We start from the raw sequence: 71,877 nt of genomic DNA, 5'->3' as shown, positions 1-71,877 counted from the left end.
AACAAACAAAAGAAAAGAAGCAATAATGTACCAGTTTAATAGACTTTTTAAAAAAATAATGGTCCACATCAAAAAAAAAAAAAAAAAACAGGAAGGGAGTTTGGGGGAGGATGGATACATGTATATGTAATACAGCTGAGTCCCTTCGCTGTCCACTGAAACTCTCACAATATTGTTAGCTGGCTATACTCTAATATACTCTAATATAAAATAAAAAGTTAAAAAAAAAGGCTGTGGTTATCAATCTAGAGGGTTGGGGTGGGCAGGGAGGTGGGAGGGAGGTTCAAAAGGGAGGGGACATACGTATACCTATGGCTGATTCATGTTGAGGTTTGACAGGAAAAAAAAAAGTCTGAAAAGCAATTATCCTTCAATAAAAAATGAATAAATTGTTTTTAAAGGCTGTGGTTGACACACATACAGGATGTATAAAATAGTTAACGCGCAAGAAGCTGCTGAGTTCCCGCACAGCGAACGCTGCTCATTGTCCCGTGGCAGCCTGCATGGGAGGTGAGTTTGGGCAGAATGGATATGCGTATGTGTATGGCTGAGTCCCTCTGCTGTCCACCTAGGACTATCACAGCATTGTTGATTGGCCATATTCCAATATAAAATAAATAGTTAAAGAAAAAAAAAAAAAGCACAAAAATGGCCCGAACCATCAGTAAGTGGCAATCACAGTGGTGATGGCGGGCTGGGTGGGAACCATCAACGGACCTGCTGGTCAGCTTTGCTCTCTGTCTAGAACCTGCTACATTCGTGGGTCGTTTCTGTCTGTGGAAAATACAGGCAGTAGAGAAAATGCTAGTCTATTTTGGTGGATCTGGCGGCATTTAAATAAATTTCCTCTTATATTTACAAGAATAATTGACACAGAAGTAGAAAAAAAATGGTGCTAAGTCACTTCAGTCATGTCCAGCTGCTTTGCAACCCCGTGAACTGCGTCCGCCAGGCTCCTCTGTCCATGGGATTCTCCAGGCAACAATACTGGAGTGGGTTGCCATTCCCTTCTCCAGGGGATCTTCCTGCCCGGCCTCCTGCATTGGCGGGTGGGTTCTTTACCACTGAGCCAGCTGGGAAGCGCACCCTCTGCCCTCACCGCAAAAAACGGTATATCAGTCTCAATCATCTCAGATGCAAACGCTGGAGCAGAATATCACCCCTCGAATTTCCAGCTAATTTGCACCAATAACTCTGTCTTGCTCAAGAACCTGAGAACGTTTTCTGACTCCCGCTGGGCTCTGATAATAAGTCATCCAAGCCTTCCGCCGAGGGGTGGTCACCGGTTTGCAAAATACAGGAAGGCCGGCTCCTGTATCCGATAAGATGACCTCATGGGCCATTAAAGCAGAGGTGGATGTGATCTTGCGCCGCCCGCCCTCTGCAATGATAGCTTGTCTAACGCGCTGGTGGGACGTAAAGCCCACCCAGGCCCCATCTCCCCAGCGCCCGCGGTGGACGGAGCGTGCTCCGCGCTGGGTCCCCGCGGGGAGAAAGCAGAGACGCCGCGCCTGCAGGACGCAGAGCAGAGGCGGGTGCAGGAGGGGGGCCGTTCGTGCAGTCACCGCCCCCACCCCCCCCAACAAGGGCCGGCCCCCCAGACCCCTCCCGGCCCCCGACGTCTCCTGTTTACCAGAAGGGTCCGCGTGGGGCTGAGGCCCCTGCACACCGCGGGACGGGTCTCAGCCCCACAGCAGCCCGGAGGGTGCCGACAGGGCTCAGGTCACCAGGGCAGACACACACGCACACACACACACACCACACACACAACACAAATACACACAGCCCACACACGCACACGTGCACACACAGGCCATGCACACACATACACAGCACACGCCACAAAGACACACACACACCACACAGACACACCAAACACAGACACACACACAGAAACACACCACACACACACCACACACACGCCACACACACGCCACACACACGCCACACACACGCCACACACACGCCACACACACGCCACACACACGCCACACACACGCCATGCTCACACACTATACACACAACATTCGTGCCACAAATACACACACGTGACACACACATGGTACACACATAGACATGCCACACACGCACCACACACATACATGCCACACACACACACTGCACACACAGCACAGATGCCTCAAACACACACATGCCACACACGCACACGTGCACACACAGGCCATGCACACACATACACAGCACACACACACACAGCACACGCCACAAGTACACACACACCACACAGACACATACACACGACACACACACAGAAACACACCACACACACGCCACACACACGCCATGCTCACACACTATACACACAACATTCGTGCCACAAATACACACACGTGACACACACATGGTACACACATAGACACGCCACACACGCACCACACACACACACACACCACACACATACACACATGCCACACACACGCACCGTATACACACATACATGCCGCACACAGACGACACATACATGCACCATGTCTACACACCACACACAACACACCTGCCAGAAATACACACGCGTCACACAAACACACATCAGACACGCATAACGTGTGTGCCATGCACGCACACGCACTCTGCACACACACAACACACAAGCCACGCACATGCGTGTCACACACACACTCTGCACACACAGCACAGATGCCTCAAACACACACATGCAACATGCACCCATCACACACACACACCCCGTACACATGCATCCATGCCACATACACACACACGCTGCACGCACACCACACACACAAAGACACGCGACACATAAACACACCACAGACACACATACCACACGTGCACATGTGTTGCGGAAGGTGGTCGAGTCTGTACATTTCGGGGGATATTCTGACTCAGGGTTGGAGATTGTCCCCCCACAGAATGCTGCCGGAAAACTCCCTGTTTGGTGCAGAGACATCGCCTAAATTGATACCTGCCATGTACTCCCGCTGGTTCCTTTGGCCCAGAGTCATCATTAAGACGTGACTTAGAACTGAATCAGACGCTCCCATCTGCTGGGACCTCAAGGTTTGGCAATGCCCAGATTCTTCCCTGGCAGTGTGGAACTCACGCAGTTCTGAGAGCCGGGTGCCCCCACCCCTGCTCCGCTGTAGGAGGGCGTCATGTCCAATGGAACCACAGGGTGACCCCTGGACAGGGACTGGCTTGCCAGGACCTTTGCAGCAGAGCAGAGAAGCCCGTTTGCACGGCAGGAGGAGGTGCCTTCCGACAGACACGCAGCGGCCCCTGACAAACGCACTGAACCTCCAAATCTGACATTTCCAGGAGGTACAGAGAACCAGCCAAGCTGGCTGCGATCTCTGGAGCCTCTGCAGCCCGCCTGGCAGACGGCGACTCAAGGGCTTCTGACAGCGCAATGTACTTCCAGGGCTTACACACAGGTAAGAATCTGAGCCCGACCGTCAGTATGAAGGCTGCCGCTCAGCCAAACACGTGCTTAATTACTTCTGAAGATGCAGAATCAATATAACCTTTCAGGGACATCTCTGGCGGTCCAGTGGTTGAGAACCCACCTGCCAATGCAGGGTACACGGGTTCCATCCCTGGTCCAGGAATATTCAACAACTATGGAGTCCATGAGCCACAAAGAAAGATCCCGCAACTAAAGGCCCAACACAGCCAAATAAATAAATTTTTTGTAAAGATAATTAGTTAAAAAAAAATCTTTTCTGATGCTGAAGCTGAAGCTCCACTACTTTGGCCACCTGATGAGAAGAGCCAACTCCTTGGAAAAGACCCTGATGCTGGGAAAGATTTGAAGGCTGGAGGAGAAGGGGACGGCCGAGGATGAGGTGGTTGCCTGGCACCACTGACTCCATGAACATGAGTTTGAGGAAACTCCAGGAGTTGGTGATGGGCAGGGAGGCCTGGCATGCTGCAATCACTGAGGTTTGCAAAGAGCTGGATGCGATTGAGCAACAAACAACCACAAAATTAAAATAAAAAGATAACCCTTCACAATTCCTCCATTTATTTTTTACGTTCTTCCTCAGGGCTTTCTCAAACACAGAAATGCTTTTGTATACATATATATATATATGTATAAATGCTCTTGTATACATATATAAATAATATATATAATATGTATTTTAGAAAAGCTATGAATTTTTGACAAAACATTTAATGATATTTTGACTCCACTTTTTTGGCTTAGAATGAATAGAATGCTACACTTCTAATTTAAAAAAATAGCTATTAGGGTCTTTCGTTTGCCGAACGTGATTGACTGGACTGTCTCAGTTTTCACTTTCATAACAAATCGCTAGCCACAGACGTTAGTTTCTGCAAAAATGCCCAGGTCGGTGAAGTTTTAAAAATGGTCACCCCTGAGGCACCCTCAGGGAACACTCCGAGGATCCCTCGCGGCGGGGGAGGCGCTGTTTCCTTCCTTGCGCTCTGCTTCTCATCTGGTCTGAGCTCAGTGGGTGGGAAACCATTGTACTGGGTTGACCAACAAGTTAGTTCAGATTTTCCTCGAAGCCGTTAAGGCAAAACCAGAATAAACTTCTTGGGCAGCCCAATAAAACTGAGCTGTTGCCTCTTTGTATAAATTTCCTTGCTGCTGCTGCTGCTAAGTCGCTTCAGTCGTGTCCGACTGTGCAACCCCATAGACGGCAGCCCACCAGGCTCCCCCGTCCCTGGGATTCTCCATGCAAGGACACTGGAGTGGGTTGCCATTTCCTTCTCCAATGCATGAAAGTGAAACGTGAACGTGAAGTCGCTCAGTCGCGTCTGATTCTTATCGAACCCCATGGACTACAGCCTACCAGGCTCCTCCGTCCATGGGATTTTCCAGGTGAGAGTACCGGAGTGGGGTGCCATTGCCAAACCATAATCAATGAGGCTGACCATCACACCCAGAAAAGCACTGTGGAAAGAACGGTGGACCCCAAGATCCATCTTCTTTGCATTTCTGCACAAAGGAGCCATATCCCCCTGTACATGCAGAACTGAGAGACACAGCCCAGGGGACAGAGGACCGCCGATGGAGGTAGGGGCCAGCATAGGCTGCCAGAGGCTGCTATAACACACAGCCCCAGAGCCTCAGGGCTTCACGTACACGCAGGCTACCTGCCCATCAACGGGGTTCCAGCTCTTCTCAGGACCAGGACCCAGCGTGATGGAACAGCCCAGACCTGCAACATTGCCAGTCTCACAAGGGAGAGAGAACCAGAGCCGTATGGAACCCGGAGCCAGCTTGTCAACCTTCAGATAGGAAGACAACACAGCTCACATCTACCGATAGCCATGCTCCGTGGTGACTGAGCTCAGTTCAGTAGGAACTAGGAGCTTCCTCCACCGGGGCAGCCGTATTTGTAAGTGATCACAGGATCCACAATAAGGAGAAGCCCAAAAAAGCAAAAACGAAAAGTAACACCATACTACTCACTGGATCCGCCAACGGATCACTGGACCCGCCAAGGGAAAGCAACAGACGGGCGAGCCTGGCTCCAGTGAAGGAACACAAAGAAGAAGTCATCCGAAATTAAACAGCTCTGCACCTCAGCTAAGTCCTCTGCATCTCACTGAAGTGCTGTTCACAGCAGCCAAGACGTGGAAGCAACCTAAGTGTCCATCGACACAGGAACGGATAAAGATGTGGTACGTATACACGATGGAATACTACGCAGCCGTGAAAAATGATTCACTGATGCCATTTGCAGCCACAGAGATGGACCCAGAGATGAGCGTAGTGAGTAAAGTAAGTCACACAGAAAAAGATGGGTACCCTATGACATCACTAATATATGGAATCTAAAAAAAAAAAAAAAAAAGCTACAAGGCTTCCCGGGTGGCTCAGGTGTTACCTGGCAATGCAGGAAGACACAGGTTCCACCCCTGGTCCAGGAAGACCCCACATGCCACGGGAAAACCGTGCGTGTGTCTCCACTCTGGACTCTGCCCAGCCTAGACCCTGTGTGCTCTGCGGGAGAAGCCACTGCGAAGAGAAGCTGACTCGCCACACCTAGGGAGTAGCCCCCACTGACAGCAACCAGAGAAACCCTTGCAGCTATGAAGACCCCGTACAGTCGACATCAGTTATTTTAAAAAGTTTAGAATGGTACCAGTGAGCTTATTTACAAAACAGAAAGAGACTCACAGACATAGAGAAAAAACTTACAGTCACCGAAGGGTGAGCGTGGTTGCAGGGATGACTTAGGAGAATCAGGAGTGACCCATAAAGGCTACTCTATATAAAACAGAGAGCTATCATCGTTATTATCAGTTAATAATTAGGTGCCACTCCCTATACACACACAGGGACGACCGTGTGTGTCATTCGGGGAACTCTGCTCAGCGCTCTGTAACGATCAATACGGGAAAAGAATTGGGGAAAGAGTGGATATCTGCATATGGGGAGCTGGGCTACTTTGCTGAAACTCACACACCATTGTCAATCAACTCCAATAACAATTTTTCGAAAATAAAATCCACCAAAATAAAATATGGCGCAAATGAACTTGTCTACGAAGCAGAAACAGACTCACAGACATGCGTGATTGCCGGGGGAAATAATGGGCTCAGAGTTTGGGCTTAGCAGATGGAAACTATTATATACTGGATGGATAAAGTACAAGGTCCTCCTATATAGCACAAGGAATTATAGTCACTATCCTGTGATAAACATCACAGAAAAGAAGACGAAAAGGAAGGCACGGATGTGTACAACTGAGGCGGTGTGCTGCCCAGAATAAACGAGCACAGCATTGAAAATCAACTGTACTTCAGTAATAAACAGCCAAGGGAAAGAAGAGAATGGGCTTCCCGATCCTCAACTTCGCAAGGCTGGCTTTGGGCCAGGGCTATGAACATTCCATCACTGGCTTTTATGGGCTTTTGTGGGGGGCGAGAGAAACATTCCACTCTGCCCAGGACATAAAATTCAAGGTCATCCACACGTTCTCAAAGAATCCCCCGTGACGCTTCCCTGATTAAAAAAGCGATAGTCGCCAAACAGACACCAACGGTATGTATGAAAAAAATTCACTCTTTAAAAACCCCACGTGGTTAGAAATTTTAACGACCTATATTTTAATGGTTTTCTACTAAAAAACATCAGGGGAAAACGTGAATATTTAATTCAACCAGCCTCACAAAAATGCCTCAAACTCTATATATCTTTAGTCGAGAAATTGGTAGCTTAACAACACCTGCTTGAAACTGATGACGTTTGCTTGAGGGAGAGTGGCTTCCGTGCCAGTGACCACTTGTAGACAGAAATAGAAAATAATTGGGGTTGCAATTGCCAACCGTGCCCCCTAAAATCTCCAGCTGAACTTTGATAGAGCTTTAAAGGAACGCATGACTCCCCTGGGGGCCATCATGACAAAATGCCACACACTCAGTGTCTCAAATCATAGACACTCATGGCCCCAAGTCACGGAGGCTATAACGTGAGACCCATGTGTGGGCAGGGCTGGCTTCTCCCGAGGCCTCTCTCCTGGGCGTGTAGACGGCCGTCTCCTCCCCGTGTGCTCACGAGCTCGTCCCTCTGTGTGTGTCCGGGTCCTCATTTCCTCTTGATATGAGGATCCCAGTCCTTTGGGTCAGGACCCACCCTAGTGACCTCACTTCAGCTTCATCCCCATCTTCAAAAATCCTCATTTCCAAATGCAGTCACATCCTTAGGTCCCTGGTTGGGGTAGGGGGGCAGGGGTCAAAGAATTCCCCATGACGCTTCCCTGATTAAAAAAGTGATAGTTGCCAAGCCCAACAGAGACCAACAGTGCCAAGATATGAATTTGGTGGGGGGTGGGGGGTTACTATTTAGTCCCAGAAGCCGCACAATGAGAGCCCGTCACTTCACAAAACTACAAAATATTGAGAGCTGTTTCTGCCCCTTACGTGGTCCCCTAACAGGGCCTCCCTGGTGGATCAGATGGTAAAGAACCAGCCTACAATACAGGAGACATGGGTTCGATCCCTGGGTCAGGAAGATCCCCTGGAGGAGGGCATGGCAACCCCCTCCAGTATCCTGGCCTGGAGAATCCCATGGACAGAGGAGCCTGGCGGGGCTGCAGTGCACGGGGTCACAGAGAGTCAGACACAACTGAGCCTGTGGTCCTTGGTGACGTTCTCTGCCCGTCTCTTTTCTGATAGGCAGCATCTTCAGAAGGAATTGAGCGAGACCCTGAGCGTCAGCTTTCAATGACAGCACTGCCTGGGATATTTGCGTCGTCAGAGATGGCTCCTGCGCCCTTTTAAAAGGGAGACGCCCGCCTCCCCGGGCTTGTCTGAAACGACCACAGCCAGCATCTGTGCAGATGACCCATCAGAGCTGCAGACACCCAGGAGAGCTCGGCTGAAACTGGCAGTGACCCCCGGGGACTCTGATAGGTTCACACTGTTGTGACAAATATTGAGTTTCTCCGCAAGTCGGCCCCATGCATCAGCTCCGCACATGTAGTTCTCCCAAAAAGATAACCAGACAGCACAAACCTGTGCAAAGTGTGAGTCGCTCAGTCGTGTCCGACTCTCTGTGACGCCATGGACTGTAGCCCACCAGGCTCCTCTGTCCGTGGAATTCTCCAGGCAGCCCACTCCAGTACTCTTGCCTGGGAAATCCCGTGCAGTCCACATAGTCACTGAGGGTCGGACACGACTCGGTGACTTCACTTTCCCTTTTCACTTTCATGAATTGGAGAAGGAAATGGCAACCCACTCCAGTACTCTTGCCTGGGAAATCCCTCCCATGGACGGAGGAGCCTGGTGGGCTACAGTCCACGGGGTCTCAAAGAGTCGGACACGACTGAGCACAGCAGACATTATATTAACGAGGATTATAACGACATCGAGCTAGCGGAGCGCTTAGCCTACCCAGGATGGTTTCCTTAAAGCACCACCGTTCCTTCAACGGGATGGATATAGACAAATAAATGTGCAACACGTCAGCAGATCAAAAGCAAATCTAGAGGAAGGGAGCATGCAAACTGTCAGCAGATATTTACGAGGGAGAAGACGCAATAACTGGAAATGATTTGTGTTTAGACTTGCTACAGTCCATGGGGTCGCAAAGACTCGGACACGACCGAGCCACGTCCCTTTCTTTCACGTCCCGTCTTTCTCTGCATTCAATCTTGTGGCTTTTTCACACTTTCTTCATTTGTCCGCAGGTCCTTTTAATATCACGGCATTTTATACATTGTCTTTGTGAATATTTGCATTTAAAACGGTGACACGTTATCTGTTTTTCCTTTTATATTTGCTTTTAATCTGGTGACAGTTCACATATTTCACTTGTCTGTATTTCTTTTAAGACTGTGGCGTTATGTAGTCTTTATTTGTCTAAATTTTCATTTAACATGGTGACATTTTAAACATCTTCTTTGCCTACATTTGCATTCAATACGGTGACAGTCCATATATCGTCTTTGTCTAACTCTGCGTTTAATATTACGACATTTTATCTCCTGTCTCTTCGTCTCTATTTGCATTTCATATGGTGACATTTCATGGACTTTTTTCTATATTTGCTTTTAATGGGGTAATACTTTGCATATTTTCTTTTTACGTCTGGATTTGCTTTCAATACGATGGCCTACATTCTCTTCATTTGTCCATATGTGCACGTCATACGGTGACAGTCTACAGAGCTCCTTTGTCTACATTTGCATTTAATGTGCACACATTTTGTATATTTTCATCCTCTTTATTTGCTTTTAATCTCCTGACACGTTACATATTTCTTTGTCTATATTTGCTTTTCATAGTGTGACACGTACTTGCCTCGTCCGTGACAATTACATTTACTTTTATATCAAAACACTGCAAAGGTATGTTTTAAAAATCTCTAAATAGTTTAAAACAATACATCTCTCTCTTTTTTAATTCTGAGACAAATGAGATTATAGTCTTCCTTTCTGACCCCCTGCTCCCCTCCCACCCCAAAAAACACTAAAGTTCCTTCTCTGAAAGAAACTTACTTAAGCCTCTCTGGCTAGAAATCAGAAGAAAGGACCATTGTGTGAAGAATTTCCATCTGAAGCTCAATGCAGAGGAAGGCATCCCTCCCTTGCAGAAGGCGGCTTCCTCCCTTTCTCTGGGAAGAAGACTTGGAATGTCCAGGGGCCTTCAAGTGCGGGTTGGGGGTGGGTGTGTTGTGTTAAGTCGCTCATTCCTGACTCTCTGTGACCCCGTGGACTGTAGCCCGCTAGGCTCCTCTGTGCCTGGGATTCTCCAGGCCAGAATACTGGAGTGAGTTGCCATTTCCTCCTCCAAGGGATCTTCCCCACCCAGGGATGGAACCCGAGTCTCCTGCATTGCAGGCAGATTCTTTACCATCTGAGCCACCCGGGATGCCCAGCTGGGGGTGGGTGTTCCCCGTAAATCCAGGAAAGGCGATGCTGCCGTCTGCCCAGTGCCAGGTTGTCCCCATGGGTCCCGGCCCCTGCTCCAGTGCGCCAGCAAACAGCATCCATCAGGCAAACTGCAGGAATCTTCCCCCAGAGGGAGGGAGGTGGACTCTTGAGCTGGCCGAAAGGACAGAGGAGCCTGGAGCCAGACAGGCATCAGCTTGAGGTAGGAAGACAGATGGGTTCCAGGCTGGAAATTTACAATCAGCCACCCTTCCACCCGCCTGCAATGTGGGAGACCTAGCTAAGATCCCTGGGAGGGGGAAGATCCCCTGGAGGAGGGCATGGCAACCCACTCCAGTATTCCTGCCTGGAGAATCCCATGGACAGAGGAGCCTGGTGGGGCTACAGTCCATGGGGTCGCAAAGAGTCAGACACAATGGGGCGAATAACACTTTCACATCTTTCTGCTTGCATTTCTTGAGATAGGAGATAGGTGGGCTGCAGCTGAGGACTTTACAACCAACCAAAACCAGCATAGATAGCCAGTCTTTTTTCTGTTCCCTCAAGGGAATGATCAAGGCAAGGACAAGGAAAGGGAAAAAGCCTGTCTGATACGGGAGACAGCACCCCAACACAGAAAGGCTCCTTGCAGTCCAAAGTCAGAGGATAATTCCAGACCATAATGAGTCCTGCTCCTCCCAGAAGCCTTCCCTTCAAGATACATGTAGGCTAGGGTGTGTGTGCGCACTCCAGGGGAGGGTCCTGAGACAAATTAACCTCGGGTGGGGGTGGGGGACAAACCCAGGGGATTGGTTGGAGGGATGATGATAACCAGGAAAACTGTCCCTCTGTGCAGATGACACCCACCCTTATGGCAGAAAGTGAAGAAGTAAAGCGCCTCTTGGTGAAAGTGAAAGAGGAGAGTGAAAAAGTTGGCTCAAAACTCAATATTCAAAAAACTAAGATCAAGGCATCTGGTCCCATCACTTCATGGCAAATAGATGGGGAAGCAGTGGAAACAGTGGCTGACTTTATTTTGGGGGCTCCAAAATCACTGCAGATGCTGACTGCAGCCATGAAATTAAAAGCTTGCTGCTTGGAAGAAAAGCTATGAGCAACCTAGACAGCATATTAAAAAGCAGAGACGTTACCTTGCCAACAAAGGTCCGTCTAGTCAAGGCTATGGTTTTTCCAGTGGTCATGCATGGATGTGAGAGTTGGACTGTGAAGAAAGCTGAGTGTTATGCCCGAGGTCCCAATCCCCAGAACTGAGAGAACAAGACATCCACAGCAATGCAAACGCAAAAAGGGAATTTATTTCTAGCTCGAGCCAGGACCCAAGTTTCATCCAATGCAATGGAGTGGAACAAGGGCCCCGAGCCCTGAATTACAGCAGTATTTATAGGGTTAAAACAAAGACAGGGAGTTGACAGGGGAGGATTGGTTGAAAGGGTTCCTTAGCATCTGCTAATTGGCTAGATTTTCGCACGCGCAGGCTTTCTCAGGGGGGTTTTCGTCCTTGTCCTGATAAGCTTGAACCAGGCTACAGGGAGTATACTGACTGGTCGAGTCCTGGCGCCTGCAGAGGATGGTCTCAGCTCCTCCTTGGCAATAACTCAGCCCCTCTGTAAAGGAGACTTAGGCCTACCTTGGCCCCCTGGAGCCTGTCATGGCGCCTGTTTGGTGCTAACACGCGGAAATATTGCTGCTTCTGTTGCCGTTTTGTGAACTTTTCATTCTGTTTTGGGGCATAGCCAGTAGACAATGTTATGATAATTTCAGGTGAATAGCGAAGGGAATCAGCGTTGCATCACGTCCATCCACTCCCCCCCAAACTCCCCTCCCATCCAGGCGGCCACGTGACACTGAGCAGAGTCCCCTGTGCTGTCCAGCAGGTCCTTGCTGGTTCTCCGTGTTAAACACAGCAGTGTGTCCATGTCCATCACGGGCTCCCTGACTCTCCCTTCCCCAGTCCTTCCCCCTGGGAACCATAAGGTTATTACAGAGGATTGAGCAGAGGTCCCTGTGCTGAACAGCAGGTCCTTGCTGGCTCTCCATGTTAAACACAGCAGTGTGTCCATGTCCATCCCAGGCTCCCTGACTCTCCCTTCTTCCCTATTTTTTCCCACCAGCAACCATAGACTCTCCTGAATCTGTTTCTGTTTTGCAAGTAAGCTCATGTGTATCATTTCTTTTCAGGTTTCACATATAAGGGACGTCATAGGATATTTCTCCTTCTCTGTCTCACTTCACTGAGTACGGGAATTTCTAGATTCATCCATGTAGCTGCAAATGGCATTATTTCATTCTTTTTAATGGCTGAGTAATATTCCATCACACACACACACACACACACACACACACACACACACACCATCTTCTGTATCCATCCCTGTTGAAGGACATTTATGTTCCCATCCAAGGCAAAGAATCAGCCTGTGCCTGCAAGTCCACACACAGAAGACCCCGTTCCATCCCCAGATGGCAAGCTGCACAGACTTTGAAAAACGAGCCAGTTGGGGGCTGCTGTTCTTGTGTTTTCTGCTGCTTCTTCAAGAGCACAGAGAGAAAGGGGGTTCCGCACCCCAAAACGTTCCTCCCACACAGATCCTCAGACACAGAGTTGGGAGCAAGAAAGGATGAGATGGCTGGATGGCATCACTGACTCAATGGCCATGAGTTTGAGCAAACTCCGGGAGATGGTGAAGGACAGGGAAGCCTGGCGAACTGCAATCCGTGGGGTTGCAGAGAGTCAGACACAGCTGAGCGACTGAACCATAACAAGAAGGAAGTTATCTGAGAGGTGGTCCCCAGCAGCTTGTTTTTTCCTGAGCGAGGTGGGCGTCCCTGGTGGCTCAGATGGTAAAGAATCTGCCTGCCAACGCAGGAGATGCGGGTTCAGTTCCTGAGTCAGAAAGATCACCCGGCCACAGGACCCACTCCATAGCAACCCACTCCAGCGTTCTTGCCTGGAGAATCCCACGGGCAGAGGAGACTGGTGGGCTACAGTTCATGGGGTCACAAAGAGTCGGACACAACTGAGCGCCTAAACAGCAGCAGAAACTACTGTACTCCACGCTATCTCTGTTTATATCTCATGTTAGTCTCAATTCCTCTGGCCTCCAGATCAAGTCACCCTTCAGATTTCAAGAGCACCTTAGGGTGTGGAGGATGGGGGACGTTTCCATGTACGCCTCAGGCATCCCTAGAGCCCCCATCTCATGACCCATTCACATCCTTCGTCCCCTCTCTGCAAACCCCACGAGTAACCCTCACGTCTCTGGAGTGCCCAGGTTACTCTCACACAGTCCTGAGAAGAGCTGATGTGATGTGAGCCCTCTCGGCACAATTATTCATAATTGCGAGCTAAGTTGCTTCGGTCGTGCCCGAGTCTTTGCGACCCCATGGCCTGTAGCCCAGAGGCAAGAACACTGGAGTGGGTTGCCATGCCCTCCAGGCGTCTTCCTGACCCAGGGATCGCACTCGCGTCTCTTGTATCTCCGGCGTTGGCAGCCGGGTTCTTTACCAGCAGTGCCCCCTGGGAACCCCATTAATACACGTCATCTTTAAAATGGACACTTGGCGTCCCCACGCCTTCCAGGGCCTCCGTGGGGGACACTGTCCCCTTTGTGGTCCCTCCGCCCCGTCCCAGGTCCCGTGACTCACGTGGATGCAAGGAGGGAGGCCGTCCTAGGTGAGCAGACTCGAGCCGGGCGCCGTGGAGACCCTCCCGGCCCCCTTCAGAGGGGGAAAGCCCAGATCAGACACCAGATCACAGAAATGGGGCGGAAGGACAGCTTCCCCGCGTCTCCCGGGGACCCTACTGCCCATCCGGCCGCCAGCACTTCAACCAACACAGTCCGCAACCCTCCAGGGACACAGTCGGCCGCCTTTTAACGGTAATCTGTCAGCTGAACGCTTTAATTAAATGCGCAAACATTACGAAACTCTCGGAGCCTGCCCGCAATGGAAAAGCTTCCTCTTTTTTACGGTGGGGTCCCTGTAGCGGCGGCGGGGGGGCGGGGGGGCAGTTGGTGGCAGTGGACGAGGTCACCAGAGGGGATTTTACGCATTTTCATAGTACCTCTTTTAAAAACAAGGGTAAAACGAAGTCAGTCTCACCGAAACAGATTCAGGAATCACTTCCTAAGACTTGCTAGTGGATGATGAGAAAGTGTAGCAACTTGAAATGAGGTTTTGTTGGAATACATTTAATATCCATTTGTTTTGGAAAAGCTGCTAGTTAGGAACTATTTAGGAAATCATATGAAGAAAGCTGAGCGCCAAAGAATTGATGCTTTTGAACTGCGGTGTTGGAGAAGACTCTTGAGAGTCCCTTGGACTGCAAGGAGATCCAACCAGTCCTTTCTGAAGGAGATGAGCCCTGGGACTTCTTTGGAAGGCCTGATGCTGAAGCTGCAGCTCCAGTACTTTGGCCGCCTGACGCCAAGACCTCCCTCTCTCCCATCTCTTCGCAGCAGCCCCTCACAGCGATCTCACAGGCTGCCTTCTGGGCTTAATTCCTCAGTTTTCTCTGCCAAATACATGATTCAATGGACAGGTTGTGCATTTTCATTTCACTGCCAAATTCTTTGTACTTTTTAAAACTTCTCATTTTATACCAGAGAATACCCTGATAGCTCAGATGGTAAAGAATCTGCCTGCAATGAGGGAGGCCTGGGTTCCATCCCTGGGTCGGGAAGATCCCCCTGGAGGAGGGCATAGCAATCCACTCCAGTATTCTTGCCTGGAGAATCCCATGGGCAGAGGAGACTGGTGACCTGGAGAATCCCATGGACAGAGGAGCCTGGCGGGCTACCATCCACACAGCGTGGAGTCACAGAGTGTCAGACACAACTGAGTGACTAGCGCTTACTTGGAGACGATGAACAATGCTGCGATAGTTTCAGCGGGACATAAGTTGTTAGTCGCTCAGTCGTGTCTGACTCTTGGCGACCCCGTGGACTGCAGCCCGCCCGGCTCCTCTGTCCATGGGATTCTCCAGGCAAGAACACTGGAGTGGGTTGCCGTGCCCTCCTCCAGGGCATCTTCCAGACTCAGGAATCGAAACCAGCTCTCCTTCATGGTCGACACATGCTTCACCATCTGAGGCACCAGGGAAGCCCAAGCTGTGCATCCTCTTAATTGCTAAGCTCATTTTTTTGTGGAGCCCTGTACCAGTCAGAGGACAAAAATCTCCGGAACGGACCAAGCCCCAGAGCGACTGTTGCCATGAGACTCCAGACGTAAACCAGCCAGTTCCCTGACCCCGTATTAGGGAAAATACCCACCCTAGTATGCATGCTCGGAGAAGGCTGCGGCACCCCACTCCAGCACTCTTGCCTGGAAACTCCCATGGACGGAGGAGCCTGGTGGGCTGCAGTCCATGGGGTTGTGGGGGGTCGGACATGACTGAGCGACTTCACTTTCACTTTTCCCTTTCATGCATTGGAGAAGGAAATGGCAACCCACTCCAGTGTTCTTGCCTGGAGAATCCCAGGGATGAGGGAGCCTGGTGGGCTGCCGTCCATGGGGTCGCACAGAGTCAGACACGATTGAAGTGACTCAGCAGCAGCAGCAGTATCCACCCTATATAGCATCCCAACCAATCAGCTAATGCCATGCTTCCAGCAGGAAATTTCTCCGTCTTGAGGCTATAAAACTTGGCTGGGAGCCTACGAAAGGGTTTGGCTCTCCCTTGAGCCAGTCCCCTGTTCTAACACCATCTTCCACTCTAATACACTTAATTCTTCTTATGCCTCATGTCTGGAAATTCTTTTCCAACCCACACACAGACCCTGGCAATTTCATTCTTTAAAAACTTTCTATTTTATACGGGAACAGAGCCGATTAACAATGGTGTGAGACTTTGTTGTCGACATAGGTTGTGTATTTTTTTTTTCCAGTCAATATAAGTGACCTTTTTAGTCCACAGTACTGCAGGCATGACTGATGAAATCAGTAGCCAAGAGGGGATGAAACCAGTCCAGCCTAAGGGAAATCAGTTCTGAATATTCACTGGAAGGACTGATGCTGAAGCTGAAGCTCCAGTACTCTGGCCACCTGATGCCAAGAGCTGACACATTGGAAAAGACCCTGATGCTGGGAAAGATTGAGGGCAGGAGGAGAAGGGGACGACGGAGGATGAGATGGTTGGATGGCATCACTGACTCAATGGACATGAATTTGAGCAAGCTCCAGGAGTTGGTGATGGATAGGGAGGCCTGGCGTGCTGCAGTCCACGGGGTCACAGAGAGTCGGACACGACTGAGCAACTGAAATGGGAAATGGACAGAGAGGAAATGCCTGCTTCTCGTTACAGCCCTGGACGGGGAGGGAGTCCTTAGCTCCTCTGGGGGCTTCTGGGACATGCCCAGAACTTTCCCCCTGCAGGAAGAAGAAGAAGAGTCCTTCAGTCTTACCATCCTGGCTCCTCGTGGATGCTCACGTGATGCTGTGATGTCCAGACTCCTGCCTGACCGCCCAGAGGACCGCAGGAAACGACAGTGTCTCAGGAAGGCTGGGGACACGCACCGGGTAGTGACTCCTCCTAACCAAGTCCCTGCCCTTTGGAAGAAAGCTCAGTCTTGTAAACGACGGCTGTGTGAAATGGAGTATCTCCGGCCACATCAATAAACACGGATGCAACGGCCAATGGCGACTGCAAAGCCTCCAAATGTGAATGTTTGTCCCTTGGTCGTGTCTGACTCTCTGTGACCCTGTGGACTGCAGCCCGCCAGGCTCCTCTGTCCATGGGATTCTCCAGGCAAGGATACCGGAGTGAGTTGTCATGCCCTCCTCCAGGGGATCTTCCCCACCCAGGGACCAAACCTGGGTCTCCCACATTGCAGGCAGATTCTTTACCATCTGAGCCACCAAGAAAGGCATGGAATATCAGGTATTCTTTACAATCATCTCTCGATGTCCACAATGCCTGTCTTTTCATCTTTTCTTGCAAAATTTCTATATAACCCAGCTCTTCCCCTCGCCTCCTCTTCCCTCACGGTCAGTTGAAATACTGCCTCTCAGGCTTGAAGTCCAAAAAATTCCCCCGCCCCTGCCCAAATAAGACCTAACTGTCAAGTTTTAGGCTGTGAATGATTTTTCAGTCTACAAAGTTACCGACGCTATGTGTCAGTTATAACACAATCAAACCGGAAGAAAAATAACTATTAATTAAATCTTTTTTAAAAAAAGAAAAGAGGCACGCTTACGTGTTTTTCTTACGTGATTTTATGTTTGCTTACGTGATTTTTTTTTCTCATAGGGAAAATGACTAATAAGCTTCACGCAGTGAAGCTTCCCAGTAAGCAATGCAGGACAGCAAGAACACAGAGCTTCTCGCTACTATCATATAGGGTTGCAAAGAGTCGGACGTGACCGAAGGGACTCAGAACACATACACGCGTCTGTCTTTGGCCAAACGGCAATAAATACAAACTGCAAAGCGGGGAAAGAAAATTTTAAAAAGTGGGTGGATGTGGTCACGGTGGATCCGCTGCAGAAGGCTGAGATCTCGTGCTGAGGGCAGCGATGAGCTTTGGGGGCAACAGAGAAACGTGAGGTGCAGGCGCTGAGTTGGAACCACACGGGGCAGAGGCTGGAGCAGGAAGCGTCCTCTGGAGAAGGGCACCGCGGGGGGGGAGATGGATGCCCCCCGGGGCTGTGAGCCCTCCCGGCTGGGCCCACAGCTTCTGAGAGACGGGGGTCAGCCCGCAAGGGACGCCTTTCCAAGTGACGCTGGAAACCGAGGACGCTAACTGGGAAAAAAGGAAGCGCGGGACACAAAGGCTTGCAGAGAGAGTGCTGCTCAAGTGGCGACTGACTCCTACCGGTCGGCCTGTCTGCCTGTCTGCCTGCCTGTGAGGGCACAGCGCCAAAGACCTCAGGGCCCCCACAATATACTGTGCACGCCTGCCTCTGCATGTATAATCTCCATGTACCATCTCGCCAGCTGCACAGCTGCCTCTGCATGTATAATCTCCATGTACCATCCCGCCAGCTGCACAGCTGCCTCTGCATGTATAATCTCCATGTACCATCTCGCCAGCTGCACAGCTGCCTCTGCATGTATAATCTCCATGTACCGTCTCGCCAGCTGCACGCCTGCCTGAGGTCTATCCAGCTGCCCGTCACCTACCTGTCACTCATCTCCCTGTTTATCTCCCTGTGTGCCCAGCTGGCTATTCACCTCCCTGTCTGGCTCCCTAAATGTCCACCCACCTGTCTCCCTACCTGTGTCTTTATCTCCCTGTTTACCTGGACTGTCTATGCATCCATCTGCCTACCTGTCTTTCTACACGTCCGTCTGTCTATCTGCCTGCGTATCTATGTACCTACCTGACTACCTGTCTGTTCTCTCCCTCCAGGAGCTTTACCAAAAAACCTACAACTGAACAACAGCGCGCGCTTCTCCCAGCGGAACCGCAGCAGGCACCCCGCCAGCTCCTGTATCGGGCACTTCCCTCACCTGGGATCTTCACCAACTACAGTCCCCCACCCTCTGCCAAACTGTAACACACAGATGCCTGTGCAGTTCCACGAAATACAGAGCATCAGAGGCCCCGGGGTCCTAAGAGTGGAGAGCGGAGGAGGCAATTCAAGTGGATATATCGGAATGCGGCATGGTGAGGAAAAAGAGCAGAGAGACGGGATGCCAAGGAACGTGGTGAAAGGCATAAACAGTTCAGGAACCCAAGTCTCAGGAAGAAAAAAAAATTGGAAAGCAGTGCAAACAGAAACCTAGGATTATTTCAGTTTTGAAGGCTCCATGATTAACTCGATCAAAAAAGAGAAAGCTGACCACGTCATCCTGCACTCCCACCCGTGAGCGCATACCCGGTGAAATCCGGCTTCTGAAAAGATACAGGGACCCACGTGCTCACCGCAGCACTGCTTACAAGAGCCAGGACGCGGACGCAACCGAGACGCCCGTCGACAGATGAGGGGACGAAGAAGACGTTCTGCGTATACGGACTGGAATATTACGCAGCCGTGGAAAAGAATGAGGTAATGCCATCTCAAGCAACAGGGGAGGACCCAGAGATGGTGACGCCGAGTGCAGTAAGCCAGAGAAAGAGAAATAGCGCGTGCCGTCCCGTACACGCGGACTCTAAGAAGAAATTATACAAGTGGACTAGCAGAACAGAAAGAGACTCAGACTTAGAAGACGGACTCACGGCCACGGGAGATGGACAGTCAGGGAGTGTGGGACGGACATGGACACACGGCTGTGTTTAACACGGAGAACCAGCAAGGACCTGCTGGGCAGCACAGGGGACTCTGCTCAATGCTCTGTGATAACCTGATGGTCCCCAGGGGGAGGGATGGCGGAAGGGATGGTCAGGGACTCTGGGATGGACATGGACACACGGCTGTATTGAACATGGAGAACCAGCAAGGACCTGCTGGACAGCGCAGGAACTCTGCTCCATGTCTCGCAATAACCTATAGAGGAAGGGAAGCTACAAAAGAATATAGAGAGAGACAGAACTGAAGCACTTTGCCGAACACCAGGAACAAGCACAACATTGTAAATGAAAGCACAGAGAAAGCTGCGTGTGTGGGAACCCACACGTAGCCTCGCTAAGAGGCGTCAAGTAGCGGGGCGCTGACCGTCACGCGCCTCCGAGCCACGACGATGCCCGGGGCTCAAATACAAGTCCCCGAATATCACCGCTGCCCTTGCCCCGTATCTGCGGCCTCAAAGGCTGAAAACCCAAGGCAAGCTTCGAGAATCGGGCCCAGTGCCCCCCGGGGATGGGGTCGGGGCGCCGTCCTGGTGAATGCCCCCGTCCAGGGGTGGTTCTCTGGGGTGCTCCCAGTATCTGCAGCCTCTGGAGAAGGGACGGACTACGTACCCCGGGATTCTTGGGCCTCCCTGGTGGCTCAGCTGGTAAGAACCTGCCTGCAGTGCAGCAGCAGCTGCTGATGTTTTTTTATTATGTATTTAATATTTCTGTATTCGCTGTACAGGACTTAGTTGCAGCATGTGGGATCTACTTCCATAGCCAGGGACGGAACCTGCCCCACTTCCCTGGCAGTGCAGAGTCTTAGCCACGGGACCACCAGGGCACTCCCGAGGCTTAAGGTTTTAATTCAGGATCCCAGGGTTCTGTTCAGACCCAAGTATTGGAGCAATGTGTAATCAGCCCTAAATCAAGCATTATGGCACAGGGCTGCCCAGTCACTGAGAGATGAGCAACTCAGGGAACACAGCCGTGCGGGGAAGCTCAGACACTGACACAGAGAGGCGTGAAAAACACAGACGTACAGACGCAGCGATAAATACAGACACACAGAGAGAGGAATAAATATAGACACTCCCGGGCGTGTCAGTGCAGACACACACAGACGCGCGAGAAAGACGGCCGCAGTAATAAATACAGACACACACAGACGCGCAAGAAAGACGGCTGCCATAATAAATACAGGCACACAGATAAATGTGCACAGACGCACACAGAGGCATGAAAACTACAGACACACAGACGCACCGATAAATACAGACACACAGAGAGAGGAATAAATATAGACGTCCCGGGCGTGTCAGTGCAGACACACACAGACGCCCGAGAAACACAGACACAGTAATAAACAAAGACACACACAGATAAACACAGACATAGAAACCCGGACTCACGGACAGAGGGAGAAATATAGACACACAGCAACATATAAATGCAGAGCCAGCACTTCCCTGGCGGGTCAGTGGGGAAGAACCCGCCTGCCTACGCTGGAGACGCGGGTTCGATCGCTGGTCCGGGAGTGTCCCACACGCTGGGGCAGAGCCACGCTAAGATTCCTGCAAAACAGGTGGACGCGGACCCCTAAACACACACACACACACACACAGCTGCGTGACAAACACGGACACACACAGAGCTGTAGACGCAGACGCACAGCGGCAGCGAGAAACGCAGACGCCGAGACCCATTAACACCGGCTCGCGCGCAGGCAGGTGTAAAGAGACACGCACACAATCACAGACACACACACGCGCGGGTCACAGACGCACTTAAATGCAGAGGTGCACAGACACACGCAAACACAGACACACACACACCTGGATACACACAGACACGCAGACACACAGACACACACACAGAGACATGCAAACACCTGGATACACACACACACACACAGACACGCAAACAGAGACACACACAGAGAAACACGCAAACACAGACACACACAGAGAGACACACACACACCTGGATACACACACACACACAAACACGCTCACAGAGACACACACACAGAGAGACACGCAAACACCTCAATATACACACACACACACAGACACGCAAAAACACACGAAGGTCACAGACTCAATTAAATGTACAGGTACTCAGACACACGCAAACACAGACACACACACAGAGACACACACAGAGAGACACACAAACACACACACACAGACACACGCAAACACAGACACACACACAGACACGCAAACACCTGGATACACACACACACAGACACGCAAACACCTGGATACATGCAGACACACACGCACATATAGACACCAGCACAAACCTGGATACACACACATACACACACGAAGGTCACAGACTCAGTTAAATGTACAGGTACACAGACACATGGAAACACAGACACACACACACAGACACACAAACACCTGGAAACACACAGAGACACACACACACAGACACACAAAAACCTGGATCCACGCAGACACACACACACACGCAGCATCAGGGACCACCCGCGTTCACAGGCCTCCACAGCGAAGTGGGGGCTCCACCTTTCCGACGCAGTGGTCCCCAAGCTTTTAGGCGCCAGGGACCGCTTTCACAGAAGACGGTTTTTCCCGGAGCGAAGCGGGAGAGGATGGTGTCGGGTTGGTCCAAGCACGGCAGACTGAGCAGGCGCTTCACGCATATTATTCTCACATCAGCTGCAACCTCAGACCGTCAGGCACCGGTTCCCAGACGTTGGGGATCCCCTGTCCCGAGGAGATGAGTGTCCTCCAAGGCGCCCGGGCTCTGCCTGTGGTCTGGGGTGAGCCGCAGGTGACCGAGGCACTCAGCATCTCCCTCCACGACCACGGGAACTTCCTCCCCCGGGAAAGACAGCCTCTCTCTCTATTGCCCGCTGTCCCAGGAGCCACGAGGGTGCCGTGGTGCTCAGCCGTGTCTGCAGGAAGCTGAGCTCAGGCGCCAGCTAGAAAACACCGCCCAATCCCTTTGAGGCTGAGCAAACTCTGGGCAACACCAGCATAGGCACAGAAGACGGCAAACGGGCCGCACCTCCCAAGACGCCCTCACGACTGTCTCATGGCCGGAGACACAGAGAACGTAACTGCAAGAAGGGGTGCGTGCTGCACTCAGTCGCTCAGTCTTGTCCGGCTCTTTACGACCCCGTGGACGGTGTAGCCCCCCAGGCGCCTCTGTCCATGGGATTCTCCAGGCAAATGAAGAGCGGAGCGGTTTGCCATGCCCTCCTCCAGGGGAATCTTCCCCACCCAGGGATGGATCAAACCCAGGTCTCCCACATTGCAGGTGGATTCTTTACCATCTGAGCCACACGGGACACCCATCTAGTCTGAAGTCTTCCCTGCTGGTCCCAGGATCAGCATCCCAGTGTGCCTCCAACTTTTTCTCAACTCCTCAAACGCACAAACGTTGGCACGTCCAGACCTTGGTGCTAACAACATGCCTCTTTTCTCTCCCCTAGGACCCAAGTGCCCCTAATTCTGAAACGGCGACTCTTTGTATGCATCGGCCTGGGTCACGAGCCCACAGTGGTTAGGGCGACCCACATCCAGAGGCTGTTTCTCAAAGGCAGAGCCCCCGAGAGCTGGGGAGGTTGGTCGGTCCACCCCGGATCGGTTTCAACCAAAACAACTCTGATGTCCGCGTTTTACGAGAACTGCTGCCCGGTGACAAAGCGAGAAGGTCTCGCCCGTGCTAGATAAAAGGTGTCAACGCTCTCTCCTCCTTCACAAGGAGGACCAAGGCTTTCAGGAGGAAACTTTCCACGTGTATTGAGGCACTCATCGCAGGTGAAGTATGCACATTCGTCCAAATAAAATATGTATCACGTGCTGCTTGGAGGAGGCTGTCATCAATGGAATTGTCTCTCCCCACCCCAAAGTGTTAGCTGCTAGCCTGAACTTCAGAACGGGACCTTCTCTGGAAATGAGGTCTCTGCAGGTGTGATGGAGTGAAGGATCTGAGATGAGGTCCTCCTGGATGGGGGTGGCCCTAAACCCAAGGACAGGGTCCTTATAAGACAGAGAAGAAGAGAGACACGGACGCAGCGGAGAAGCCACGTGGAGACGGAGGCGGAGACGGGAGGGAGGCGGAGACGGGAGGGACGCGGCCACAGCCCAGGGACGGACGCCCGGAGCCCCCAGAAGCTGGAAGAAGTGGGGCGGACCCTCCCCTGGAGCCTCTGCAGGGATCTCAGCCCTGGGACCCCCTGACCTCAGACTTCTGGTCTCCAGGACTCTGGGAGGACATACATCCTCCCTGTCTGTGGTTTTAAACTGCCTGATCTGTGCTCACTTCTAACAACTTATTATAACCTTTCATAAGAGAGTTCTTCCCAAAGGCTCAACAGGTAAAGAATCTACCTGCAAAGGAGGAGACACAGGAGACCCACGTTCAATCCCTGGGTCGGGAAGATTCCCCTGGAGGGAGAAATGGCAACCCACTCCAATATTCTTGCCTGGAGCATCTTACAAACACAGGAGCCTGGCGGGCTACAGTCCGTGGGGGGCACAAAGAGTCAGACACAACTGGAGCAGAGCTCATTATAACAAGGGCATGAAACCAACTCACAGTGCAAAGAAAAACTAATCACACGTGTTACTCTCCTTACGCAAGAGGCGACAAACGCAACATGAAATTTCAGGGGCACACCTGTCCTGACAAACAGGACCCTTGTTTACACACGCTCTGAGCGTCGGCCCTGCAAAAGCAAACGGGTCCACTCCTACACGGTCACAAAATATTTTAATCCCTTTTCTATTTAATCTCTTTTCTATTCATCAAACAGAAGTAGAAAAAAAAACTTTTTTTTAGCAGGTCTTGAAGCAACAGAATACAGAGAATAAACCCCAAGACGAACTCTGAGCATCATTTTCACTAGCCTCAAAGCATTGTCAGAGCTCCCCTGGTGGCTCAGCTGGTAAAGAATCCTCCTGCCATGCGGGGAGACCTGGGTTCCATCCCTGGGTGGTGAAGATCCCCTGGAGGAGGGCATGGCAACCCACTCCAGTATCCTGGCCTGGAGAATCCCACAGACTTTATAGTCCATGAGGTCACAAAGAGTCAGACACGGCTGGGCAACTTGCACTCTCTAAACATGTTCTTTACGTCAGGGACCACCCATCGCAGCGTGCGCCTTCGCCGGCCGCCAGACAGGTGAGGCAATTTGAGCCTTTTTCCTAACAGCCACGAGAAGCAGGGTGGTGGGAGGTGGTTAACAAGTACAGACAGGATCTAACTGGCGTTCTGGAGAATTCAGATGAGAGAGAGGAACACGGCTTACAGGAAAAAACAGCAAGAGCAGGGAGTTCAGCCAGCAGGAGGTGTTTGCTCTAAACACGTGAAAAGTAAGGTTTTTTTTAGTAGTTAAAGGAAAACTGTCTCTCTGTTCAAAGCTCTTGCAACACCCAAAGGGTAGCTTTTCCACGCTGACCAGTGGCCCAGTTCTCTTCGGATACCTTCTGGGCACCCTACCATTCAGTTCAACCCTGATATAAGCTGACTTAGTGCAGACCCCACGGGGGTAAAAGGCTCAGCCCCCCAGGACGCCCCCACTTCAACTCCAACCGCAAGGAGTGGGTCCCCAGGTCACTCACTTCTGTCCAACGCGGCTACAAGCTGAAGGTGGGAGGAGAAGGGGACGACAGAGGAGGAGATGGTTGGATGGCATCACCCGCTCAATGGACGCGAGTTTGGGTAGACTCCGGGATGGTGTCTGGACTGGGAGTCTGGTGATGGACGGGGAGGCCTGGCGTGCTGCAGTCCATGGGGTCGCAGAGAGCCGGACACGACTGAGTGACTGAACTGAACTGAACAACGGGTCACGCCTGCAAGGGGAGCAAGATGATTGTGCCTGGCTGGGTCAGCTACGCATGCAGGATTTTCTTCCCACGAAACAAACAAACAAAAAAAAAAAAACCCGGTTCCTTCTGCTTTCCCCACTCCAAACGGGCACCTGCCTGCCACGTCTGCAGGGATTAAATCAGCTGCTGCTGCCGCTGCAGACTTTCAACACCCCCCAAAAGGGGCTCAGGGTGGAGAGCAGACACCAGGCATCTGCACTCTGGGAAAGGCTGGCGGGACAGCTCTTCACACAGTTGGGTATTTTCAGGAGCCGATGTTACAAAGCCAGCGCTTGCATCTTGCCATATCTGGAAAAGCACCGAATCGCTTCATGGGGAGAAGACATCAACCCCCGGTGACCAACCAAAGACTCTCTGCAAAGAGAAATGTTTGCGAGAACTCCCCCTTCACCAGGATCACCTGTACACTGACCGTCACCTCTTTGGAGCAACTTCTCAGAGTTCTCTGAGGGGCTCTCTCCCGGGATGCCGTCCTCATTTAGCCCCCAAATAAAACGTAGCTCGAAAGTCTCACGGTGTGCAAATTTTCTTAAGTCGACGCTCTGTCCTGGGATGTTTCTGCAGCCTAGCCCAAATCTGTAGGCAAGACTAACATGAACACAATAGAAACCTCTTATGTCCCCTGACCAGATAATCCTGAAGACATCGTCTGCAGATCCTTCAGTTAATAACGTCGGCAGAGACCGTGTCTCCAAACGAGGCCACTGTCACGGATTCTGGACATAAACACATGCACACGCTTGGGGGGAAGCCCACCGAACCCAGGACATCCTCTGGGGGTTGTTGTCGTTCAGCTGCTCAGTCGTGTCTGACTCTTTGCGACCCCATGGACTGCAGCACGCCGGCCTCCCTGTCCATCACCAACTCCCAGAGCTCACTCAAACTCATGTCCCTTGAGTCAGTGATGGCATCCAACCATCTCATCCTCTCTCGTCCCCTTCTCCTCCCACCTTCAATCTGTCCCAGCATCAGGGTCTTTTCCAGTGAGTCAGTTCTTTGTATCAGGTGGCCAGAGTATTGGAGTTTCAGCTTCAGCATCAGTCCTTGCAGTGAATATTCAGGACTGACTCCCTTTAGGATGGACTGCTTGGGTCTCCTTGCAGTCCAAGGGACTCTCACAAAAAACAGTGTGAAGATTCCTTTAAAAACTAGGAACAGAACTGCCTTATGACCCAGCAATCCCACTGCTGGGCATACACACTGAGGAAACCAGAATTGAAAGAGACACATGGACCCCAGTGTTCATCGCAGCACTGTTTATAATAGCCAGGACACGGAAGCAACCTAGATGTCCATCAGCAGACGAATGGATAAGAAAGCTGTGGTCCATATACACAATGGAGTATTACTCAGCCATCAAAAAGAATACGTTTGAATCAGTCCTAATGAGGTGGATGAAACTGGAGCCAATTATACAGAGTAAAGTAAGCCAGAAAGCAAAACACCAATACAGTCTACTAACACATATATATGGAATTTAGAAAGACGGTAATGATAACCCTGTATGCGAGACAGCAAAAGAGACACAGATGTGTAGAACAGTCTTTTGGACTCTGTGGGAGGAGGTGAGGGTGGGATGACTTGGGAGAATGGCACTGAAACATGTATGTTAGCACAGGCAAAAGAGGTGACCAGGGCAAGTCCTATGCACGACACAGGGGACCCAGAGCCGGAGCTCTGTGGCGTGTGCAGGGACGGAGTGGGGAGGGAGCTGGGAACAGAGTCAAGAATGATGGGGACACACGTGTACCTGTGACCAGTTCACGCTGATACATGGCCAAAATCATCACAATACTGTACACTAATTATATATTAAAAGAAAAAAAAAAGTCTTCTCCAGCAGCACAATTGAGAAGCCTCTAATCCGTCAATAAACTTGAGCTGTGCGTGGCAACCCCAGCCGGCCAGCATGCAAGGCAGACCACCCCTCTCTCCAAAGCCCCAGGATGGAAATCAGGCTCAGAAGCCCAGCTGCCCCGCCCTCACGTACGCATCCCCGGAAGCCATGAGCTCAGGTCTGCACGAAGCCTCCGTCGAAGCAGGTACGGCCCGACGCTCAATTTCCTTCTGATCTTTCCACATGCCCAAGACCTGGGTCTGAGGTAACAGCTTCTCCTTTTTTTTTCAAGTAATGTGGCTCCACTTCTCCGTATATAAATAACCCTGCTCATTCAGGAGGTAAAAAATAGCAGCCAAGAGTGGATGGCTCACACAGAAATGAAGAAAGGGGAAGAAAATGAATGGTACAGGCTGCAAAGGTTACAAATGGGGGAGGAAAGAACCTGAAAGGACACATCTGGCTGCTCAGTCCCTCAGGCGTGTCCGACTCTCTGTGACCCCATGGACTGTAGCCCGTCAGGCTCCTCTGTCCATGTGATTCTCCAGGCAAGGATACCGGAGTGGGTTGCCATGCCCTCCTCCAGGGGATCTTCCCCACCCAGGGATCACCCCCGAGTCTCTTGAACTGCAGGCGGATCCTTTACAGTCTGAGCCACCAGGGAATCTCAACAAGTGTCCAACGCTCTGGAAATTAGCATGTGGCAGAAATGGACGTGTTCAGCTACGTTGGAAGGGGACCCATGAGCCACCACAGGTAGAATGAAGCAGGGTCTTCTTCATCCCACCAGTCTGGACCAAGGGTCCCCAGCCTCCGGGATCCGATGCCTGAAGGATGCTATGACATGGAGCTGATGTAATAACAGAAATAAACTGCAAAAAACAAACAAACAAAAAAGCAAGGTTTCCCCAGCGGCTCAGCTGGTAAAGAATCCGCCTGAAATGCAGATGACCTGGGTTCGATCGCTGGGTGGGGAAGATCCCCTGGAGGAGGGCATGGCAACCCACTCCAGTAGTCTTGCCTGGAGCATCCCATGGGCAGAGCAGCCAGAGAAATGTATGTTACATATTTATAAATGTGATTTATATACATATAGCTATTGATGGGCTTTCCCAGTGACCTAGGTGGTAAAGAATCCACCTGTCAATGCAGGAGACATGGCTTCCATCCCTGGGTTGGGGAAGATCCCCTGGAGAAGGGCGTGGCAACCCACTCCAGTATCCTTGCCTGGAGAATCCCACAGACAGAGGAGCCTGGAGGGCCACAGTCCTCGGGGTTGCAGAGTCAGACACGACTCAGCACGCACGCCCAGTAAATGCAAAGTGCTTGAGTCAGCCAGCAAGCATCCCCACCGCCTGATGGTTCATGGAAACACGGTCTTCCACGAAACTGGCCCCTGGTGCCAAAAAGGCTGGGGACCTCTGGTCTGGACCATCCTAGTCTCCTGTGTAAACTGGGGTTTGGTCGCTATCTCAGGGTCCTCAAGAGCACCCAGGACCCAGCAGAATCAGCAGAGCAAAGCTGTGTGTGTCTGACTCAGTCCAGGCTCATCTGCTCGGGAAGCCTCAGTGAAGTCGCTGAAGATGAACTCAGAGGGGCCTTGAGAAATTGCCTTTCCATCCTAGAGGAAATCAGTCCTGAATATTCAGCGGAAGGACTGATGCTAAAGCTGAAACTCCAATACTTTGGTCACCCGATGCAAACAGCTGACTCATTGGAAGACACCCTGACGCTGGGAAAGACTGAGGGCGGGAGGAGAAGGGGACGACAGAGAATGAGATGGCTGGATGGCAACACCGACTCAATGGTCATGTCATGACTTTGGGTAAACTCCGGGAGCTGGTGATGGACAGGGAGGCCTGGCAGGCTGCAGTCCATAGGGTCGCAAAGAGTCGGACACGACTGAGCGGCTGAACTGAACCGAGAAATGTGCGGCGGAAGCCAGAGGTGAGGAGCAGGCAGGAAACACAGACATCTGGGGGGAAGTCAAGGCCAACACCTGAGCCCCACGGGGAACAGAAGGACCTCCCCACCCGCGAGCTCCATCAGACACAGAGAACCTCTTCCTCTCCCTGCACCTGACTCTTCACAGTCGGCAAACGTCACGCCCTGTGACTTAAGAAGGGCAGGACTTCCCCTCCGTGGAGAGCACGTGCAGGGCAGTCCTCCAGGGAAAGACCCACAAAGGGCTAACCAGGAAGAGGCCCTAAGCACCACTCCCCCAGTTTCCCCCTCGGGCCAGTCTCTCCCCTGCGCTGGGCAACCTGCTTGCCATCACGGAGGCACTGATGGCGTTTCTAGGACCCACTATGCACAGAATTTCTATTTCTGTTGTTCGGTCATTCCATCACGTCCAACTCTTTGCGACCCCACGGACCGCAGCACGCCAGGCCTCCCTGTCTGTCACCGACTCCCGGAGTCTACTCAAACTCATGTCCAGCGAGTCGGTGATGCCATCCAACCGTCATCCTCTGTCGTCCCTTTCTCCTCCCACCTGCAGTCTTTCCCAGCATCAGGGTCTTTTCCAAGGCGTCCGGCTCTTCGCATCAGGTGGCCAAGGTACTGGAGTTTCAGCTTCAGCATCCGTCCCTTCCAAAGAATGCTTAGGACTGACTTCCTTTAGGATGGACTGGTTGGATCTCCTTGCTCTTTGCATCAGGTGGCCAGAGTATTGGAACTTCAGCTTCAGCATCAGTCCTTCCAATTAACAAAAAAAAAAGTTACGCAGGAGGGATAAACTGGGAGACTGGGGTTGGCGTGACTGTGTATGAAAGAGACAAGTAAAGACCGAGTGTATAGCATAGAGAACTCTCCTCAGCGACCCATGATGGGCCGTCCGGGCCGTCTGGTGGTTAACACTCTGTCCTCCCACTGCAGGCGGTTCAACCCCTGGTCAGGGAACTAATTTCCCACAGGCTGGTCCATGTGCCCCCTCCCCCAAAAACAGAGAGTTAAAAAAAAGAATATAATGACCTATCTGGGAAAATAATCTAAAAAAGAGTGAATACTTGTGACTTGGTGGTAAAGAATCCACCTGCAAGGCAGGAGACTCGGATGCAGTCCCTGGGTAGGGAAGGTCCCCTGGAGGAGGAAATGGCAACCGACACCAGCGTTCTTGCCTGGAGAATCCCACGGACAGAGGAGCCTTGCGGGCTACAGTCCGTGGGGTCACAAAGAGTCGGACACGACTGGGCAGCTAAGCACGCACATATATTTACACACAACTGACCCACTTTGCTGTACACCTCAAATTAACACAGCGTTGTAAATGATCTCTCTTCAGTTTAAAAAAATTTAATTCAAGCCAGCTCCTTATGTGGCAAATTACAATCAGACTGGAAACAGGCGAAACGGGTAAACGGCCCATTTGTACAAAGGCAGACACATCACTGTTTGCAGGCAGACGGGGAATCACTTTTTCCCGCTCAAACCCCACGTCCTTCAAGCAGATAAAAACGCCCTAGTTGCTTCGGTCGTGTCCGACTCTTTGCGACCCCGTGGAGATAAAGGGGGAAAACTGCTTCCGGAGCGTCCCTATCTCAGTGTGCGTTTAGCCAGACAGAGAGAACAGACTTGTGATTGCCAAGGGCGGGGAGGGGTAGGGCAGGACGGATTCGGGGGGTCTGGGGCTTAGCAGCTGCAAACTATCGCATACAGGGTGGGTAAGAAGCAAGGCCCTACCCCACAGCGCAGGGAGCTCACTCCAGTCTCCTGTGATCAACCATCATGGAACAGAAGTGCAGAGATACATCAGGAGTTTTGAACCGTGCGATACTAAGAGAAAAAGAAGAAGCTGAGAAGACAAGAGGCAGAAAGAAACAGAAGGAATTTAAAAAAAAAAGAAACAGAGAGAAAGAAAGTCGTCATCATCGCCAAACCCCACTGAGGAATGTAGCGGAAGCTGGTAGCAAATTTGTACTCAAGAAAGGGTTTGCCCCGTGGCTCAGTGGTAAAGAATCCTCCTGCAATGCAGGAGTCGCAGGTTTGACCCCTTTATATGGATCCGTATATGTTTATAGGGTTTCCTGGTGGCTCACTGTGAAACAATCCGCCTGCACTGTGGGTTCGAGCCTCAGGTTCGATCCCTGGGTCGGGAAGATCCCCTGCAGGAGGGCATGGCAACCTGCTCCAGTATTCTTGCCTGGAGGATCCCATGGGCACGGGAGCCTGGTGGGCTGCCGTCCACAAAGGCACAAAGGGTTGGACACGACTGAAGTGACGTAGCATAGCTGTTGGTCTCTCAGTCCTGTCTGACTCTTTGTGACCCCATGGACTGCAGCCCCCGAGCCTCCTCTGTACATGGGATTCTCCAGGCAAGAATACTGGGGGGTGTTGCCATTTCCTCCTCCAAGGGATCTTCCCCACCCAGGGATCGAACTCAGGTCCCCTGCACGGCAGGCAAATTCTTCACCATCTAAGTCCAAGCACAGCCTAGCACATACTCCAGAAAGAAAAAAAATTAATTCAGACTTTATCTAATTCAGTCATGTGGAATACCTCTTTCTATGACCACCTGGAATAAATGAGGTGTCCCAGCAGCTGTAAAAAAAAAAAAAAAAAAACATATACAGATTCCATTTATTGAAATAAATGGTAGAGTTGTTTTGAAAAAAAAATAATCTGTTTAGCACACACAGGTTTTTATACGTACAGACAGATCACAGAGTTAGGTTCCAGACAATACGAAGACAGCAGTGTGGTCGGAAATAAAGACACGGATAGAGGGCTATCATCACAGGCACTCGTGGAGGCACACACGTGCGCACACACACACGCGCGCACACACGCAGACAAGCAGGTATGTACAGATAGGTGCACGTCTGTTTTCTGCGGCATCGTATTTTATTATTGTTGCTTTTGTTCAGTCGCCAAGCCGTGTCTGACTCTTCGCAAGCCCTCAGCATGCCAGGCTGCAGTATAAACAGCCACTATATAACCACAGAACTAAGTACATCTATTCATACACCGCTCCAGTCTTCAGGCGGAACAGCGGGGAAATTATTAGAAGTCATAAGTCAGACATGAGTAGACAGGAAGCCAATTCCAACCCCATATCTCCAGCAAAACGAGAGCCCCCAGGCACCACCTCCAGGGCATCTTTCTTCCGTAACTGCATCAGCTTGACATTCAATTCCAGCCGCACAAAGGCGGCACCTGGAGGTTCCAGGATGCAACACCCAAGATGAACGCTCCTGTCCCCGGTCAGATTCAGCAGTCTGCTCTGTTATCTCCTAAGAGCAGCCACACCTGGCCGACCCGCAACGCATGGCTCAGCGTTTCCAAGTGTGCGCTCTATCCAACAAGGCCAAGTCGCTTCAACTGGCACCATCCAAACCCAGATAGCGAATTAAACAGCAGAGACATGACTTTGCCAACAAAGGCCCGTCTAGTCAAAGCTATGATTTTTCCAGTAGTCATGTGTGCGTGTGAGGGTTGGACCATAAAGAAAGCTGAGCACCGAAGAATTGATGCTTTTGAACTGTGGTGTTGGAGAAGACTCTTGAGAGTCCCTTGGACTGCAAGGAGATCCAACCAGTCCATCCTAAAGGAGATCAGTCCTGAATGTTCATTGGAAGGACTGATGTTGAAGCTGAAACTCCAATCCTTTGGCCACCTGATGCAAAGAACTGGAAAAGACCCTGATGCTGGGAAAGACTGAGGGCGGGAGGAGAAGGGGACGGCAGGGGATGAGATGGCTGGATGGCATCACCGACTCGATGGACGTGAGTTTGAGCAAGCTCTAGGAGACAGTGAAGGACAGGGAAGCCTGGCGTGCTGCGGTCCCTGTGGGTCCCAAAAAGTAAAGCTTGACTTGGTGAGTAAACAACAAAAAAACAGCAGCCCATTAGCCTAGCGTGTCATCAAGTGGTAAATTATGTTTCTTCCTACACTTCTGGAAAATCTTTTTATTTTGTATTGAAGTCCGGCCGATTAACAATGCTGTGATGGTTTCGGTGGACGGTGAAGGGACTGAAGCTCGGACCAATGACACCCGTGGGATGGAGCCCCGCGCGGGTGATCACAGAGGTTACAGTTCGGGGGGAAACATATACGTAAATACAAACACCATGATTATTAACAGCTTCCTGGACTCATCCGGTCATGCAGTGCTTGAGAATCCACCTGCCAATGCAGGAGACCCAGGCTCGATCTCTGCGGGAAGATCCTCACACGTCGTTGGAGCCAGAAAACCCACGCACCACTGCCAGCGAGCCCTGGGCGTCACAACCGCTGAGGCCACGAGCAGCCGGTACTGAAGTTCGTGTGCCCGAGAGCCTGTGCTCTGCAGCGAGAGAGAAGACGCTCCGAAGCGGAAAGCAGACAGTAGGCAAAAAAGCGGAGGAAGAGAGCAGCCTTTGCTCGTCGCAACTACAGAAAAGACACACAGCAGCAAAGACCCAGCTCAACCGAAAACAAAGACGAAATGTTTCTTCAGAAATGATAGTTGAGGTTTTGCCTGGCTTCTGATTATAAAGTGTATCTAACGGGACTGGCCCGGCCGTCCAGTGGTTAAAACTCCACCGGCCAATAAAGGGGAGACCCGTCTGATCTCCGGTCCAGAGAGACCCCACGTACCACACACGCTATGTCACCGTGAAATACATTAGCATAAAGTACTGCTTTCATGCAGAGGGAACTAAGGAAGACAGAGAACCACCAATGCAGTGTCATATTGCTCACATGCAGAGCCTAAAAGATGACTCAGATGGATTTCCAAAACAGTCAGGACGTGGACACACGCTAAGCTGTCCATTGACAGAGGAATGGTTAAAGACAATGGGGCACATATATATAATAGAACACTATTGCCCTAAAAAAGAGTGGAATGCAGCCATCAGCAGCCCCATGCATGGACCTAGAGGTTGTCATGGGCGTCCCTGGGGGCTCAGATGGTACAGAACCCACCTGCAATGCAGGAGACCCAGGCTCGATCACTGGGTCAGGAAGATCCCCTGGAGGAGGGAAGGGCCACCTTGGAAGACGCCCTGGAGGAGGGAAGGGCCACCTTGGAAGACCCCCTGGAGGAGGGAAGGGCCCCCTTGGAAGACGCCCTGGAGGAGGCAATGGACACCTTGGAAGACGCCCTGGAGGAGGGAAGGGCCACCTTGGAAGACCCCCTGGAGGAGGGAAGGGCCCCCTTGGAAGACGCCCTGGAGGAGGCAATGGACACCTTGGAAGACGCCCTGGAGGAGGCAATGGACACCTTGGAAGACGCCCTGGAGGAGGGAATGGACACCTTGGAAGATCCCCTGGAGGAGGGAAGGGCAACCTTGGAAGACACCCTGGAGGAGGGAAGGGCCACCTTGGAAGACGCCCTGGAGGAGGGAAGGGCCACCTTGGAAGACGCCCTGGAGGAGGGAAGGGCCACCTTGGAAGACCCCCTGGAGGAGGGAAGGGCCCCCTTGGAAGACGCCCTGGAGGAGGCAATGGACACCTTGGAAGACGCCCTGGAGGAGGCAATGGACACCTTGGAAGACGCCCTGGAGGAGGGAATGGACACCTTGGAAGATCCCCTGGAGGAGGGAAGGGCAACCTTGGAAGACACCCTGGAGGAGGGAAGGGCCACCTTGGAAGACACCCTGGAGGAGGGAAGGGCCATCTTGGAAACAACGTCACAGATACAGACAGCTTGCTGCCACAGGTGAGGGGTGGGAGGTGAACAAAACGGGGAAAGACGGTCAGAGGCCCAGACCCCCAGGTTTAAGCCACACGACATGCAGGGGGTGATGGTGGCTCATGCCACTCTATTTATCGTACATCAGAAAGTTGCTGAAGGAGGCGATATTAACAGTCCTCATGACAGACCTCTTGGACTCTATGGTACAAAACAGACCATCAATTCTTTTCTTCTTTTGCAAACTTAAACAATCTGAGATCTGTCCATCACCTCTCCATTACTTTGTGTATGAGTGTCCTGGGTCGGCCAAAACAAACGATGTCAAATGGGGTCATGACTTAAAACCACACACATCCACCCTCCCTGAGTCCTGGAGACCGGACATCCGAGGTCAAGGGTCCCAGGGCTGGGCTCCCTGCAGAGGCTCCAGGGGAGGGTCGTTCCCGCCTCTTCCAGCCTCCGGGGGCTCCGGGCGTCCGTCCCTGGGCTGGTGGCCGCCTCCCTCTCGTCTCCGCCTCCGTCTCCACGTGGCTTCTCCTCTGTGTCCGTGTCTCCCCTCCTGCGTGTCTTACAAGGACCTTGTCGCTGGGTTTAGGGCCACCCCCACCCAGGAGGAACCTCATCTCAGACCTTCACTCCCTCACAGGAAGGAAGCAAATAGAATGGACTGGAATGAAATGAAAATAAGGATAATGAAAGAAAGCAAGATAGAACGCAAAGTGACCATCCGTGGGCATAAACCTCGTATCCCTCGACAGGGCAGGAAAACAAGAAAAGCGTAAAATAGACGGACGACAAGGGGAAAAAAAAGAAGAAAGGCAGAATCAAAACGTGACCGACACCGCCTCTTCATCGCAGGCCTTGCGCCATGACGGGGGGGTCACACGCTGCAGGGCTCACTTTCTGGCCAAGACTGCGTCGTAGGCTCCCCCCGTCCTCCGGCACTGCACGTCTCGGAAGCCGGCGGGGGCCAGGAGCGCGCAGTACTGGGCGGGCGTCCGCTCACGGCCCTCGGTCTGCACCAGCATGTTCAGCGAGTACAGCAGCGTGGTCAGGGGGCCCCGCCCGTCCGCGTCCAGGAGGCTCTCGATGACCAGCACGCCGCCACCTGCCACAGGGAGGGTGAGGGGTTGAGCGAGGGTCAGCCCAGGCCCAGGACCCGCTGTCCACTCTCTCCTCACCCGGCTTCCTGCCTACACCCCCGCCGCGCAGATTAGCCCACAGCTCTGGGCATCTCCCACCCTCCCCTGCAAGATGGACCCTGACCTAGGACCCTCCCGAGGGACAGACCCAAACCTAGGACCACCTGCAGGACACACCCTGACCTAGGATCGCCCCCTCTGTGGGACACACCCTGACCTAGGAAACCACCCCCCGAGGGACAGACCCTGATGTAAGACCCCCCCCGAGGGACAGACCCTGGCCTAGGACCCCCACGGGACAGACCCTGACCTAGGACCCCCCACGGGACAGACCCTGATGTAAGACCCCCCGAGGGACAGACCCTGGCCTAGGACCCCCCTGTGGGACAGACCCTGACCTAGGACCCCCCATGGGACAGACCCTGATGTAAGACCCCCCCACCGAGGGACAGACCCTGACTAGGACCCCGCCCCCCGTGGGACAGACCCTGATGTAGGATCCCCCTCAGGACAGACCCTGACCTAGGACACACAGCCACCGTCCCCTCTTCCCTCCCAGCTCTAGAGGCCAGCGTGGCCCGGCGGCGCTGGAGCGTGAGCAGGGTTAAGCAGGGCTGCGTCTGCACACACTGCCCACCCCCCTCTGGCTGCACGGGATGTAACCAGGAGCGCGCTCAGTCGCTTCGGCCGTGTCTGACTCTTTCCCACCCCGTGGACTGCGGCCCCCCCAGGCTCCTCATGTCCACGGGACTGTCCAGCCAAGAATGCTGGAGAGGGCTGCCGTGCCAGGACAGGGCCCTTATGAGACACACAAGAGGAGAGAAGCAGAGACAGAGGCGGAGCCACGTGAGAACAGACGCAGAGGCGGGAGGGAGGCGGGAAAAGGACCATCGATCCCCAAAGCGCATCACTCGGAACGCAGGCCCGGGAAAGGACACGCGACCGCTCTTTCTTATTTTCCAGCTTCGTCGCTTAGAAACAAATCCAGGCCTGCCCGGGTTGCGGAAGTGGTAGCCGCTGACCGAGCCTGCTTCTCTCTCGCTACTGCTTCGGCTCCCCGGCTCCCCCCCAGACGGAGAGGGTGGCCCGGCCGTGGATGGTCAGATAGCTTCTACCTCCCGCCGCCCATCCCTGGCCCCAACCGGCACGGAGCAGACGGCGGCAGCAGCAGCAGCAGGCGAGGAGGAAGATGGCGGGACGGCTGCCGGCCTGTGTGGTGGACTGTGGCACGGGGTATACAAAATTAGGATATGCTGGAAATACAGAACCACAGTTTATCATCCCTTCCTGTATTGCTATTAAGGAGTCAGCAAAAGTGGGAGATCAAGCTCAAAGGAGGGTGATGAAAGGTGTTGATGACCTAGACTTCTTCATTGGTGATGAAGCAATAGAAAAACCTACATATGCAACAAAGTGGCCAATCCGCCATGGTATAGTTGAAGATTGGGACTTGATGGAAAGGTTTATGGAGCAAGTGATCTTTAAATATTTAAGGGCAGAACCTGAAGATCATTATTTTCTTTTGACTGAACCTCCACTGAATACTCCAGAAAACAGGGAATATACTGCTGAAATAATGTTTGAGTCCTTCAATGTTCCTGGCTTGTACATTGCTGTACAGGCCGTTCTTGCCTTAGCTGCATCTTGGACCTCCAGACAAGTAGGAGAACGGACGTTGACCGGTACGGTAATAGACAGTGGAGACGGTGTCACTCATGTCATCCCTGTGGCTGAAGGGTATGTGATTGGCAGCTGTATTAAGCACATTCCAATCGCAGGACGAGATATAACATATTTTATTCAGCAATTGTTGAGAGACCGAGAAGTAGGAATTCCTCCAGAGCAATCCTTGGAAACTGCTAAGGCAGTGAAGGAGCGCTATAGTTATGTCTGCCCAGACTTAGTAAAAGAATTTAACAAGTATGATACAGATGGATCAAAGTGGATTAAACAGTATACTGGAATCAATGCTATTTCAAAGAAAGAGTTTTCCATTGATGTTGGATATGAGAGATTCTTGGGACCTGAAATCTTTTTTCATCCAGAGTTTGCTAACCCAGACTTTACCCAGCCTATCTCGGAAGTTGTAGATGAAGTAATTCAGAATTGTCCTATTGATGTCAGACGTCCTCTCTACAAGAATATTGTCCTCTCTGGAGGTTCAACCATGTTCAGGGACTTTGGACGTCGTTTGCAAAGAGATTTGAAAAGAACTGTAGATGCCAGGCTGAAATTAAGTGAGGAATTGAGTGGTGGTAGATTGAAGCCAAAACCTATTGATGTACAAGTCATTACACATCACATGCAACGATATGCAGTTTGGTTTGGAGGATCTATGCTGGCTTCCACACCTGAGTTCTACCAAGTATGCCACACCAAAAAGGATTATGAAGAAATTGGACCTAGCATTTGTCGTCACAATCCAGTGTTTGGAGTCATGTCGTAAAATTGGCTTCATAGTTATTGGGGTTAGGGAGGTGGGGAAGAAATAGTCTTTCTGATTACCTGTTTTGTCTGGATGGCTGGTTTTAAACCTGACTTGAAATAATAAGACCAAACATTAATTATACAGGAATATTTTAATAAGTATATCAACATGCGAATGTAGAGGAGAGCCAAAATGATTGTGTTTTTCTTTAGATTGAATATTTGAATCTTACGTGTATCAAAAAGAAGTGGGTTTTAGTTCTTTCTGTGCCTTGGTATTTTGTATATTATTGAATTATCCAAGATTTGATGGGATTTATCAGTATGTAGATAGCTCTATAATGCTTGAATTGTACACTTTGAAGTGTGCAATGCAAGAGCTTGTTTATATTTCATACTTTTTATACTTTGAGGAAAAAAAGTCAAAGAAAAACTAGTATTTGAGGGTAAAAAAAAAAGTGACCAAGTAAAGGATAAATACAAAAAATAGCCTGTGAGACTTGGCGTACACACACACTCATGGGATTCCAGTTATTATGAAGTGCTTCCACCCTCCTGTGCCCCCCAGTGGTTTTCTTTGCAAGTGCTTTTGGAACTAAGAAGCTAGTGTCTTGGATTAACTGATGCCTGCTAGTGCTTTCTGATTACTCGCATTCTGTTTTCTCGCTTTAAAGGAAAAGTAAAGACAAGACTGTTGGACCAGTAAAAAAAAAAAAAAAAAAGAAACAAATCCAGAAAACGATGCGTCACGTCATTTTCGCTGAAAGCACAAACATGAGTGTGCCAATTAAGCGATGGAAGCACAGCTCATACACATTCTGACCCGATTCTCAGACCAGACGCCACGTCCTAAGCCAGTCTCCTGGCTTCCTTGAAAAGTCACCACGTCCCGCGTCCTTTTTGGACAATGGATCTCGTGGCTAGGAATGCCCACACTCCCTCCCCCAGACACCAAAGTCAGATCCGTGCATCACGGGCAGTAATTTGCCGCGATGCAGACACAGTGGGGCTGACCATCAGTAGGAGGCTCGTGGGGAGAGGCTGAGATGGGACCTCCAAGCAGCAAGAACGTGAGGAAAAGAGCCTTGCCTCCAGATCTGGGGGATTCTCCTAGCTGCGCTGTCCAGAGAGAGCGCCTTCTGTAAGGTCATGCATGCAACTTCTAAGTGTGTCAATACATATTTCTGCACATATATGTACAGATGCAAACACGTGTAACACACACATACATACATACACACACACACCCATATAGACATGGGTTTCCCTGACAGCTCAGTTAGTAAAGGACCCGCCTCCCATGCGGGAGACCCAGGTTCAATTCCTGGGTCGGGAAGATCCGCTGCAGAAGGGATGGGCCACCCACTCCCGTATTCTTGGGCTTCCCTGGTGGCTCAGCTGGTAAAGAATCCACCTGCAACGCGGGAGGCCTGGGTTCCATCCCTGGGTCCGGAAGATCCGCTGGAGAAGGGAACGGCTGCCCACGCCAGTACTCGGGCCTGGAGAATTCCATGGGCTGTACACACACAGAGTCGGGCATGGCTGAGCAACTATCACAGCCTGTAATGTAACTACATACACAGGTGTAGTATAGTTCTACTGTAAACAAGTAGTATTTAAATATTTAAATTTTATACATTTTAACATTTTTCATGATATTTATTTTTAAGGATATCCAAAAATAACACAAATTATATAACTATTATTTTATATTATTGACATCCATGTATTCGTTTATTATTTAAAAGTAGATGCTTAATATATAAACTTTAAATGTAAATATAACATGCTTTATGTGTTATATATGCGCAGCTTCAGTCGCTCAGTCTTGTCTGACTCTCTGCGACCCCGTGGACTGTAGCCCACCAGGCTCCTCCGTCCATGGGACTCTCCAGGCAAGAATACTGAAGGGGGTTGCCGTTTCCTCCTCCAGGGGATCTTCCCGACCCAGGGATCAAACATGCGTCTCCAAGTTTCCTACACTGGCAGCTGAGTTCTTCACCACAGCACCACCTGAAATTTGTGTATATATATGTGCGTAAGCTCCAATCCTTCAGCCACCTGATGCGAAGAGCTGACTCCTTGGAAAAGACCCTGATGCTGGGAAAGATTGAAGGCGGGAGGAGAAGGGGACGACAGAGGATGAGATGGCTGGATGGCATCACTGACTCGATGGACATGAGTCTGAGTGAACTCCGGAAGCTGGTGAGGGACAGGGAGGCCTGGCGTGCTGCGATTCCTGGGGTTGCAAAGAGTCAGACACGACTGAGCGACTGAACGGAAACACAGGAAGTGAACCAGAGCCCACACAGAGTCACCTGCGGGGGAAACTCATAGTTTCTGTGACCTTGGAGACGCCGAGCCTTGCATATTCTAAACGGAAAAACTGCAGGCAGGCCACTACCCCACTTGGCAACTTTATATTTTTTTTCTTCTTTTAACTAAATTTTTATGGACATATAGCTTCCTTACAATGTTGCGTTCGTTTCTGCCACACAGCAAAGAGAATTAGCTGTATGTGGCTGCGTGCTGAGTCGCTTGAGTCGTGCCCGACTCTGTGCAACCCCAGGGACTGCAGCCCGCCAGGCTCCTCTGTCCATGGGGTTCTCCAGGCTGCGGATACAGCTATATCCGTTCCTGGGCGATTTTCCTCTTTGTGCTAACCTTGCTTTTTCTTCCTTTCGGATGATGTCAGGTATGGACCAGAACAAGGCAAACAAATAATAATAATAATACTAGGGTCCAGTGAAGGACGTCCTCAGAGGTCCACTGGCTACGACTCTGAATGCTCAAAGCAGGGGACCCAGGTTCCACGCCTGGTCAGGGAGCTAGACCTCGCCTGCCACACCGAAGAACTTGCAGGCCGCGACGAAAGATCCCGAATCCCACAACAAAGATGGAAGACCTCCAGTGCCGTGGCTAAGGCCGCGCACAGCTACAGAAGTAAGTAAGTGAAGTCGCTCAGTCGTGTCCGACTCTTTGCGACCCCGTGGACTGTAGCCTACCAGGCTCCTCTGTCCATGGGATTTTCCAGGCAACAGTACTGGAGTGGGTTGCCATTTCCTTCTCCAGCGGATCTTCCCGACCCAGGGATCGAACCCGCGATTCCCACATTGTAGACAGACGCTTTACCATCTGAGCCACCAGCTAAAGAAATGAATCAGTAAAAATAAATTTAAAGGACCAAGGTTTCAAACATCCCTCTACACAAAGTCAAAAAAAAAAAAAAAAAACAAACTCACCATCAAGTAACTTCAGTACGCATTCAAACATAAATAATTCACTTCTGCACAACACACTTCCTAGAGCTCCCCCACCGAAGGGCTCTAGACACAACCCTCCATAAAAGACTTCACTCCTGAAAATGTCACCGTACTTTGAGAACCTCAGCTTGGCAGGGGGGGATGTGGAAACGTGTGGCAAAAAAAGAGATGATAAGAGGGAGCCCGGGACGTGGTGATGTCTCGAAAAGGAAGGTGGCCTCCTCACACACAGACGCACATCTGCGTCCCCGTGACGGGTTTTGCGAGCCCTCAGTGCGTCGGGATGCTGGTACCTCTGCCCTGAGTGGAGCCCGGGGCCCGGCGCCCAGCGTCCCCGCCACCTACCTGTCCTGCAGGCCCGATACAGTCTCTGCAGCAGGTGGCAGCACTTGGCATCGGTCCAGTCATGCAGGACCCTGGCCAGGATATACAGGTCCGCCTCCGGGAGGGGGTCTTTGAAGAAATCCCCTGCAACACAGGCGCGGGGGCCTCTTGTCAGCCTGCCTGTCAATTCCACGTGAGCACACCTACGCCCAGCATGGCTGGGTCACTTGCACACACAGACCTGTCCCCAGATCCCCCCAGCTGCTGACCTCCCGAAACAGACAACATCTCCGCGTGATGCTGAGACGACGCTGAATGATGGGATACTCCCTTTAGGCCCCCTTTCCGCATCAGCTCTGGACGACGGTTTTATTTTTACTCCATTTCAGAAACTCTCATGTAAACAGCACCCCTAAAGCAGCGGTCCCCAACCTTCCCGGGCTTCCCAGGGGGCTCCGATGGTCAAGAACCCGCCCGCAATGTGGGAGACCTGGGTTGGATCCCTGGGTTGGGAAGATGCCCCCTGGAGAAGGGAATGGCAACCCACTCCAGCATTCTCGACTGGAGCACCCCCATGGACAGAGGAGCCTGGCGGGCTACAGTCTGTGCATTGCGAAGAGCCGAACACGACTGGGCAACGAACGCTTCCATTTCACGTCCATCTCGCTTGCCAGCTTCCCCGCTGCTTCTTTTTCCACTCTTTTTCCTTTAAACCAACGGGGCCTGCAGTGTCTTTCCTGGTTTCTTTTTTCTTCTTCTCTCTTTCTTTCTTCTCTCTTCTCTTTCTCAGGCTTCCTTCCCCCTCCCCTTTCTTTCTTTCTGGCACTGGGTCTTGCAGCATGCAGGAACTTAGCCCCGGGACCAGCAGCGGGACCAGGGGCGGGGCCAGAGGCGGGGCCAGCGGCGGGGCCAGAGGCGGGGCCAGCGGCGGGGCCAGCGGCGGGACCAGGGGCGGGACCAGGGGCGGGGCCGGGGGCGGGGACGGGGCGGAGCCAGGGGCGGGACCAGCGGCTGGACCGGGGGCGGGGCCAGCGGCGGGGCCAGCGGCGGGACCAGGGGCGGGACCAGGGGCGGGGCCAGGGGCGGGGCCGGGGGCTGGGACGGGGCGGAGCCAGGGGCGGGGCCAGCGGCGGGACCAGGGGCGGGGCCAGCGGCGGGACCGGGGGCGGGACCGGGGGCGGGGCAGCGGCGGGGCCAGCGGCGGGACCAGGGGCGGGGCCAGGGGCGGGGCCAGGGGCGGGGCCAGGGGCGGGACCAGGGACGGGACGAGGAGCGGGACCAGGGCCCCCTGTACTGGGAGCTCACAGTCTTAGCCTCTTGGGCCACCGAGGAAGTCCCCCAAAGTCTCCTTCTTTGCCCCATTTCCCAGGTGAGGCACAGAAGTAACACCGTCAGCACATGTATCTCCAAGAAGATGCCCAGAGGTGGTTAACATCTCCGAGAAGATGCCCAGAGGTGGTTAACATCTCCGAGAAGATCACGCTGAGGTCCTCCTTCTGAGCACAAAATCGAAGGGGGGCTCCCCAAACTCAGTCATTCAGATTCAGTATATTTTAAGTCAATGGTTTAAAAAAATCTAACATAAAGACCCCCATTTCCCATGCCCCCTCAAAAAGAAAACTTCCTGATGATCTAAATTTAAGAATTTTAAATAAAAGCAGCATCCAGTCCTTCAAGGACACCGTCTGGCACACCTTGAAATCCGCCTGTCAGACACAGAGTCATTGGAAAGGAGCTGACCCTTCACTCGGGTCAGTCAGAGTGCCCCCCGCCCCGGTATACAGCCCTGGATGGAATGCTGGTGGCCTGTCCCTTGAGATGCCCTGAACTTGGAGGTGAACTTTTAAAAAAAAAATAAAATAAGGAATTAATTCCCCTGTTGTCCAGTAGTTAGGACTCTGTGCTTTCATGACCAAGAAAGCAGGTTCAACCCCCAGGCAGGGAACTAAGATCCCACAAGCTGCATCCCATGGCCAAAATCATAACAATAATCGTAATAATAATAGGGAGTTCTTGGCAGAGCTCAGAGGGGACAGAAATGAGACCCCCCACCTGCTGTCTTCCTCCCAAGACAGCAGAGAAAAAGAGGCATGAACAGCCAGTTGCGTCTACACACGGAGGTACGGGGTGTCTGCAGCTCAGACCTCGGTACCGAAGTGACGGCCCGCAGCTGGGAACGGCGCCCCACGTTTCCAAGGCAAGCACCAGTCCCTCGCAGCGGTCGGCAAAGCTGCTGTGGTTTCTGAGCCTTGGGACGTCTGAGGAGCTTCTGTCTTTTCAGTCGATAACTGTCCCCTCACCTAGCCTTCAACCCACGTCACTCATTGCCACTCGCACACGAGCTGGTTGTAAATACCTACGTGAGTTTCCCGGGACGGCAGTAAGAAATGCCCAGAGACCAGGACATCCGTCCTCCCCCAGCCCTGGAGACCAGACGTCCAAAGTCAAGGGGTCCCAGCGCTGAGCTTCCTGCAGAGGCTCCAGGGGAGGGTCCTCGCCGCCTCTTCCAGCTTCCGGGGGCTCCAGGCGGCCATCCCTGGGCTGGTGGCCGCCTCCCTCCCGTCTCCGCCTCCGTCTCCACATGGCTTCTCTGCTGCGTCCGTGTCTCTTCTGTTCTATGTCTTATAAGGACATTGTCCCTGGGGTTTAGGGCCACCCCCATCCAGGAGGAACCTCATCTCAGACCCTTCACTCCATCACCTCTGCAAACGCCTAATTTCCTAAAGTCCTGTTTACAAACTCTGGGTGAGGAGACACACTGAACTCAGTGAAACACTCAGGAAAGAATTAACTGCAGGAAAGCAAGACCCTCCCACCCTCCCCCGTCCATCCTGCGTCACAGTGCTGTTTAAACGCCCGTGTGCTCACTCACGGCCGACTCTCTGTGACCCTGTGGACCGTAGCCCCACCAGGCTCCTCTGTCCATGGGGATTCTCCAGGCAGGAACGCTGCAGTGGGCTGCCATTTCTTTCTCCAGGGGATCTTCCCGACCCGGGGATCGAACCTGCGTCTCTCGCGTCTTCCGCCCTGGCAGGCGGATTCTTTACCGCTGAGCCACCGGGAAGCTCCATTTTAAGGGGGTGTGTTTGGACGGTCCAGAAAGCCACGCTGAACGCCCAGCGTCTCCATCGCCCCAGCCCGCCAGGACCCGTCTGTTTCCCCGTGGACACAGACAGCGTTCCAGACACCCACCTTCATGGAAGCTGATCCGCTCGTCCTCCCAGGCTGAGAAATGTGTCTTTGCCATCTGCACCACTCCTGGGATGTCAAAGACGATGACCCGACATCGCGGGTACAGGGACACGCACGCCCTGGCCAGAGCCCCGGAACCGCCTGCAAGAGGGCCTGGACTGTGACGGCCCCCAGACCTGGGCGGGACCCACAGTCCGGTCTCCATGGTGACAGGCTCACTTACAAAGCCCTGCACCTAAGGTATCTTCCAGGCTGGACCAACCCATACACCAACCTTCCACGTAGACCCTGACCTGATGGCTTCCCCTCGTCCGCCCAAGGACAGACGACGGCCAGGCAGAGGAAGCCCCTGGGCAGATGCTACGGGAAGACGTGCCCATGTCTGCCTGTGGGAGACATTTCCGGGGGACACCCGGGTGAGGAAATGGAGACCTCGGTCCAGATGCCAGCAGCGTGAACATCCCACAGTCAGGGATGTTTATTTTATAAAATAACCCCAACCTAAAGGTCCATCGACGGAGGTATGGATAGAGAAGATGTATACATGTGTATATATATATATACAGCGGAATATTACGCAGCCGTGAAAAAGAACAAACCGATACCATCTGCCGCAGTGCGGATGGACCCAGGGACGATCGTACTCAGTGAAGTTCGTCAGACAGAGAGAGACAGATACCACGTGGTGTCAGCCGCACGTGGAACGTAAAATGCGATGCAAAGGAACTCAGGCGCGAAGCAGAAATAGACTCTCAGACACGGGAAGGAAACGCACAGCTACCAACGGGGAAAGAGCGGAGGGATAAATGCGCAGAGTGGGACGGACGTGGGCGCGCTACTGTAAAGCACGCCGATCCGAGAGTGGGACGGACGTGGGCGCGCTACTGTAAAGCACGCCGATCCGAGAGTGGGACGGACGTGGGCGCGCTACTATAAAGCACGCCGATCCGAGAGTGGGACGGACGTGGGCGCGCTACTATAAAGCACGCCGATCCGAGAGTGGGACGGACGTGGGCGCGCTACTATAAAGCACGCCGATCCGAGAGTGGGACGGACGTGGGCGCGCTACTATAAAGCACGCTGATACTTGACAAGTTCCTAGTGCACAGCGCAGGGAATTTCACTCAATATAGTGTGCCTGTGTGCTAACGCACATCAGCTGTGTTCAACTCTGTGTGACCCCATGGACCGTAGCCCTCCCTGGCTCCTCTGTCCATGGGATTCTCCAGGCAACAATCCTGGAGTGGGTCGCCATGCCCTCCTCCAGGGGATCTTCCCGACGCAGGGATCGAACCCAGGAGTTCTGCACTGCAGGCGGATTCCTCACCATCTGAGCCGCCAGGGAAGGCCAAGGGTCTACAAACAGGTTTCCAAACACAGCTCCGAGGCCCGGGGCGGACACTCACCCCCGAGGTCGCAGATGAGCGGGAAGGGGGACAGGTCGAAGGCGGCCAGCACACTCGCCCCCTCCAGCCTCCACACGTCCTGCAGGCCCTCCATGAACCGCAGCCTTTCGTCCTCGGACCTGGAACACGACGAGACGAGCCCATGAGAACCACGTGGAGTCCGGTGGGTATCACCCTGAGCAACGACCCGGGGGCCCCCGAGCTGAGCAGAGACCTGGGTCCTCCACCCACCGGGTTGGAGCGCCAGGCCACCGGGTCAGCTGTGCAATGCGGGAGGCTGGAGGCCGCAGGGGGTGTCCACATAGGCTGGGGGAGAGGGCTGGGCATGACGGGGATTCAGGGAGGTGGAGACAAGTGTACGGGGAGCTGGGTCCCAGGAGGAACGGGGAGGAGGGTCTCGGGAGGGGACAGAGGTGAGAAGGAGCCACGGACACTGCGGGGTGGGTAGGGGGAGGGGGCCGCCTCTCTCCTCTCACCCTCCGCTGAGGCTGCTCTGTGGCTTTGGAGTCAGTGAGGAGGCAGGGAGGCGGGGAAGAGTACATGGGGTGCAGAGCAGGCGCCAGGTCTCAGGACCCTCAGCAGTGACCACCCTGCCCCCTTAATCCTTGGTGCATTTCCCGCCCCACCCTGGGAGCAGCCCCCACACACTGCAGACAGTCACGAAGCCATCAGCATCGTCTGACTAGTCGTCAAAAAGTCACCAGCACGGTCTGACCCCTGCGGCCCCATACGTCATCGGACGAGTCACCCACAGCTCACGCTGGTGCTGCCTGCAAAGCCCCAGGCTTGTCTCTTTCCACAGCCTCCCCCACCCCCCACATAAAGAGGATTTCCCGGCTCATTCTGGACAGATCAAACGAGTGCCTAACTTTTCTACTGGAGTATTACTCAGCCAAGAAAAAGAACAGATTACTCCCACTGATGGCAGCGTGGATGGACCGAGTGGCTATTATACTCAGGAAAGGAACTCAGAGAGAGAAAGTCAGGCAGTACACCGCTGACAGGCAGGGACTAGAAATTCATGCAAATCAACCATTTTACCAAAAAAAACCACAAACTTAGAAAGTGTTAGTCTCTCAGTCCTGTCGGCCTCTTTGCGACCCCACAGACTGTAGCCCACCAGGCTCCTCTGTCCGTGAGTTTCTCCAGGCAAGAACCCTGGAGTGAGTTGCCATGCCCTCCTCCAGGGGATCTTCCCGACCCAGAGTCTGAACACAGATATCCACCATTGCGTGCGGATTCTTTACAGTCTGAACCACCAGGAAAGACCTAAACTTTGAAAACCTACTAATGTTATCAAAAATTTTATTTATAAAAAAGGGAGAAAGGAAAAATTGAGTTGGCGAATAACAAATACACTTTGGGCAAGCATCCTCAAGCACCTCAGTCGTGTCCAAGTCTTTGTGACCTGATGGGCCATTGCCCACCAGGCTGCTCTACCCACGGGATTTTCCCAGGCATGAATGTATATGTCACAGATGATGAAAATGCACCTATTGAGCAGCGTGGGGCAGTCTGGGGAACACGCAGTAATCAGCTTACATGGGCAAAAGAACCGACAAAAGGATAGACACGTGTCTGTGTCTCACTGAACCAACGTCCTGTACATCTGAAGCAAACGTATCACTGATGCTCAGCTCTGCTGCTGCTGAGTCGCTTCCGTCGTGTCCGACTCTGTGCGGCCCCACAGACGGCAGCCCACCAGGCTCCCCCGTCCCTGGGACTCTCCAGGCAAGAACCCTGGCGTGGGCTGCCATGTCCTTCTCCAATGCAGGAAAGTGAAAAGTGAAAGGGAAGTGGCTCAGTCGGGTCCGACCCTCAGCGACCCGATGGACTGCAGCCCACCAGGCTCCTCCGTCCATGGGAGTTTCCAGGCAAGAGCGCTGGAGTGGGGCGCCACTGCCTTCTCCGATCGTCAACTCTGCTCCAATGTAAAGAAACCACGAAAGAACGAAGGGGAGAAAGAAAAGCGAAAGCATTCCCTGGAGCAATACTGCCGCCTTGTGGCCGATTGTGGTAACAGCGACTATAGAAGCCGCGTTGACGGGCACTCAATATTCCCAAGCTCTGCACGGCTCCCAGTAAAGTACTACCGCGCTCCTAGAAGTCTCCTAGGGGTGGTCAGCGAAGGAGAACTCAAACCGGGGCAGGTGATCCCGAAGCCAGTGTCAACAGGCACCTTTAACCTGCACTCATTAAAAGCAAATCACATGGAATGATCTCAACACAGTCAAGCACTAGGGAAGGGAACAACAGACGGGTTCCAAATCGGGAAAGGAGTCCAGCAAGGCTGTACACTGTCACCCTGCTGATTTAACTTCTATGCAGAGTACATCATGAGAAACGCTGGGCTGGAAGAAGCACAAGCTGGAATCAAGATTGCCGGGAGAAATATCAATAACCTCAGATATGCAGATGACACCACCCTTATGGCAGAAAGTGAAGAGGAGCTAAAAAGCCTCTTGATGAAAGGGAAAGAGGAGAGTGAAAGAGTTGGCTTAAAGCTCAACACCCAGAAAACGAAGATCATGGCATCTGGTCCCATCACTTCATGGGAAATAGATGGGGAAACAGTGGAAACAGTGTCAGACTTTATTTTTGGGGGGGGGGGGCTCCAAAATCACTGCAGATGGTGACTGCAGCCATGAAATTAAAAGACACTTGCTCCTTGGAAGGAAAGTTGTGACCAACCTAGATAGCATATTCAAAAGCAGAGACATTACTTTGCCAGCAAAGGTCCGTCTAGTCAAGGCTATGGTTTTTCCTGTGGTCATGTATGGATGTGAGAGTTGGACTGTGAAGAAAGCTGAGCGCCGAAGAATTGATACTTTTGAACTGTGGTGTTGGAGAAGACTCTTGAGGGTCCCTTGGACTGCAAGGAGATCCAACCAGTCCATCCTAAACGACATCAGTCCTGAGTATTCTTTGGAAGGACTGATGTTGAAGCTGAAGCTCCAATACTTTGGCCGCCTCATGCAAAGAGCTGACTCCTTGGAAAAGACTGTGATGCTGGGAGGGATTGGGGGCAGGAGGAGAAGGGGACGACAGAGGATGAGATGGCTGGATGGCATCACTGACTCGATGGACGTGAGTCTGAGTGAACTCCGGGAGTTGGTGATGGACAGGGAGGCCTGGCGTGCTGCGGTTCATGCAGTTGCAAAAAGCCGGACACGACTGAGCGACTGAACGGAACTCATGGCCCAGCAATCTCACCTTGAGGCACATACCTGGAGAAAACCATAATTTGAAAAGATACACGCACCTCGACGATCACAGCAACACTAGTCACAATATTCAAGGCGTGGAAGCAACCAAGCTGCCCGTGGAGAGAGGCACAGACGAGGAAGGCGTGGGATACGACGCAGACAAAGAAGCCGTGCTGTACACCACCGTGGAATATGGCTCAGCCGCAAAAGGGGCAAGAAGCCAGGTGTACTTAGCATACCAGAGCCACTCTGCTGGGGTGAGGAACACGTAACATCAGGGATTACTAGCAAGAGGCAAACCCGATTTCAGTGCAATCACTTGGCACCGGTCAGAATGGCCGCTGTAAACAACTCCACAAACACTCAGTGCTGAAGAGTCTGTGCAGGAAACAGAATTCTCCTCCTCCCCCCCGGGATGCAGATGGTGCCAACCACCATGGATAGCAGTGTGGATGCCCCTCAAACAATTAAAAAAGAGAGAGAGAGAGAGAGAGAGAGAGAGAGAGAGAAGGCAATCAGAACACCCCTAACACCACACACAACAAGAATCTGCAAACAGTCTAAGACCTGGATGGAAGGACAGGTTCCATGAAATTCTCAGGGGAAATACACGCGGGACACATTTTGACACCCACCCCTCAGAATAATGGGGCCTCCCTGGTAACTCAGCTGGTAAAGAATCCACCTGCAATGCAGGAGACCTGGGTTCCATCCCTGGGTTGGGAAGAGCCCCTGGAGAAGGGAAAGGCTACCCACTCCAGGATTCTTGGGCTTCCCTGATAGCTCAGCTGGTAAAGAATCCGCCTGCAATGCGGGAGACCTGGGTTCCATCCCTGGGTCGGGAAGAGCCCCTGGAGAAGGGAACGGCTCCCCACTCCAGGATTCTTGGGCTTCCCTGATAGCTCAGCTGGTAAAGAATCCGCCTGCAATGCAGGAGACCTGGGTTCCATCCCTGGGTTGGGAAGAGCCCCTGGAGAAGGGAACGGCTCCCCACTCCAGGATTCTGGCCTGGAGAATCCCACGGGGCTGTATAGTCCACGGGGTCGCAGAGAGTCGGACACGACTGAGCGACTTTCCGTTAGAAGAATGAAAACTAAACCCAAAATGAAAACAGGACCTAATTAACCTTAAAAGCGTTTCCACAGCCAGGACATCCGCAAGGAAGGAGAAATCCCTAAAATTGTGGCGGGGTGGGAGGATCATTTTCAAACGAAGATACCTGCCAGAAATTCATCTCCAAAATCACAACCAACACATGGGAAAAAAAAAAAAAAAAGGCCAAAGATGGAAATGCATATTTCTTCCAAGAAACTATTATAGAGGTTGTGTTAGATTCATGAAACGTGCTGGGCACCAGGAATTATGAGAGGAAGATCTAATTCCAGCGAGGTTTCGCCTCACACAGCTGAGGATGATCCCGGTCAAACCCTCGACACACATCCGATGCCGCAGAGCCGGTAGGAGAGCAGGGGAGCCTCCTCCGGAGATGCTGGGGATCCAGACAGCTGACGGGCGTCATGCGGGACAGCGTAGGGGGCGCCTGAAACAATGGAAGCCAGAACGAAATGGGAATATTCCCCAAGACCGCATACAAAGGTGCACTTCAGGAAAGCGCGAGCTCTAAGTCAGAGGACCAAGACTGTGAGCTTCAGGCGGAAACACAGTCGGGACAGCCTTGCCATCCACTGAGAGTGATGAAATATACGCCAAGGTAAGAAAACAGGACACAGTTAGCCGCAAACGAATCTGCACAGCACGGGGAACCCCACCTGAAAAGATAACACTCACAACGGCGAACAATCTTTGCAAACCAAGATACCCACGGAGAACTCGTGTCCGAAACACAGAAACAGCTTGTGCGGCTCTGTGTCACACACACACACACACACACACACACACACACACACACAAGAAATAAAGGGGACAGAGATCGAAACGGGGATGTCTTCCGAGAAGGCAGAGAGATTGCATTAGGGACATGAAAACCTGCTAAGCGTCCCTGCTTATTAGAGAGAGGCCTCTTCAAAGTCCGGTGAGGTATCTTCTCACCGGACACCTTGCCCATCTTGTGAGAACGGGCATCTCACAAAATCTCCACAAATAAACGCTGAAGAGGGTATGGAGGGGAGAGAGCCTCCCTGCATTGTTGCTGGGAATGGGGAGCGGTCCATGTACGAGGGAGAAGAGTATGGGGGTCCTTCAGAGAACGAAACAGTGAAACATCTTAGGACACGCTCACCCCGACCCCGGGCACAGAGCCAGAGAAACCCCAGGGTTTCCAAAACATCAGTACCCTCGGGAGATCACAGCGCGCCAGGAAAATAACCAGGACACGGACACAGCCTGAGCGTTCGGGGACAGGTGAACGGGTAAAGAAGCCGGGCCACACAGACACGACGGACCATCAACTCAGCCATGGACGGGCAGGAGAGGATGCCACGTGCGGTCTGAGAGAAGGAAGCAGGATGATCACACGTAGAGAAGCAAGGCAGACAGGGCGAAATATCACTGGAGACCGCCTGTGGCTGGAGTCTAGCAATGGGTACAAGCCAACTACTTCACCCGACAGAAACAGACGCTGGAACAGAGGAAAGAGACTTTCGGGCCAAGATTACCCCAAAATGCATCTTATGGATGGGGGGCCTGGTGCCATTCTGAGTTTTGAGACTTTCCTTTCTTCCGTTAGCAGCCTGCTAGTGACTGTATAACATCCCGCTGAAGACTAGCCGCAGGGCACTCTTTCTGCCCTCTTCTGATGCCTATGTCAGAAGCTCTGTCTATCTCCTTTATACTTTAATAAAACTTTATTACACACACACACACAAAGAACCTTACGCTTATAAAAACAAAAAACGTTAGTGATGAGGGATCCATTAAGAGTTTGCTAAGAACACACACATTTCTTCAGGCTGAGTCACTCAGTCATGTCCGACTCTTTGCGACCCCGTGGACTGTAGCCCAGAAGGCTCCTCTGTCTGCAGGATTCTCCAGGCAAGAACACTGGAGCGGGTTGCCATGCCCTCCTCCAGGGGGATCTTCCCGACCTGGGGATCAAACCCTCATCTCCTGCATTGCAGGCAGATTCTTTATCCACCGAGCCACCAGATTAATATACTCAAACGTGATCAAAAATGACCTATTGATCCTCAGAACAGCCTCTACTGAACACACTCGAACCGCCTCTGTGGCGGAAAAATGAAGAAGAGATAAACACGTGCGTATAATGAGATCCAAGGTCCTGTACGCTGGAAACAAAGGCCAACACTGCGCAAAGGAAGCGTTCTCCAATGGAAACTAACATTTCTACTACAAACGGGGGGAAGAAAAGGTTTATGGAGAAATGCTGCCACCTCGTGGCTGGGCTTTGTAACGACAAGTATAAAAGCTGTGTTTCAGTGAGGTTCAGTTCAGTCGCTCAGTCGTGTCCGACTCTTTGCGACCCCATGAATCGCAGCACGCCAGGCCTCCCTGTCCATCACCAACTCCCAGAGTTTACTCAGACTCACGTCCATCGAGTCAGTGATGCCATCCAGCCATCTCATCCTCTGTCGTCCGCTTCTCCTCCTGCCCCCAATCCCTCCCAGCATCAGAGTCTTTTCCAATGAGTCAACTCTTCGCATGAGGTGGCCAAAGGACTGGAGCTTCAGCTTTAGCATCATTCCTTCCAAATAACACCCAGGGCTGATCTCCTTTAGGATGGACTGGTTGGATCTCCTTGCAGTCCAAGGGACTCTCAAGAGTCTTCTCCAAAAGCACAGTTCAAACGCACCAATTCCTCAGCGCTCAGCCTTCTTCACAGTCCAACTCTCACATCCATACATGACCACAGGAGAAACCACAGCCTTGACTAGACGACCATTGTTGGCAAAGTAATGTCTCTGCTTTTCAATATGTTTACTGTTGTTAAATTGAAGGCAGGAGAGGAATTGATGCTTTTGAACTGCGGTGCTGGAGACGACGCTTGAGAGTCCCTTGGATCCAACCAGTCCATCCTAAAGGAAATCAGTCCTGAATGTTCACTGGAAGGACTGATGCTGAAGCTGAAACTCCAATACTGTGGCCACCTGATGCGAAGAGCTGACTCATTTGAAAAGACCCTGATGCTGGGAAAGACTGAAGGCAGGAGGAGAAGGGGACGACAGAGGGTGAGATGGTTGGATGGCATCACCGACTCGATGGACATGAGTTTGAGCCAGCTCCAGGAGTTGGTGATGGACAGGGAGGCCTGGCGTGCTGCAGTCCATGGGGTCACAAAGAGTCGGACACGACTGAGCGACTGAGCTGAACTATATATATATTAGTATAATGAATAATCAACAAAAAAAAGACAGGACCTCAACTCCCTGAAGAGCATTTGCACAGCAAAGAAAGTCCTGAATGAGAGAACCAGACAGTGTTCAGACTGTAAAAAAAAAAAAAAAAGTATTTGCGAATGAAGACACTCACAAGAAACTCAACTCCAAAACTTATAAAGAGCTCATGATCTCAATATGACAAACACAGACAACCCAGGAAGAAAAAAATATATATATATATGCCAAAGATCAAAATGGATATCTCGTCCAAGAAGGCATACAGGTTGGCATCAGGCCCATAAAAAGATGCTCAGCATCAGTAATCACTAGAGAGAAGCAAATCAAAAGTGCCATGAGGCATCCCTTCGAACCGGTCAGAATGGCCATCTTCGGTAAGATCTACAAACACTAAGTGGTGCCAAGGGCAGCCGAAAAGCGGAACCCTCCTGTACTCTTGGTGAGGAGCTAAACTGGTGCACCAAACGTGGAAAACGGCATGGAGGTTCCTTATAAAACTTCAGCATCCAGCAACCGTACAATCCAGTAATCCCACTTCTGGGCTCAGATCCAGAGGAAAAGTCCTATTTCAGAATAACACACGCCTTCCTGTTTTCGGGGCAGCAGGATACAGAACGGCCAAGATATCAAATCTGCCGAAACGTCCATTGACAGGAAAAGGGAGGCAGGGTGGTAAGGCCTCTGCACAGGAACACGGCCCAGCCACAGAGCGGAGCGGAAGGAGGCCGCTGCCAGCAGCCTGGACGGGCCGAGCGGCTACCGCACCAAGTGACGGGAGTCAGACAAAGACAGGCGTCACAGGACCATGACGGGGGCTCTAGGCGCTCACCAGACGAACTGACGGACACAACGGAGCCAGACTCTGAAACGGAGTAAAGAAGCTTCTGGGTGAAACGCGCTCAGTCGTGTCCGACTCTTTATGACCCCACGGACTATACAGCCCACGGGATTCTCCAGGCCAGAATCCTGCAGTGGGTGGCCTTTCCCTTCTCCAGGGGATCTTCCCAACCCAGGGATCAAACCCAGGTCTCCCAACATTGCAGGCGGATTCTTTACCAGCTGAGCCACCAGGGAAGCCCAAGAATCCTGGAGTGGGTGGCCTATCCTTCCTCCAGGGGAATCTTCCCAACCCAGGAATCGAACCGGCGTCTGCTGCATTGCAGGCGGATTCTTTACCAACTGAACTACCAGTAAGGCTCAAAGGAACTTATGACTATCAAAAAAAAAAAATTATGGGAAAGAGACAAAGGAAAGGTTAGGAGTGAACATATACACGCTCATATATACGGAATTGATGATCAAAAAGTCTGTGCTGAATTGCACGGGGAAGTCTACTGAACATATAATTACCTCTGTGAGAAGAAGAACCCAAAAAAGAAATACACCTCTATGCATAAGTGAATCAAACTCCCGAATACCTGAAAAAAAGAAATACACCTCTATGCATAACTGAATCAAACTCCCGAATACCTGAAAAAAAGAAACACCACGTGGAAACTCAACGCTGAGGCTGCTGAGTCGCTTCAGTCGTGTCCGACTCCGTGCGACCCCATAGACGGCAGCCCACCAGGCTCCCCCGTCCCTGGGATTCTCCAGGCAAGAGTACTGGAGTGGATTGCCATTTCCTTCTCCAATGCGTGAAAGTGAAGTCGTTTGGTCGTGTCTGACTCTCAACGACCCCATGGACTGCAGCCCACCAGGCTCCTTGATCCATGGGAGTTTCCAGGCAGGAGTCCTGGAGCGGGGTGCCATTTCCAATAGAAAGCAACGATGAAAATTTAAAAAAAAAAAAAAAAAAAAAAAAGGCGGCCATGAAGAAATGCTTCCACCTTGTGTCCGAGTTTGGAACAACGACCAAAGGCTGCGCTGAAGGGCCCTTGACCTTCACCCGGTCGACTGGGCTCTAAGCATGAAACTGCTGCCCTCCAAGAAGCTTTCTACCGGCGGTCAGCGGAAAGAGTTAGACACTGGGCAAGGTGCACGAATCCAAGTTCAAGAGGTACCTTTAGCTCACACCCCGTTAAGAAAATCACATGAAAAGATGTCAGCATCGCTCTTGAAAGTGTTAGTCACTCAGTCGTGTCCGACTCTCTGCAAGCCCATGGACGGTAGCCCATCAGGCTCCTCTGTCCATGGGATTCTCCAGGCAAGAAAACTGGCGTGGGTCGCCACGCCCTCTTCCAGGGGATCTTCCCGACCCAGGAATCGAACCCAGGTCTCCTGCACTGCAGGCGGATTCTTTACCAGCTGAGCCACCAGGGAGGTTGCTGAATATTAGGGAATGCAAATCAAACCTACAACAGGTATATCATCTCTCACCGGCCAGAACTGCCATTATCAAAAACTCTACAAACATTAAATGTCTGTAGCTCATGGAGAAAAAGGAGCCCTCTGCAGTTTTCGTGGGAATCTGTACTTGTGCAGGTATTATGGAAAACGGTGTGGAATGTCCTTAAAAAACTAGAGATAGAGGTATTGTACGATCCTGTGGTCCCGCCGCTGGGGCATACACCTGGAGAAAACCACAATTAGAAAGGACACGTGCACCCCAGGGTGCATCAAAACACTCTTCACAACAGCAAAGACACAGAAGCAACCGCAAGGTCCATCAGCAGAGGAATGGAGAAAGAAGACATGGTGCATATACTGGGTGGGACATTCATCAGTTGTTACAAAATGAAATCATGCGTATATTTGCATAACCGAATCCCTTTACTGTAGAGTGGCAATTCATGGAACATCGTAAATCAACACAGTTGCTGTAACATTTCAAGCAAGCTAGATGCCCATCGGCAGAATGAATAAAGAATTTGTGGTACATGTATTCAATGGAATGTGACTCAGCCACGAAAAGGAACGCCTTTGAGTCAGTTCTAATGAGACGGAGGATCCTGCAGCCTGTTACAGAGGGAAGCAAGTCAGAAAACAAATATCTTGTACTGAGACATATGCATGGAATCTAGAAAGTCGGTGCTCATGGACGCATTGGCAGGGCATCAGCGGAGGCGCAGATGTAACCGAACAGAGTTATGGACCCTGGGAGGTAGGGAGGAGGGAGAAGGCGGGAGGTACGGAGAGAGGAACTCGGAAACGTACGTCACCATATGTGAGGCGGATAGCCGATGGGGATCTGCGGGGTGACTCAGGGGGCTCAAACCAGGGCTCTCGGCCAAACTAGAGGGGTGGGATGGAGTTTCAAGAGGGAGGGGACGCAGGTCAACCCACGGCTGATTCATGCGGATGTCCGGCAGAAACGCACACAACACTGCAAAGTGGTTGTCCTTCAGTGAGAAATACAGAAATTGATTCTAAAGCAGGACGCCAAGTGGGTGGGCAGCGTCACCTGTAGATGGCAGAGAAGAGCTCCTCGGACGGGATCCCGAAGGCTTTCGGATACTGGTTCCTCCCTTCCCTGAAAACGAGGAGGAGACCGTCACTCAGGCCCCGAGAGGTCACAGCACTCCGTTCACGCAGCCTTGCGCTCACAGACCTTACCCTGGCACCACAGATGGCTTGTGCCGGAAACGAGTAACCCAAGACTACTCAGGAATCGTTTTCCAGTTTGCAGTTCAGTGCAGTCCCTCAGGCGTGTCCGATTCTTTGCGACCCCGTGGGCTGCAGCGTGCCAGGCCTCCCTGTCCATCACCAGCTCCCGGAGCTTGCTCACACCCATGTCCATGGAGTCGGTGATGCCATCCACCCATCTCATCCTCTGTCGCCCCCTTCTCCCCCCGCCTTCAGTCCTTCCCAGCATCGGGGTCTTTTCCAGTGGGTCAGTGCTTCACATCAGGTGGCCAGAGGATCGGGGCTTCAGCGTCAGTCCTTCCAGTGACTGCGCCCGTTATCCCTGCTGTGATCCCATCAGCTCCCCTCACACCGTCAGGCATTAGACCCGGGAGTCTGGAGACCCGTGCGATAAGAAATCTAACATGTTGGTTCCCGGGACGCCCGGAAGCCAGCCCGCCAGCAGCCCTGGGGACTCGGGGGCGCGGCTGACACGCACCTCACTGCCTCAGCCAGGTGGCGCCAGCAGACGTAAGCGGTCCTGCCCGAGTACAGCAGCATGTCCCGCTGGGACCTGGGGCTGCCTCTCACCAGGTAGGTGCTGGCGAGCTCCGTGTTGGCATACACAGCTGAAAACAAACAGAACGGAGGGGGAAAAAAATAAAGTTAGACACCCAGGCATCGCCAAGATGCCAACAGTGACTCTGGCAACTTCCTGATTGGAGACGTGATTCTCGCCTGGGACCGTCGGAACCCCAACAGCTGGACCCTCGGTCCCGAAGGACCGGCTGACCTGTGGTGCAGGGGCTGCGTGCCCTGCCTGCTGCCTTCAGCTTTGGTAAATCCCACGGAAAGATCCGATTAGCAAATGGAAAGGGCCAGCGAGCCCCTGTGTTGTTCAATCCCTCAGTCGCCTCCGACCCTTTGCGACCCGTCGACTACATGTAATACGTGTCTATGGGGCTCCAATACTTAGGCCACCTGCTGCAAAGAACTGACTCACTGGAAAAGCCCCTGATGCTGGGAAAGACTGCAGGCGGGAGGAGAAGGGGACGACAGAGGATGAGATGGTTGGACGGCACCCCCGACTCGATGGACATGAGTTGGAGCAAACTCTAGGAGATGGGGAAGGACAGGGAAGCCTGGTGTGCTGCAGTCTATGGGGTCGCGAAGAGTCGGACACGACGGAGCGACTGGGCTGAACTGAATCCGCTCACTGTTTCTGCCCAACCTGTACCTGCCGAATGCTCGCGGGGCTCCAAGGGGTCCCCAGGGCAACAGAGCCGCAGCAGGAGGTTCTGTGACCTGGTCTCTGAGCCGAGCATCCCCGCGTCTCCGGGCCGGCAGGTTAGCCCACATCCCGACGTGCCTCCCCGAGGGTCTGCAGGTACAGCAGGCTCCTCCCGCCCCCAGGAGCTTCCCCGTGAACGTCCACCATCCTCCACAGGTGTGTCCTGGCCAGACCGCAGCCTGCGCTGGGGGTTCGAGGTCAGCACTGCCAGTGGGGGAAAGGGAAGGGGCTGCAAAGCTTACTCACAGGGCGTGACTGCTGGATTCCCAAGCCCGCGGCCATCTGAGTACCGTCAACCCCCAAACAATGTCCTCCTGTTCGAGTTAACTCACCCTCACTGTTTGCACCCCATAAATCCAATGGGGACGCAAGTCCTTGCTTCAGGGAGAAAGCCCATCACCCACCCCTACCGTTGCCCGCCCAGCCACCCGTACTTTGTCAGGCAGTGGTCCCTACACTTTGCAATTTCACAAATTCTCAAGATTCTTAAAAAAAAAAAAATCATCTGAGTGACTGAGATAGGGCTTACAATTTTTAATTTTGCAAAAAAAAAAAAGGCATTAAAAGTAAAAACTGGCAAAGACCATCTTCCGTAAGAGGAAAGCAGCTTTAACACCAAAACAAGGGTATGATCTAAACACAAAGGGCAACCCTTGAAAAGAAGCAGTTGAACATGATGGAAAAATTACTCCCATGTAACTTTTCGGTCACATTTCTGTCTTGTTCCTTGGATATTTCATCAGGGTTTCAGTGCAAACACCAGCCTCTCGAAACTTCCTGATCCACAGTCAGCAAATGACAACCCGAGTCTGGTACCCGGTTTTGGCCATCTGTTTTTGCCAATAAAGCTTTATTGGAACCTTGTTCCATCACCTGTTCTGCTGAAAAGCTTTATTGTAACTTTGTTTCACTGCCTGTCTGGTCTAAAAAGCTTTACTGGAACCCTGTTCCACAACCTGTCTATCAATAAATCTTTACTGGAACCCTGTCTACCACCTGTCTAGTCAACAAGGCTTTATTGGAATGTTGTCCCACCACCTGTTTTGTCAATAAACCTTTATTGGAACCCTGTTCCACCACCTGTCTGGTCAATAAATCTTCATAGGAACTCTGTTCCACCACCTCTCTGGCCAATAAAGCTTTATTGGAACCTTGTTCCATCACCTGTTCTTCTAAAAAGCTTTATTATAACTCTGTTTCACTGCCTGTCTGATCTATAAAGCTTTACTGGAACCCTGTTCCACAACCTGTTTGGTCAATAAAGCTTTATTGGAATCCTGTTCCACCACCTGTGTTGACAATAAAGCTTTATTGGAACCTTGTTCCAGCATCTGTTTGGTCAATAAAGCTTTATTGGAACCTTGTTCTACCACCTGCCTGGCCAATAAAGCTTTATTGGAATCCTGTTCCACCACCTGTGTTGACAATAAAGCTTTATTGGAACCTTGTTCCGTCACCTTTTCTGCTAAAAAGCTTTATTGTAACTCTGTTTCACTGCCTGTCTGGTCTATAAAGCTTTACTGGAACCCTGTTCCACCACCTGTTTGATCAAGAAAGCTTTATTTGGAACCCTGTTCCACCACCTGTCTGACCAATAAAGTTTTATTAGGACTCAGCCCCGCCCGTCTGCCTGTCTCCAGCAGCCCTGATGCTCCGAAGGCAGAGATGAGTGTCATCTGCAGAGACACAGTGGCCAGCCCACCAGGCTGAGAAGACTTACTCTGTGGCTCTTTCCAGAAAAATAAAACGGAAAACTGTGCTGAGAGTGTGCCTTTAAAACGCCTTCTTCCAAAGAGCCAGGGTGCTTACCTTTTCCTCCCCTCACGGCGGCTTGCAGCAGCTTCAGGGACACGCAGGTGTCCAGCAGCAGCTCTGTCCCCCGGGGGCTGGAGCCCAGACGTGAAGACACTGCCGCTGAGTCCAAGGGCTCCAGGGCCTCTGCCAGGAGGTCAAACACCCCCAGCTCACAGGCAGCAAAGAGAACCTCGGGGCAATGAAGCCAGAGTCAGCCTTAGTTCTCAGGAGACTCACACTCTCAGGAGGGTGAGTCAGACAGAGAGGGAGAAATATCACACGGCATCCCTTACATGTGGGATCTATAGAGATGACACAACCAACTTATAAAACAGAAAGAGACTCACAGACTTAGAAAATGAACTTATGGTTGGTGCCGGAGAGGATGGTCAGGGACTTTGGGGTGAACATGGACACACTGCTGGATTTAACATGGAGAACCAGCAAGGACCTGCTGCCCAGCACAGGGAACTCTGCTCAATACTCTGTAATAACCTGATGGTCACCAGGGGGAAGGATGGGGGAAGGGATAGTCAGGGAGTCTGGGATGGACATGGACACTCTGCTGGATTTAACATGGAGAACCAGCAAGGACCTGCTGCCCAGCACAGGGAGCTCTGCTCCACGTCACGCGGCAGCCTGGCTGGGAGGGGAGTTTGGGGGAGAGTGGGTACGTGTCCATGTCTGGCTGAGTCCCTTTGCCGTCCACCTGAAACCATCACAGCGTTGTTCACTGGCTATACCCCAGTATAAAATTAAACGTTTACATTAAAAAGGCCTATCCATTCCTGTTCTGTTGAGACTGTATTAACTCTTATTCTGTTAAGATCGTATCTACTCTTCTTAAAGTTCTATTAGTTGTTATCCTTAATAGGTCACTCGAAGTCCTACTATATTAAGATGCTGTTAAGCTTTATCCTCTTAAGATGGTATCAGCTCTTGCAGTGAGCTTAATATTAACTCTAATTATATTAAGTTTTAATGACTCTTGTTCTATTGAGATGTCATGAACAGCCCATTAAGAGTGCATTCAGATTTTCTTCTATCAGGATTTTATTAACTCCCCTTGTACAAAGGTTGTATTCAGCCGTATTCTGTTCACATGGAATCAGTTCTCACCCTGTTAAAGTTGTGTTGATTCTTGTTCAGTAAAGTTGGCACGATCTCTTACCCTGCTGTGATTATACAAGCGGCTATATTCAGGTTTTATTCAGTCTCTGCTGCCAGGTTTCAGCAGACAAGCGCCTCTGGGGTTTCCCCTGGTGGCTCAGACAGGAAAGAATCTGCCTGACAATGCAGGAGACCCGAGTTTGATCCCTGGGTCGGGAAGATCCCCTGGAGGAAGAAATGGCAACCCACTCCAGTATCCTTGCCTGGAGAATCCCATGGACAGAGGAGCCTGGAGGGCCACAGCCCATGGGGTCGCAGAGTCGGACACGACTGAGTGACTAACACTTAGCCTGCAAGGATAGTATAAGCCCTGTATTCCGGTTTCTTTCACTCTCTGTGAAAGAAGATTTTATGAACCCCTATTCCAAGGGATTGTAGTTCATTTTCCTGCCTTAACGTTGGGTGCACTCTGGTTCTATTCAGGTATTATAAACTCTCACTCCATTTAGGTTGCATTCAGGTTTTTTCTATTCACATTTTATCAGCTCTCTTCATACGAAGGCTGTCTTCAGTCATCTTCTGTTAAGATGGTATCAGCTCTTGTTCTGTTAAAGGGGTGGTGACTCTGATTCTGTAAGGCTGCAGGACGTTTTATTCTCTGAAAGCTGGGTGCGCTCTCATCCTATCGAGGTTTTATCAATTGTCCTATTGAGGTTGCGTTACGTTTTATCCAATTAGTATGGCGTTGGCTTTCCACTGAGGTGTATTAACTCGTACTATAGTAAGTGAAGTGAAGTCGCTCAGTCGTGTCCGACTCTTTGCGACCCCGTGGACTGTAGCTCTCCAGGCTCCTCCGTCCATGGGATTCTCCAGGCAAGAATGCTGGAGTGGGTTGCCATTTCCTTCTCCAGGCGATCTTCCCAACCCAGGGATCGAACCCAGGTCTCCCGCGTTGCAGGCAGACGCTTTAACCTCTGAGCCACCAGGGATCGAACCCAGGTCTCCCGCGTTGCAGGCAGACGCTTTAACCTCTGAGCCACCAGGGATCGAACCCAGGTCTCCCGCGTTGCAGGCAGACGCTTTAACCTCTGAGCCACCAGGGATCGAACCCAGGTCTCCCGCGTTGCAGGCAGACGCTTTAACCTCTGAGCCACCAGGGAAGTTGCAATCCCTCTTGGCTGAGTGAGATGTTTTGAACTCATCCTACTAAGGTTGTATTCAGATTTTATTCTATTGAGTTTTTAAATTATTTTTATCTGTATTTATTAGTCTCCACCAGGTCTTAGTCGGGGTATGTGGGGTCTAGTTCCCTGACCCACGGCCGAACCCCGGGCCGCTGCATTGGGAACTCCGAGTGTTAGTCACTGGGTCCTCAGGGAGGTCCTTCTACTGAGTTTTACTGAGGCTCTGATTCCACTCAGGTTGGATTCAGCTTTATTCTCTTCACACTGGATTCACTCTTGTTCTATCGAAATATTTAGTTAATTTTACAGCAGCAGCTTTACAACGCTGTGTTAGTCTCTGGACCGCAAAGGGAATCAGCCGTCGCTTACACGTACATCCCCTCCTATTCTGCATTTCCTTCTCATGTGGGTCAGCAGAGAACTCTGAGTCGAGTTCCCTGAGCTGTACTGCAGGTTCTCACTAGTCCTGTTTTATACACACGATCAACAGTGGATATTTCTCAATCCCAGCCTCCCAACGCATCCAAGATTTTATTAAGCCTGTTGTTCTGCTGAGGTTCTATTAAGTTTTATCCTCAACGCCGGATTCACCTTTGTTCTACTGAGATGCTATTTCTTAATACTCGGCTTATATTAAGTTTTATTCTAGTAAGATTGTACGCACTCTTGTTTCACTAACAATGAAAACAGGGTTAGTCAGTCAGTCATGTCTGACTCATTGTCGACCCCCATGGACTGTAGCCCCCCAGGCCTCTCTGCCCATGGGATTCTGCAGGCAAGCATCCTGGAGTGGGCTGCCATTCCCTCCTCCAGGGGGTCTTCCCGACCCAGGGGTGGAACCTGGACCTCCTGCTTTGCAGGCAGATTCTTCACCAAATGAGCCCCCAGGAAAGCGCCTCCAAGTGCCGTTCTGAGACGCCACTCTGTGAGGGCCAACACAGGCCTGGAAGGGCCCCAGGCCCCGATGGCCAAGCTTCTGCCCGTGGACACGCCCAGAGTTCCAGCACACCCTCGCGCCCCCCGGAGGAGACCCCGTCCTCACTCAGCACTGAGTGCCTATCGTCCTCCTCACCTCCAGGCAACAGAACCCCAGCCGATGGGGCCTCTTCCTACCTGGGAGACCATGAAGCCGTTGGCATATTCCTTCAGGAGACGGTAGCCCTCACCCTCCTGGGAGCACATCTTCCTTCCGGGCTGGTCTGGCTTGGAGGGACCCCGGCTATCTTAGCTCGGCTTCACCAGTCTATGAGCAACCTGGGCGGACGGCCAGCGGGTCACTACTGACCCCGCCAGCTGGACGCCGAGGAGCAAGCCCAAGACGGATCGTTCTAGGAGATTCCGTCAGCCTGCTGAAGGGGATGAGAAAGCTTACAGGGGACCCCTGGGGCTTCTGTTCACTCCTTCTGTCTGTGATGAGCACACAGCCCGAAAATCGCCTGTCACCTCCAGCCCCCTCCCATCCTTGTACCATCAGCTGTGCCACTGGTCCCAAACCCACATGCCCACTAATCACTACTGATGATGACTCACTGGATGGACTGAACACGCTCTGAGCCCTTCAAATGTGGGGGACAGGTGTATTAACTGTCTGGGTGCAGCCGTAACAAATGACCACACACTGTGGGATTAAAACCACAGGTATCCGTCCTCCCCTAGCCCTGGAGACCAGATGTCTGAGGTCAGGGTGTCCCAGGGCTGAGCGCTGTCCAGAGGCTCCTTCCCAACCTCTTCCAGCTTCTGGGGGCTCCGGGCATCCATCCCTGGGCTGGTGGCTCTGGGCATCCATCCCTGGGCTAGGGGCTCCGGGCGTCCATCCCTGGGCTGGTGGCCACCTCCCTCCCGTCTCCACCTCCGTCTCCACGTGGCTTCTCCTCTGTGTCCGTGTCTCTCCTCTCCTGAGTCTTACAAAGACCCTGTCCTTGGGTTTAGGGCCACCTCCACCCAGGAGGACCTCATCTCAGACCCTTCACTCCATCACAGCTGCAGAGAACCTTTGTCCAAACAAGGCCAGGTTCTCAGGTTCTGGGGGTGAGGACATGGACAGCTGTTTGGGGAGCCGTGATTCAACCTCATACACGGGGGTGGTCGAGGCATCCCCGATCATCAGGGTGATCAGTTATTTCCGGCAGCGGCATTTCCATCGCCAGGGACCGTGGTGAGCCCCGCTGTTGGGGGAGGAAGCCCAGAACCTGCCCTGAGCTGCTGTCCTGCCGTGGGCCGTCCCAGCCCCACTGGGGGATACACTCTCTTTCCCAGCCATCTCTGACGCTCAGCTTCATGGAGCCCAGACGGGCGCTTCAGCTTCCACCCCCCACCCTGCCCTCTTCCATCCTGAACCCCGGCAGGCACACCTCAGTGTCCACTGACCAAGCTGTACCTCATGCCCTGTTTCTGGGGACGCCCTGCTGGATTAGGGGCTGGGGGAAAGCTCCGACTATGAAACAACGCTCTGCTCTGCTTCGTCTCGGAGAGGTCCTCTCTGCTTCGTGGCTGGGCGAGCAAGGGTTCCAATAAAGCTTTATTCACACACACACACACACACACACACACACACACACACACACACACACACACAAAAGGCGAGTGGAACAGATACCAATAAAGCTTTATTGACCAGACAGGTGTTGGAACAAGTTTCCAATAAAGCTTTATTGACAAAAAGGGTGGTGGAACAGATACCTTATTGACAAAACAGGTGGTGGAACAGGGTTTCAATAAAGGTTCATTGACAAAACAGGTGATGGAACAGATACCAATAAAGCTTTATTAACCAGGCAAGTGTTGGAACAAGGTTCCAATAAAGCTTTATTGATTAAAAAAAGGTGGTGAAACAGATACCAATAAAGCTTTATTGACCAGAGAGGTGTTAGAACAAGGTTCCAATAAAGCTTTATTGACAAAAAGGGTGGTGGAACAGATACCAATAAAGCAAGATGATCACACAGGTGAAAGCCTTGTTGACGGGACAGGTGGTAGAGAAAGGGTTCCAGGAAAGGTTTATTGACAAAAAGCCTAAAGGGGAAGGCGACGGGGGGACCCTCAGGAGGGACCCCCAAGAGGACAGAGCAACTGGCCACCGAGTGCATTTGCTTGATTAAACCGCCAGCAGCGCTTTCTCAGCCAGATCCCCTGAGGCTGTGGAATCAATCCTGGGTCTTCACTGAAGGCGATTAGTTTAGTGATGAGATGGAGCGTTGAAGAGGATCAGCACCGCCCTGAGACTGAACCGTGAAATTCAGGGTCAGACCTTGGAGTCACTCTTGCAGGAGCAGAAAATGGTAACCGGGCAGGGTTTCCTGGCCTCCTTAATCAATGCAGACTGATCAGGGACGACAGAGGATGACATGGCTGGATGGCATCACCGACGCGGCGGACATGAGTTTGAGTGAACTCCGGGAGTTGGGGATGGACAGGGAGGCCTGGCGTGCTGCAGCCCGTGGGGTCGCAGAGTCGGACACGACTGAGCGACTGAGCTGCAACTAAGGAAGGATGGGGGTCGGATCCATGGCTCAGAGCCTCTGACTATTCGACCATCAGCACATCTCATTCTCCAGATGGACGGTCACCCTCCCGTCGGCCACAGTCTCTGATCTCAGGACCCGTGAAGGGACTTGAAGGAACAGGACGTTCATCTGCCCAGTCCTCAATCTTGACGGCAAGCGCAGGTTGCCTGGGGGAGCGGCCGTTCAGAGACCTGCCCCTGGGCCAGCTTCTGTCTGAGTTCAGTCGCTCACGACCACAGGAAAAACCATAGCCTTGACTAAACAGACCTTTGTTGGCAAAGTGATGTCTCTGCTTTTTAATATGCTGTCTAGGTTGGTCACAACTTTCCTTCCAAGTAGTAAGCGTCTTTTAATTTCATGGCTGCAGTCACCATCTGCAGTGATTTTGGAGCCCCCCCCCCAAAATAAAGTCTGACACTGTTTCCACTGTTTCCCCATCTATTTCCCATGAAGTGATGGGACCAGATGCCATGATCTTCGTTTTCTGAATGTTGCGCTTTAAGCCAACTTTGTCACTCTCCACTTTCACTTTCATCAAGAGGCTCTTTAGTTCCTCTTCACTTTCTGCCATAAGGGTGGTGTCATCTGCATATCTGAGGTTATTGATATTTCTCCCGGCAATCTGGATTCCAGCTTGTGCTTCTTCCAGTCCAGCGTTTCTCATGATGTACTCTGCATAGAAGTTAAATAAGCAGGGTGACAATATACAGCCTTGACGTACTCCTTTTCCTATTTGGAACCAGTCTGTTGTTCCATGTCCAGTTCTAACTGTTGCTTCCTGACCTGCATGTAGGTTTCTTAAGAGGCAGGTCAGGTGATCTGGTATTCCCATCTCTTTCAGAATTTTCCAGTTTATTGTGATCCACACAGTCAAAGGCTTTGGCACAGTCAATAAAGCAGAAATAGATGTTTTTCTGGACCTCTCTTGCTTTTTCGATGATCCAGCGGATGTTGGCAATTTGATCTCTGTTTCCTCTGCCTTTTCGAAAACCAGCTTGAACAATCTGGAAGTTCATGGTTAATGTATTGCTGAAGCCTGGCTTGGAGAATTTTGACCATTACTTTACTAGCATGTGAGATGAGTGCAACTGTTTGGTAGTTTGAGCATTCTTTGGCATTGCCTTTCTTTGGGATTGGAATGAAATCTGACCTTTTCCAGTCCTGTGGCCACTGCTGAGTTTTCCAAATTTGCTGACGTATTGAGTGCAGCACTTTCACAGCATCATCTTTCAGGATTTGAAATAGCTCTACCGGAATTCCATCACCTCCACTAGCTTTGTTCATAGTGATGCTTTCTAAGGTCCACTTGACTTCACATTCCAGGATGTCTGGCTCTGGGTGAGTGATCACACCATCCTGATTATCTTGGTCGTGGAGATCTTTTTTGTACAGTTCTTCTGTGTATTCTTGCCACCTCTTCTTAATATCTTCTGTTTCTGTTAGGTCCAGACCATTTCTGTCCTTTATCGAGCCCACCTTTGCATGAAATGTTCCCTTGGTATCTCTAATTTTCTTGAAGAGATCTCTAGTCTTTCCCGTTCTGTTGTTTTCCTCTGTTTCTTTGCATTGATTGCTGAAGAAGGCTTTCTTATCTCTCCTTGCTATTCTTTGGAATTCTGCGTTCAAATGGGCCAGCTTGGATCCCCGCGATCAGGAAATCAGGTTCTTTTGGCTTTTAAAACACTCCAGGTCTGATGTGTAAAATCAAAGATTCCACACGAGCTAGTCACTGGGTGATTTGGTCGATAAAGGGTCCGCCTGTCAGTGCAGGAGACCCAAGTTCGATCCCTGGGTCGGGAAGATCCCCTGGAGGAGGGCATGGCAACCCACTCCAGTAGTCTTGCCTGGAGAATCCCGTGGACGGAGGACTCAGGCAGGGTCCATGGGGTCTCAAAGAGTCAGATACGACTTAGTGAGTAAACCAGCAGTCATTACATGAGAAATGGTTGCGTCAACCACAAAATGCAGATTTTTTAATGCACTTCTCTGGCAGTGCAGTTTCCATCACAGAAGACACAGGTTCAATCCCCGATAGGGGAACTAAGACCCCATGTACTATGGGTGGCGAAAACATAGGGAAAAAAAAAAACACACATCTAACATCTCTGAAACTGGGATGTTGCTCTGGGTTGAAGACTGTTCCCCTAAAATTCCTGGAACCTTGGGTCTCTGCAGGTGTGATAAAGGCAAGGGTCTGAGATGAGGTCCTCCTGGATGGGGGTGGCCCTTAACCCCATGACAGGGTCCTTATAAGACACGGAAGAGGGGAGACATGGACGCAGAGGAGAAGCCACGTGGAGACGGAGGCGGAGATGGGAGGGAGGCGGCCACCAGCCCAGGGATGGACGCCTGGAGCCCCCAGAAGCCGCAAGAGGCGAGGAGAACCCTCCCCTGGAGCCTCTGCAGGGAGCTCAGACCTGGGACCCCCTGACCTCAGACGTCTGGTCTCCTTTTCGCGAGAGTGCCCTCAGTTCACGGGTTAACTTTGAAGAAACTCCACTTTCCTACTTCGTACCGCAGGGGCCCTGCAGGGAAACACGTACGGATTTTTAAGTAACATTTATTTATTTGGCTTCCCTGGGTCTGAGTCGTGGCCTGTGGAATCTTCGCTCTTAAGGGGAGCATGAGTGTTTCTTAGCCCAGTGGCTCGGGTAGTAGAAAAAAAACTCTGCCTGCAATGCCGAAGACACAGGAGACGAGGTTCCATCCCTGGGTGGGGAAGATCCCCTGGAGGAGGAAACGGCAACCCACTCCAGCACGTGTGTGAGTCATTCAGTCATGTCCCACTCTCTGCGGCCCCTTGGACGTAGCCCACCGGGGTCCTCTGTCCATGGGATTCTCCAGGCAAGAACACTGGAGTGGGTTGCCATTTCCTGCTCCAGGGGATCTTCCCAACCCAGGGATCGAACCCACATCCCCTGCATTGCAGGGATATCCTTTATCAGTGAATCACCAGGGAAGCGCCCCTGTTCTGCTGAAAGTGAAACTCTAAGTCGCTCAGTCATTCTTTGAACCCGGGTCTCCTGCGTGGCAGGCAGATTCTTTACCATCTGAGCTACAGGGAAAATCCCCATGGACAGAGGAGCCTGGAGGGCTACAGTCCATGGGGTTGCGAAAGGGTCGGACACGACTGGGCAGAAGCTCGCATGCCAAGTGTTTATTTAAGCCCCCAGCTCGTGGCGATTTGTCACACGCTCCCCAGAAAACGCCTACAGATCTCTTACCGAAGGAGGAAACAGACAGAACAGGCTCCGTCTTGAGAGCAGGACCCCATCTCGGGCCGGACTGTGGACTTTGAGCGCTATGCCCAGTGTCTATGGAAACGACAACCAACTGGAAAACCAAACCCCCCCGGATGGACGAACCGCAGGATTCGTACCTAGACTCTCGGTCAGCTAAAAGAATACCCTAATTATCCGTGTGACCGAACAGCATCATACACTCTATTCTGCTTTCTGGGGTATGACCACAGGCCTATTGATAATTGTCCACTGTTAACCACCCAGGCTTAAGGCGTACGAATCACGGGTTAACTTCGCATCTTTCTTTCCCTTCATTCAGGCTAGTTTCAGGGAATTTGGGGAGGTGGGTTTGGGCATGGATGCTTAGGGTATATAAGGTTTTCAGAAAAACTGGTCGGGATCCTTGGCCACGAGGAGACTGCCTGGGGCCCGCCAGTGTAATCAAGCACACTCCACCGTCTGCATCTTCCTTCTGAGTGTGTTTCCCGCAACGCGTGGCTACATGACGAGTAACTGGAGGGTCACAGAGCGCTGGGGGACTGGTGGATGGCAGGGTTCATCTCTCAGAGGGGCAGCCACAACTCGTGTCTTGCAGCGGGGGTCTGAGGGTAAGGAGGTACGGAGCGGGCGTGAGGAAGATGGTATCGCCTGAGCCTCGGATGGGGGGGAAGTGGGGAGAACCTGGGGGGCAGGAGGGCGGGGGCCACGCCATCCTCATCTTTTGCACTTGGCCTGAGAGGGCGGGGCTGCCCGATGTCTGGGGATTACAAGAAGACTCTTGGGAGTCCGTTGGACTGCAAGGAGATCCAACCAGTCCATCCTAAAGGAAATCAGTCCTGAATATTCATTGTAAGGACTGAGGCTGAAGCTGCAACTCCAGTACTTTGACCACGTGATTTAAAGAGCTGACTCACTGGAAAAGACTCTGATGCTGGGAATGATTGAAGGCAGGAGGAGAAGGGGACGACAGAGGATGAGATGGTTGGATGGCATCATCAATTCAATGGATATGAGTTTGAGTAAACTCTGGGACTTGGTGACGGACAGGGAGGCCTGGCGTGCTGCAATCCATGGGGTCGCAAAGAGTCGGACACGACTGAGTGACTGAACTGGACTGAAACCTTGACAAAGTCCGAAGCGCCCAGGGAAATCCTTGTAACCAAGGAAGACCCTAAGGTGCCTTTGCAGGGAGAGACCCCCTCCCCTACACCCTCCCATTCACTTCCTCCCTAAAGTTCATGGCTAACCATTTCTGATGCACACTTCCTGAACTGTTTTGCAGATGCTGAAATCGCCACCAGGTGGCTGAAATTGCCACCAGGTGGCTGAAATTAACCAGAGTAAGGAGCCCTCAGACGGACTGGCGCCTTGAGGACTGAGGGCTGAGAACCTTCCACCCCCGCTCCACCCCCCAGACTTCCGACGGCCCCTCTGGCACCACGCAGCCTTTTGAAGTTTGACTGAAACCCTTCGCAGGGGGGAGTTTGCCCTTTTTGAGCACCCGTCCAGCACCTGTCCAGCACCTGCTGTAATAAAGCTGCCCTCTCCTTCACCAGCACCCATGGTCAGGAGGTTGGCTTCACCTCTTTGCAGGTGAGTAGACCCGAGTTTTGTTCACTCATTAGACCAAGTGATCCTCCAGAGCCCAGGGAAAGAAGAAATCAAAAGTAGAAACCAAAACATCCTCTTCTTAGGTTTTTATTCAAGGAAAATGCTCAATATTGCATTAAAATGTTGCAAGTCCCTGGGACAGCAAGATCAAACCAGTCAATCCTAAAGGACATCAACCCTGAATGTTCACTGAAGGACTGAGGCTGAAGCTGCAGCTCCAGTACTCTGGCCACCTGATGCAAGGAGCTGACTCACTGGAAAAGAGCCTGATGCTAGGAAAGATGGAAGGCGGGAGGAGAAGGGGACGACAGAGGATGAGATGGTTGGATGGCATCACCGACTCAATGGACACGAGTTTGAGCAAACTCCAGGAGTTGGTGGTGGACAGGGAGGCCTGGCGTGCTGCGGTCCATGGGGTCGCAAAGGGTCGGACACGACTGAGCTGTAACAAAGCTGCACGTAACGTAAAGCTGTTTTAAGTG

General features: G+C 51.9%; 2 protein-coding genes across 3 annotated transcripts; one reads left to right on the top strand and one right to left on the bottom strand.

The window, feature by feature from the left end:
* Nucleotides 1-35,710: 35,710 nt before the first annotated feature.
* ASMT (acetylserotonin O-methyltransferase) lies at nucleotides 35,711-64,221 on the bottom strand. Of its 2 annotated transcripts, NM_001285598.1 has the most exon segments (8): nucleotides 35,711-35,991; nucleotides 42,061-42,183; nucleotides 45,232-45,372; nucleotides 46,638-46,756; nucleotides 57,500-57,568; nucleotides 58,160-58,289; nucleotides 60,761-60,935; nucleotides 64,153-64,221. In NM_001285598.1, coding segments are annotated over 8 exon segments (1,038 nt in total). In that variant the 3' UTR covers nucleotides 35,711-35,779.
* LOC108634517 (actin-related protein 3) lies at nucleotides 37,019-39,125 on the top strand. Its single transcript, XM_018044445.1, has one exon. It carries the CDS (start codon nucleotides 37,215-37,217, stop codon nucleotides 38,469-38,471), a length of 1,257 nt encoding a protein of 418 aa, XP_017899934.1. The 5' UTR covers nucleotides 37,019-37,214; the 3' UTR covers nucleotides 38,472-39,125.
* Nucleotides 64,222-71,877: the final 7,656 nt, after the last annotated feature.

The sequence above is a fragment of the Capra hircus genome, unplaced genomic scaffold, assembly GCF_001704415.2.
Source record: "Capra hircus breed San Clemente unplaced genomic scaffold, ASM170441v1, whole genome shotgun sequence".
NCBI lineage: Eukaryota > Metazoa > Chordata > Mammalia > Artiodactyla > Bovidae > Capra > Capra hircus.
This window is presented reverse-complemented; position numbering and strand designations above follow the sequence as displayed.

Excerpts from the sequence above, each read along its gene's own strand:
- LOC108634517 (XM_018044445.1), top strand. The coding sequence starts at position 37,215 with ATGGCGGGACGGCTGCCGGCCTGTGTGGTGGACTGTGGCACGGGGTAT.
- ASMT (XM_018044436.1), bottom strand. The coding sequence starts at position 64,221 with ATGTGCTCCCAGGAGGGTGAGGGCTACCGTCTCCTGAAGGAATATGCC. Across the intron at positions 46,757-57,499 it reads CTCTTCTCTGCCATCTACAG|GTCCGAGGACGAAAGGCTGC; the intron begins GTGACGCTGCCC and ends GTCGTGTTCCAG. Across the intron at positions 42,184-46,637 it reads GCTCATCTGCGACCTCGGGG|GGGATTTCTTCAAAGACCCC; the intron begins GTGAGTGTCCGC and ends CCTGTGTTGCAG.